This window comes from Trichosurus vulpecula, chromosome 5 (genome assembly GCF_011100635.1).
Source record: "Trichosurus vulpecula isolate mTriVul1 chromosome 5, mTriVul1.pri, whole genome shotgun sequence".
Taxonomy (NCBI): domain Eukaryota; kingdom Metazoa; phylum Chordata; class Mammalia; order Diprotodontia; family Phalangeridae; genus Trichosurus; species Trichosurus vulpecula.
The window spans coordinates 240,696,363-240,768,451 of record NC_050577.1 but is presented as its reverse complement, the minus strand read 5'-3'; the positions used below and the strand labels follow the sequence as shown (position 1 = coordinate 240,768,451).

General features: G+C 41.1%; 2 protein-coding genes across 2 annotated transcripts; both read right to left on the bottom strand.

The window, feature by feature from the left end:
- Nucleotides 1–16,724: 16,724 nt before the first annotated feature.
- On the bottom strand, nt 16,725–67,519 carry E2F7 (E2F transcription factor 7). Its single transcript, XM_036760266.1, has 13 exons — nt 67,445–67,519; nt 66,828–66,920; nt 57,561–57,836; nt 44,627–44,795; nt 37,383–37,673; nt 34,943–35,101; nt 31,678–31,815; nt 28,687–28,872; nt 28,241–28,313; nt 26,029–26,524; nt 24,084–24,354; nt 19,578–19,975; nt 16,725–16,895 (listed from the first exon to the last, which is right to left on the bottom strand). Exons 1-13 carry the CDS (start codon nt 67,517–67,519, stop codon nt 16,725–16,727), a joined length of 2,796 nt encoding a protein of 931 aa, XP_036616161.1.
- Nucleotides 46,097–46,603, bottom strand: LOC118850691 (peptidyl-prolyl cis-trans isomerase A-like). Its single transcript, XM_036760267.1, has one exon. The coding sequence runs from the start codon at nt 46,592–46,594 to the stop codon at nt 46,097–46,099; it is 498 nt and encodes a 165-aa protein (XP_036616162.1). The 5' UTR covers nt 46,595–46,603.
- Nucleotides 67,520–72,089: the final 4,570 nt, after the last annotated feature.

Here is a 72,089-nt window from a genome sequence, read left to right as displayed (position 1 = left end):
TCAGTCTAAAAGGGGAAGCCCTCAGGCTTTCTGGCCAAATAGAAACAATTGCTATTGGCTTTCACTCTGAACCAATGGGGGCCCAAACTATGACTAGCTAGGAGGTCAATATACTGGAGTCAGGAGGACCTGAATTCAAATCTGATTCATTTGCTTACTAGGTATGTAACCCTGGGCAAGTTACTTAACCCTGTTTTGCCTCATTTTCCTCATCTGTCAAATAAGCTTGAGAAGGACATGGTGAATCGCTCCAGGATCTTTGCCAAGAAAAATAGGGTCATGGAGAATTGGACACGACTGACTGAAATAACTCAACAACAGCCACACCGCCAAGTACTTTAATAATATTTACAAACACTTAACAAATATTATCACAATTGATCTTCATAACAACCTTGGGTGCTATTATTATCCATTTTGCAGCTGAGGAAACTGAGGCAGACTGAGTTTAAGTGACTGGCCTAGGGTCACACGGCTAGCAAGTGTGTCTGAGGCCAAATCTGAAGGAAGATCTTCCTGACTGTAGGCCAAGTGCTGTATCTATTGTGCCACCTAGCTGCCTCTGCTTCCAGGACTGTTCCTACACCTCACTGTCTCTACCTCTGCGCTGGATCCCTAGGTAACATCTCCTTTTGTGACTTCGTTAACAGAGGGAAGTCCTCATGAAGAAACTCCCTCTGTCAATACATATCAGTACATGCATCATAGTCTTAAAAGGTTGCTTGAGGCCCATACATTAAAGGAAGAACTTGAATCCAAGTCTTCTAGATGCTGAAGCCAGCTCTCTGTTTACTGTGCCAAGCTGCCCCTCTGCATTATGGCATTAAGTAACAACAAAAACAGATACAACAACAACAAAATATGGGCAGCATGGTGTTGTACAAAAAGAGTTTGATTCAAAGGCAGGAGGCCTAGGTGGGAATCCTCCCTGAGAAAATTACTAGCCATATGGTCACAGGAAAGTTAAGTCACTTAGCCTCAGTTTCTTCATCTGTAAAATAGGGACAATGATTCTTATACTACCTATCTCACCAGGTTGTTACGAGGAAATCAGAAAAAAATTAAAACCTTATGTAATATGTAATTATTGTGATTATAATATGTCACTATTATATATTTCCCATTCCCTTAAATCTTACATCTAAGATAGTTTGTAATGTTTTTGAATGTATGATAAACTTGTTAATTGGAAAATTTTAACTTCTTTGTAACCACATGAATCATTAATTCAATTTTTGTTAAAGAATTCCTTGTAAGTTTACTTCCTCCATAACCAAGTTCTGTGCTGCCTGCTTTGTGTTTATCCTTTTCTCAGTTCCTTTTGAGCCATTGTGAGTAATTGTGAACCATTTGAGGAGATAAGTTTTATTGTACCATAAAATGGTTTTTATAGGATAATTTAAGAACAGTGATGGAAGTAAATGTTTTCTTCTCCCACGAGACATCAAAAGTTACTAGAGAGAAATCTTCTGCCCAATTCATCTCACCCTGATATCTCAAAGGCCAGTGTGCAGGACTAACTCTTGGTGGAAAAGAAACCAGAGAGGACTTGAGAGTAGGAGCCACCTGCTCCTATTTCCTCCTGAACAAATGTGCTTAAGCTTCAGATCTGAAATTTGAAAGGAAAGGAAATGCTAAAAAGTAAACACTTTTCAATTGCTTACAAATCATCTTCCTTTCTATGTTTATCTTTCGTAAATACAGACAGTCACACATCTTTCCTCTTAAGCACTGAGGAATTGGTAAAGGAAAGAAGAGACATGTTAAATTTCTTTTAACTTTGCTCCTGATTACTGTCAAACTCAAGCTGGGTCATTGTTCATTCCTAGGTAGGGGTAAGAATTTTATAGATGAAAGTGCCAAGGGTGGATCAAAGTCCAGATGCTTAACTCAATCCCATCCTGATTTCTGTCTTTAAATAAAAAGCAGAAAGGAAACAAATGAAGGAAATATGCATAAGTGAAGTAACTCCAGAACAGATGGAGTTAAAGTGTTGACTGGTACTGTTAAAAGGATGTAGATCTCGACGTTTAGTAATAAAATAAATGTTGAAGTTACTCCAGGAAACACTGAAATTGTCAAGTAGTTATGACAAAGAGGTGCCAATGTAGCTAAGTGAGGGATGGCATCCTAGTGTACACAAGCTTTTCATGAACTAGGACCACCAGTATGACCCCTGAGACTAGACTCAAGAGAGAAAAATCAGATTCTAGCTACTTCACCACTGGCAAGAAGCACAAGATTGTTGGCAAATAGCCACTTAAGATGGTAGTATCTTCTTAGGCATAAGGATTATTAAAAAACAAAAAGGCTCTCTGACTGCTAATGTTAAAATAACTCCATTGAAAGGTCCTAACAATTATGCGTTTGGAAGAAGGGATATTTTAAACGAGGATTGACAACCAAGCAGGTATATGAGTAGCGGAGGTACGTGGTAGAGATGGAAAACAGGAAAATTGGGGAGAACCTCCTAGACCCCATATTTTGTTGTGTGTTAACTCTTTCTACTGCAGAAGAAAATGGCAAACCACTTCAATATCTTTGCCCAGAAAACCCTATGGTCAGTATAGGAGTGATATGGTCCACAGAGTCACAAAGAGTTGTACACATCTGAATGACTGCACAACAACAACAATTCTTCCCTTTAATTTATTAGTGAGGATTTAAGAAAATTAGGTTTGCTCATCTGATTCAATTAAGACAAGGGCCATTTGGTGGCTCTCTAGGTATGGAGTAAAGGGGACTGATCAGGATTCTTGTTAGGGCTGTTGGTAGTAGAAGATGATGAAAGGAGAAACCTCTTGAGGCAGCATTTTGGGGTACAAAGAACACTGGGTTTTTATTTTCCAGGGCATTATTTTATAGATATTGGTACCTCAAGTTTCAATTCAATTCAATCCAATTCAACCCGACTGACATTTATTAAATGACTACTCTGTGCTAAATATTATCCTAGGTACTTTGGATACAAAGAAAAAAACCCCAAATGGTCTCTGTCCTCAAGGAGCTTATATTCCACTTGGAGGAAACACTATGCAAATAGATTATTCAATACAAAATATGCACAAAATAAATACAAAATAATTTGGTGGGGGTGGGGGTGGGGCAGGAGAAGAATCCTAACACCTGGGAGGATCAAGAAGGATCTCATGTAGGTGACATTTTAACTTAAAAAGGAAATCTAGACACTTTGCTCTGAATGATTTATTTGCTCTTTAAGCAACTTGACTAATTTATGCTTCTGGAGTGCAAAGTCCACAGAAGTTATTTGTGCAAGTGCATACTCTGATTTTTGTCCTTAAATGGAAATTGCTTCTTTTGGAGCAGAAATTATGTTGAATGGATGAACTTTCAACCCTAGAAGATGGCAAGCCTCTTGAGAGGATCCTTTGTAGAATATAGATTGGGTTTTTCCTACTGAACTTCTCTGAACCTATAGTATTTCTTAATTTGTTGTTTGTTTCCCCTCTCTTTACTTATATTTTCAGCCTCAGTTCTTGCATTGAGATTTTATATTTGGTCCAGTTCCCTTTTGACACTCTTGTATGTGTTGGGTTGGCTCTGGTTGGTCCTGTGCCCTCTGTAGTGTGGACATTACTCCTTTCATTATGGTTGGGGCTGTGCTGTTACTAAGGATCCATCCTCTGCCTCAATCCCTGGCTTCCTTCTCAATTTCTTGGTGGTCCAGTGTGGATACTGGCCTTGATGAGGTGTTTGTGCTTGGATCCTAAATCCTAACAGCCTCTGCTTGGGTGCCTGTGCCTGAGCCCCAATTCCAAAATACATCCAGTTCTCATAAACATATCTAGTTCTCAAAACATATTCTCTCTCAGGCTGTCTCTCTCTAGCTAAAGGGCTGCCTGCCCCAACTTATCTCTGTTTCTTCCTTCATAAGCAGCTATGCGCAACTACAAATTGAATTCTAGATGCTGATAACTGACTGTGCACTGAGTCATAACCATATTTACTATTCACTGACCTTTCTAACACGTATCTTAGCGATAGTATTTTGTCTAACAAAACATAGATGAGAAACTATTCCCTTTAGCCCCGACTGACAGTAAACTTAGTGACGTTTCACAATAAAGACCACACCCCCTAGTAACCCCTTTGTGGGCTATTTCCTAGAGAACTCTGGGTAATATACCTGCAGAATAGATACTAAATGTGCATGTTCCTTTAAGAACTAACCAATCCTTGAATATGCCCTAAACCACTCCCTAATCCCACCCCCAAACATCTAACTGACATGTCCCCTGCCTTCATTCCCTATTAGCTTCTATAAAGATTCCCCCTGCACCTCTGTATGGTTGCAGGTTCCCTAAGAGCTCTTGCCCGCTGAAAAAGCATAATAAACCTTTGCCTCCTTGACTTAAAGAATGCTTGTGTCTGCGAATTCATTCTAGGTGGCCCCTTCCTGGGAACTTTCATTTGGGATCCCTGCATCCCTGGGTTTCTTCTCCCCCTCTACAGCCTCAGCTCATCTCTGTTTGGCATATAGTAAGTGCTTAATAAATGCTTATCGATTTTCTCTTTGTTGTACAATCCCCAATTAGGAGCTGGTTCTGCTCTTGCTGTAGTCCTGACACATCTCAGTGGATGATGAGAGATCTCCCTGGTTTCAGGCACTCCCGAAATGGGCACCGAGTCACTGAGTTGGCCTTGTCTTTTGGTGGGTCTTCCAGTACTCTGAGGAGTCCACAGCCTGGACTTGCTTCCCTTCACAGTGACCTGTGGATACTAGTTCTATTTCCTATTTCTTTTGTGAGAATACAAAAGCTGGGATCTGCCATCAGGCCCATTGATTGGAACTGGCTCTGATTTCCCTGATCCACCCCCTCCCAGTACTCTGAGTCTTTAGACCTCTTAGCTTACACTGACTTCTCTGGTGGGACCCCCTTTCCTATATTCTGCTGGCTTTTGGTTTGCAATTCTGGCTTAGATAGAGGAATTTACTTCTGTTTTCCTTTGGTCTTTATCATTGTTTTATCTGGTACCCTTTTCAAACACTTGCTGAGAGTATGTGATAGTGCCTGGTAAACAGTAAGTGCTTAATAAATGTTTTTTCAATTCACTTGGGAGAATGGGTCTCTTCTCTACAGCCATTACCTTCCTAACCAGAAGTTTAAACACGTATTTTCTTCAGAGGTAGTTAGCTTGAATTGGTTCTTCAAATTAGCTTGTTTGCTAACAAAACATTATTTTTAATGGGGGGTGGGTGGATACAGTCAAAGGTCCGGAGTTTAGGTGTAGCTTGGAAAGACTAAGGTTGGGTAGAGGTCTACAGCAGGACCAACATGAAGATACTGGGAAAGATGAGGCACTCAAAACCAATTTTGACTATTTTACACTGTTGCCTGCATACAACCCCACTGCTACCCATTAGGACAGTATCCAGACATTTTAAATATCATATCACATCAGCCTGGAGGTAGTATAAAAAGTAGTACTGGGTTTGGAGGGAGGAAAATCTAGCTTCAAATCCTGTCTTTGACACATATTGTTTAACTTCCAGGCACTGTTCATTTTCCTAGGTCTTATGTTCAAATATTTGAAAGACTATCTTGTAGAATGAAGATTAGAACTGTTCTGTTTGGCTCCATAGGGCAGAGTGAGGAACTGTGAGTGGAAATTACCCAGCCAAACTTTAGGCTTAATATCTGAGAGAAACACACACACACACACACACACACACACACACACACACAAACTTTCTAACAATTAGAGCTGTCCAGAAGTGGAATGAATTGTTGTGGAAGTGGTAGGTTCCCTCTTGTTGGAGGTCTACAGGCAGAAATTGCACAACCTCTTGTTACAATGAACATTCCTTTTGAGGTATGGATTTCGAACTAGTCAGTCTCAGAGGTACCTTCCAACTTTAAAATTCTGTGATCTACTAAGGAGAGATTTTCCATGCTGGGAGTCCTCTCCATGTTGATGAAATCAGAACTCCTTCCCTAGTCATCTCATTTAAGGATAAGAAGGGAGAATTGTTCGATTAGGAAAAAGAAAAGTGTTTATGTCTCCTGAGAGGTACATGTCTGAACCCACAATGCATGAGGCTTCCATAACCTTTGTGCCTGTTGAGAAAGCTGAGGTCCGAGCTTATGGATCAAGCCCTCTGGCTTCCATCATCATTGTCCCCTTTCCTCTCTTGGGCAAGTTTCCCAATAAAACATTCTTGCTGGTGAAATGTCAGTGCCAGCTCCCTACTCATCTTCAGCCTTTGTTCAGCTTGGAATGCAGAGGGTAAAGTTTCAAGAAAGTCAGGCAAAGTAATTTGTGCACTATGTGATGGTGGAAATTCCATATGGTTTCTGTCTAAAAAAAAAAGAAATAAAAGCTCTTTCTTCTCTTGGCTCAAACTGGGTGATTTTTAAAGCATAAGCTTGTCTTGTGGTAAATCTCTGAGGAGGGGGAAGTGTTTTAAAAGGTCTCCTTTGGAAATGAAAAAGTTATTAAAGATCTAACTTTCTGCTTGTGTCAGCTTGTATGACCACATAATGAATACCAGCAACCATTGAGTAAATGCTGTACCGCTCACTAATGGAGTATCGGGCCACTGTTCAGACCTGCAGCTGCTGTCCCATTCCCCCAAATATCACCCCCTTTGCCATGCCACAATGCTGCTAAATTATATGAAGAAAGGACACTGATTCCCTCCAAGCCATGTTTTAGATCTAAGTAACAGAAACCAAGATGCAATGAGAACTTAGGGAAATTGACCCTATTGTGCCAATGATAACCCAGTTAATTTGGAAGGTCCCTGAATCTCTTTTAGCAGTCTTTCCTTTGGGTTCCTGACTATAATTGCCTTTGAAGTGAATGGAGTGAAGAAGAAGATGCAGGGAGAAGCATATGTCCTTCCAGAGCTTACTACTATATTGATTTTTTTAAACTAGATTTTTTTCATTTTTAAATTAATAAAAGCATTTATTTTCTTTCCCTCTCCCTTCCTACTTCCTATGGGAAAAAAAGAAAAACACACACATACATATAATATACACATATCTACAAATATGTCTATGTCTCTATATACATATATGTCAGTCTATGCAAACATATACATATGCATGTATTTTGTATACATATGCACATATTTAAGCATGACAAATTCCTATATCGATCATATCAAAAAAGGTGTCACATTCTCCATATTTAGTCTAGTACTTCTCTGTTAGGAGGTACATAACATTATCTTCTGAAATCATGGTTGACCACCATCTTGATCATAGTCCTTAAATCTTTTGAAATTCCTCATTTTTACAATGTTATTTTTTATAATTATTATATGTACATATGTTCTCCTGTTTCTACCCACTTCGCTCTGCACCAGTTCATACAAATCTTCCAGGTTTTTCTGAAACCATTCCCTTCCTTATTTTTTATCACACAATAATACTCCATTATATTCATATGCTATAATCTGTTCAGCTATTTCCAAATTGATGGGCACTCCCCTAGTTTCTAGTTCGTTGTCACCACAAAGGGAATGGCTAGAAACATTTTTGCACACACCTATGTGTGTATATGTGTATATATATTGTATGATTTTTTCCTCTTTCTTTGGTCTTTTTGGGGGTTACAGTTTACTGTTCTGATTTGTGATGTTTGCCATGCTTGCCAGAAGAGATTAAAATTAGGTATGACTGCCAGACCAAGGATGGTGGGTCCAGTTCCCATTTTTTCATTCTAGCCTATTCTGTGATGTTTTTAAGGTTATTCTGTAGCTAGTACTGAAGCTAAAAGTAGGAAATAGTCAAAGTTCTGATACAACCTGATATAATTCTGATACAATTCTGATACTTCTGTGATGCACCTCTGATTCAATTTTGATACAATTCTGATACACCTCTGATACAATTCTGATACACTTCTGATACAACTCTGATACAATTCTGATACAACTCTGATACAATTCTGATACACCTCTGATACAAGCAGAGTGTTCCCTGGGCAGTCCTTTAACCTCTCTGGACTTCTGCAAAATGTGGAGAAACAGTGTGGTATAGTGGACAATAAATTCCTCAGTCCATCCATCAGTCACCAACCATTCGTTAAGTGTCTCCCATGTGCTTGGCATTGTGCCAGGTGCTGAGGATACAAATATGGAGTGAAACAAACCACATTCCCAAGAAGCTTACGTTCTTTCAGGAGAGAGAGAACAAACACGAGGAGAATAAATGCTTGAGAAATATGTCCATCTGTTATTTAGCCCAACCCAGGCTTCCTTTATCTTCATTAGCAAATCAAAGATGTGATTCATTTCACTAAGGAGATAAGTCTTGTGCAACCCTTTTAGCTCTCCATGTGAAAAAAGGTAATTTGGGCTATAGCCATGGTCTCATTAAAGAAAAAGAGGGCAGCTAATGGCTAATGTTCATGCCCAACAATGCTGTTTTGGTTGCTTAGCAACCAAAGTGCAGTCAGAGCTGATAATGAGGTATGTGAGTGGGGGTAGCGATGGTGATGTGTGAGTCAATGAACATACCTAGTTCTACGTCAGGTGGGCAAAGAGGGATTTAAATAGCTCCTAGATTCATATAATGAGCAGTTCATTTGTTGCATAGGGATAGAAACTAGACCTCTGATTTCACTGGTGAAAGGAATTCTGAGATGAAGAAACTCTTCAATGTAGATTTCTATATTTCCTGCAATTTATAATCTTAAACAGTACCTAGGGCAGAGTCAAATACAAATAGAAATGGGTGAGGCACAAAACTATACATAAGGATCCCTTCAGGCTGCATATTGACTTAGAAAACTACATATTAATATGATCTATGTTCTATTGCATTTTTATCTATTTTGCTAAATATTTCCCAGTTATATTTTAATCTATTTTGGATGCTCAAGAGTGTTGGGTCCTCTCATGTGTTGGACACCTCTGACCTAGAGCATTGTGAGATTTAGTTTGCCCAGAGTCACAAAGTCAGATTTTATCAGAGGCAGAACTTGAACTCAGGTCTTCTTGGCTTCTGGGTAAGGGACCTTTCCTGGTTCTCTGTTCACTGTAACATGCTGTCTCTCAATTTGTTTTATGATTGGGAAAATACATGAAATTCAGTAATGAATAGATATCCACATTTACATTTTAGAATGCAAGGGAAATGCAATCTTCCCATTTAACACAGCGATTACTGCTGAAATTTAGAATTTGAAATATAACAGCAGCTTTCTTGACATGCTGTTGTTAGACATTGCTGCCATCATGTGGTTAATACTAGAATCTTCAACTAGAAGGGTAGGATAGGTGCGTGGAAATGGTGCAGGGGTGGGGAACCTGGGGTTTCAAGGCCACATATGGCCCTCTAGGTCCTCAAGTACGGCACTTTGAGCGAATCCTTCTGTGAAGTTTGGATTCATTCAGAGGGCCACACTTGAGGACCTAGAGGGCCACATGTGGCCTTAAGGCTGCGGGTTCCCCACCCCTGGTATATGGGGTCTTCTGTTATCATCCATTGAGAAACTTTTAGGTATTGGTCTTCTACCAATATACATCTTCTAATGATCATAAAACCAATGATTTAGAGCTATAATGGGGCTCAGAGGCCATCTAGTATACTTCTTTCTGCCCCCATTTTAAAGATGAGGTAATTGGAGCCCGGAGACATTTGGTTAATTACCTAGCAACACTTGTAGAGTAAGTAACCAGGCTGAAATGTGAGTACAGGTCTTTGATTCCATATCTGGTATTTTCCTCTCCAAGGGAGAGGATGACAAGGTAGATAGAATATAGGACTTGGAATAAGGAACATGTAAGCAGGGATTGTCTTTTGCCCATGCTTAGGATGGTATCTGGCATATAGTAGGCATTTAATAAATGCTTATTGACTGAGTTCAAATCTTGCCTGGGACATTTCTGTATGATCTTGGGCAGATCGGTCTAAACTCCTAGCCTCCTTCCATGTAAAATGGAGTTGGTAATAGCACATACCTCACAGCGTCCTGAAAAGCAACTGAGATAATATGTGTAAGGCACTCTGCAAACCTCAAAGTGTTGTATGAATGCTAAGAGATTTTGACCTCTGTTGATGGGTTCAAAGTCATGTATTCAAAATTGGTCTTTAAGACCATACATCATCAGGACTTGAACCCAGGTCTTCCTGGCTTCAGGGTCAGGAACTTTCTTGGGTCTCTGTCTGCTATACCAAGCTGCCTCTCAATTTGTTCTATGATTAGGAAAATACATGAAATTCAAAAGATGTCCCTATATGTTTTCTAATTTTGTTGTTGAGTTGTTTCAATCATGTCCAACTCTTGGAGTTTTCTTGGCAAAGATACTAGTTTGCCATTTCCTTCTCCAGATCATTTTATAGATGAGGAAACTGAGGCAAACAGGGTTAAGTGACTTGCCCAGAGTCACACAGCTAGTATGTGTCTGAGGCCAGATTTGAACTCAAGTCTTCCTGACTCCAGGACCAGCACTTTATCTACCACGCCACCTATCCAAAATGTATATGTCTTATTCTCCATTTGAAATCCAACAGCTCTGGCAGGAGGTAGACAGTGTGTTTCATCTTCAGTCCTTTGGACTTATGACTTATAATCACATTGATCAGAACTCTAAGTTTTTAAAGATAATATCATCTTGTAAATTGTTCTAGCTCTGTTCATTTTACTCTGCATGATTTCATAGGGGTCCCAGTTTTCTTTGAAATTTTCATCACTTCTTATGGCATAATATGATTCCACTACATCCATATGCCACAATTTGTTTAGCTATTCCCCAGTAGGTGGGCACTGCCTTAGTTTCCAGTTTTTATCTATTATAAAGAGCTGCTATAAATATTTTTGTATATATGGATCTTGGATCTCTTTGGCAACATAGGTCTAGTAGGAAAGAAAAAGGAAAGCAAACATTTCTTAAGCACCTACTACGTTTTGGGTACTGTGCCAAGCACTTTATCAATATAACCTTCTTTTACCTTTACAACAACCCTGGGAGGTGGGTGCTGTTATTATCCCCATTACAGTTGAAGAAACTGAGGCAGAGGTTAAGTGACTTGCTCACAGTAAGTGCCTGAGGCCAGGTTTGAACTCAGGTCTTCCTAACTCAAGACTAGCAGTCTATCCACTGAGCTACCTTGATGCCCCAAATATAACTTGAGTCAAAGGGTAAAGGCTCAGTTTAGTGACCTTTGGGGCATAGTTCCAAATTTCCTATCAGGATGGACAAGCCTTTCTTTACACCGTTTTTTTTCTTCTGTTTTTGTTGAAACTCATCCTGCTCTGGCAGGGCCTTTAAAGCTGGGAAGGCATCTAGTCTGAGCTAGGTAATTGACTGTATGTGACTTTGAACCTATCAACAGAGGTCAAAATCTCTTAGCATTTATAGAACACTTGGAGGTTTGTAGAGTGCCTTACACATATTATCTCAGTTGATTTTTAGGACCCTGTGAGGTATGTGCTATTAACAACTCCATTTTACGTGGAAGGAGGCTAGGGGTCTAGATTGACCTGCCCAGGATTGTACAGAAATGTTCCAAGCAAGATTTGAACTCAGTCAGTAAGCATTTATTAAATGCCTACTATATGCCAGATACTGTCTTAAGCATAGGCAAAAGACAGTCCTTGTCTAAATATTCCTTACCCCAAGTCCTATACTCTATCTACTTTGTCACCTTAGTTTTCTCATCTACAAAATGGAAGGATTGGATCAGAGAGGCCCTAAAATTCCTTCCGGCTTCATCTTTGCTGAGGGGTCAGACTTGTCTTGAAGAAACCCTATTCCACCATTGTTCTCTAAGGTGCAGCCCTTGCTTGATGTAAAGGCAGCAGCTATCTTTGTAGCTTGCTGCTTAATTACGCTCCTTGGCTATTTCTTTCTGGTTCTGTTGTTCCCTTTTTCTTTCCCTCTTCTTTTTGCTCCCCAATCAATCAAGTATTTATTGAAGCAACTGCTATGGGCCTTAATCCCTAACTCTCTAAGTTATTCCAAGAAATTCCAGTAAGAGTGAAACTATGGTTTGCGAACTATTTCCTTTAGAGTACAGAATAAGACTTGCTGGTAGGCTTGCTTCCAGTCCCTTGTGGTCTTGTTTTTTTCTTTTGAATAACTGTACTCTAGAACAATTAGTCTAAAGGAACAATAAAGTGTTTTGAGACATAGTTGCAAGCATTTTAAGAATATTTTCATTCTTCTAAAAATAAATTTAGGTTGCATTGGTCAAAACAGTTGCTGAGTGGCCAACTATGAAGTTCTCTGCCTGTGGTGGGCTTGGTGTTCCTCCAGGACCTTCCTAGCTAACTTCTGAGATGACTCTATTCAAGAAGGCCTGAGTTCAAGTCCTGTTTCTCAGTGGCCCAAGCAACTAGCTCTCTAAGTTGCAGAGCATATGCATTGATGGAGGAATCTTCTCATCTGGATGTCTCCATCCCAATGAAATTGCAGGTCCAGCCCAAACAAAAAACTCAGCAGGAATCACAAACAATAAAAGTGACTGTGGAAGTACATGCAGCTAGGGAATCACAGATCCTTTATAGCATTGAGTAAAGGGGTCATTCAAGCTGAACTCTCCCCAACATTCCCCTTTAAACAACTTTAAAATCGAATTCTAAAGCAGCATAACCAAAAAAGGTCAGGGTGAGATGTTTTGCAGTCCAGGACAATTTAGGAGATCAGAGGGAGAGGTTGGTGACACTGAGGTGGGGGCTGGCTGCAGTCCACAAGAGCTAAGACCAGCTCTGGGCCTTGGAGGAAGTGATGATGGCAGTGGCAGTATAGGGAGCTCTGACTGCTCAGTAAGTTGATTGGACATCTAGGCAGAGATTAAAGGAGACACCTATGCTAGCACTAGGCAGAGCAATGGGCTCTATTTGGCAACTCCATTGTCCACTATCTAGTTCTGGGTTGCAGAGGAGTGCTTGTGCTTGGGAGCAGAGGCCATTCCTGGGTAAGGACCAGAGCCCAGACCAAAAGTGAGGTGACCACACATCTCTCCAGATCACACTACTTTGGAAGCACCAAAAATTTGCAGATTCCCTTTGAAAATAGCGGCATGAAAAAGCCTGAAGCTTGGGACAGTGACTTCCCACCCCTCAGGTGAGCATAAATCAACTTTAACAAAAAATTCAAAGTTAAAAAAGGTGAGGAAAAAAAATGGGCAAACAAACAAAAAAAAACCTGATCATTAAAAGCTAACATAGTGACAGCGAAGATCAAGACACAAACTCAGAAGACAATGTAAAAATAAACACAAGCAAAGCCTCCAAGAAAAACACAGATTGGACACAAGCCAAACAAGAGTCACTGGAAGAGCTAAAGAAAGAGCAAAAAAAAAAAAAATCAACACACAAGAACTTAATAGTATGCCTCTTAAGAATTAGTGATCTCATCCAACCCCCTTATTTTACAGATGAAGAAATGAAGGTCCAGTTCATTGAAGTGAATTATTTAAGGTCACACAGTAAGTGGGAGAGCAGAGATTCTAACCTGGAGTCTTATTATTAAAATCTAATTTTGTTTTACTACACTGAATACACGACAGGGAATGGTAACCAACTTTCCACCATATTAGGAAAAACAAAACCAAACATTCAACAAAAATAAATACCCACTAACAAACTACTTCTTACTTCAAAAATTTTTTTATTGCTATTTCACAAAGTTGAATATTTTTCTAGAAGAATTAAAAAAAATCAGTGTGCTTGTAGTAAATAAAATTATATGTAGACAGTTATAGAGAATACAGCTAAGGAGAAGGAAGGAAAGGGAGAAATGATATGAAGAAAGCTACAAGCAGCAATAACATTAATAGCTACAGAAAACTAGCAGTGCAATAATATAAACAGCAAGCAGCTTTACATGGAGGAAAAAAAATACAGCTCTTTTAAATATAGAAATAGCACCTTTTTAAAAAGAAATTGAGAAATGTAAACTTGGTCGGTAGATTCAAGTATATAAGTTATGTCCCCAACACTTGTACCAGAATGGAAGGGTTTCACAAACCCTGGGCCGTGTGTGCACCTTCCTCAGTGCAAATACGAAGACTGCATTGTCCTAGCAGCATTGCTGACATTTTTTTTCCTTTTACATTATACAGTGATAGAATCTAGATTGCCATTGCAACCAAGCAAAACACTTCCTCAAGTGTTAGCTCAAGTACTGAAAGGTATTCTGTTGGAGGCACTGTCCCCCAAAGTAAAGACCTTTGTGGTCTCTTTTATCAAGGCCACGTTTTTAGAAGCAGATGATGGATACTTCAGGAATCATGTTCTGGTCTTAGGTTGTCAAGTATGGCTATACCATCACCAGACCTATGGAAACGAGAGATAGGGGATAGGAGGTTCTCGGGATCCCCCAAGATCCAGGCATCCTTCTTACATGTTGTATCTCTTGTGGCTAGAGGCATACCATGCAGGGAAGAGATACAAAGTGAGACAGGAAAGGAATTGAAAAAATATATTAAGTGGTGAATTTTCAAGTAGAGAGGCAAGATTGGGGGGAATAGAGAGAAGGAACGGTTTTAATATAAAATAGGCCATCTCAGTGAAAATGTTAGGGAGAAAATCTTATACTTGGCCTATGACAAAAGCTTGTACCCTGTACAGATTTATAGTCTGTATATTACATTATCTACCTAATAAAGTCAAATCATTGTCTATCTCTATTAGCTCGGGCTCATCTCTCCCCTCAATCATTGATAGGATGGGGACTGAACCTGTGATTTCATTGAGAGGGAGCTCCCTGGAGGAGGAAATTCCTTCTACCAAGGCAGGTTGACACCTCTGTAACTTGTCATTTTAGAGAGTTGTCTAGAGCATTGAGAAATGAAGTGATCTCCCCAGGTGTCACACACCCTGGATCCAAGGTCAGCCACACCAAATCGCTCTCTCTCAAGCTCTTGGGCTCTGTTGGCCTCCAATGGTTCATCTCATTTTTCACATGGCAACAAAACTGTTGCTTTCTATTTATTTGTTCAGCTTCTAAGAGATATTCAGAAGAGGGAATAAAAAAGAAAAAAAGAATAATGTAAACTTTGAAAGTGTAGTGTCTATAAAACTTTAAATTAAAAAAAAATTGGCATTTTTTTTTAATGAAGCCGCTTACCTCTAAGGCTTTAAGATTACTATTACTTCCCTGTTTTATTCAGTAGAATATAAGTTCTTGAGAAGGACTGTTTGATTTTTGTCTCTGTATCTCTAGCACCTAACATAGTGCCTGGCACAGGGCAGGCGCTTAATAAATGCTTGCTGAATTGGACTGGTTAATAAAAAGCTAATCAGACTCCCAGAGTCACTTAAATTAACATTTTAATTCTTTTTTTTTTTGGATAACATTTTATTGGGACCAGGTTAGGGGACTCTAAATATCAGAGAGTAGGGAAAAAAGGATAAATCTATTCTAAAGAGGGAATGAGATAAATACCAGCACATTTAGGAATAAGCAGCACCATTCTGGGTATCTTCATACTTGTTACAACACAAAGCCATGTGGTTGATCAGAGGGATACAGTAGAAAGGCACTTGGACTACTGTTTATGACAATATATTCAAAACCTGTAAACTAACCATTCTTACTCCTCCAGAATATCAAACAACCCTTGTTTGAGTACTCTTAGATGCTTGATTACAATGTACCTGTTTTCTCCTTTACCCCTTGAAAGAATAAAGAAATGAGTAAAAAAAAAAAGAGTGCTGGTTTTTCCTATACTAATTTATCCATCTTAAGTCATTTTCCTAATTCAGATACCTGGCAAAACATCCCAAGTTTCCTCCCCTCAGACCTACTCTACAAGGAGAATCTCTACCTTTCTCATTTGACCTAAGCAGAAAGTGCTAGAAAGAATTTGCACCCAATTGTTTCACTAAATTTCACATTGTGAAAAAGAATGTGGGGGTGGTGATGGGGTGTGGGTGGGATGGGATTGGTGGCAGGAGGGAAGGAAACTGAAAGTATGGGATTTGAAAACATAGCACCAAAAACTAACTTTTCACTCGGAGACCTGGGCACTAACTATTGTTCATCTCATTTCTTACCTGGATAAATAATGTTAGTACAATTCATTTATACTACCTACGTCATAGCATGTTGTTCTTCACAGTTATTCTGGTCTTAACATTTTTTCACATGTATACATTCATCCATAGGTGATTAGGATTTTTAAGTACAGGGCAAATTACAGAGGAAATAGTATTAACATTCAAGTAGTCATGCCCTGAGAAAATCTGTTTTTCTGTAGTTGTAAACTATTTTTTTTCTTCCCACTAAGTCCCCTTTCAGGAACAAAATAAATAAGAAAATAGAATGTGTAGATGATGCTGTCTTTAACTGACAGAGATCAGAGAACAGTTGTATTTTTAACTGCAGAAAGTAATTGGTTTTTACCACAGATTTACTCAGGGTAAGTTGAGTCTATGTAAAGAATGATTACCCTAGTTAAGTGCTAGACAGCTCACCTTTTCCCAAACCACAAGACTCTGGTAGCCTCTTCAACTGACTTAAGAGCAAGAAGACATTGAAACCACAACCGAGAGTCAATGCTTTCCTGCTGCATAGTGTTTGAAACCTCATGGCTGTTAAATGAGCAATTAATAAAAAATTACTTTCAGGAATATGGATGACTTGAGAGGAGGGAGAGTTAACAGGACTAGTGGAGGAGAACGGGAAATGATACTCTTAAGCTCTGTAGTATAAACAGCCCATTAGGGGCTAGCATGCCCCTTGTAACAAGTGTTAAGATCCCTGTTGGGTTTCCCCGTTCCACTTGGCCATGCTACAGTTAATCAGTGCTGCCACTGGATATCTGTAGTCTCCTCTGGGCAGAGCTTAAATTTCTTTGACTCCCTTCGATCTTTCTCCAAGCCACAGGTTCTCCAAGGCTGCCAGGAGTTTTGAAGAAGGTCTCGCTGTATGGTGGTCGGATACTCTTGGGTGTCACTGGACCCGGTGACTGTTTAGAAATGAGAAAAAGGAGTCAAGTTGGATCATAACCATCATGGTGCAAAACGACCTATGAATCAGAATGTTAAACCAGTATCCCTTATAAACTAAGATGTTTTCTTAACATGGAGCAGCCTTCAAAGCCTCTGAATGACCTGCTTGACGGTTTTGGTCCCAATTAACTCCCCTGTCTAGAAAAGAAAGCAACCCCTCACCCGCCACTAGAATTAGAATAAATCAGAATAAAGAGGTAACTAGAACATCCCCTGGCTCCTAGTTCCATTTCTCACACATGTGTTGCCTCTTCTTCAACCCTAACTTTTAAGCTGTGTATAGATCCTAAAATCTCTGGGGCCAACTTTTACTCTTCAACTATATTCATTTGCTTTTGTACATTCCTGTGGCTGGTATGACTGATGATTGGGGTTGGGCCTTTATTGGTGAGAATTAGGAAGAAACAGTCTGAAAATACTAGGTGCACTGAAAACCTATATGCCTATGAACTGAGAAGACTTTATAGTGGGCACAGGGGACCAAATAAGCTTTATATTATAGTTCTGAAAAAGCATGGCTGCTTTGAAGAAGCAGTGGATATGGAGTCCTAAGACTCAGGTTCATTGCCACTTAGTAACTGTGCGATGAGGCAACTAACCTCAACCTCAGCTTTGCCATCTGTCAAATGAGGAAAACATATGAAGGATCTACCTCATGGTGGTCTTGTAGGTACCAAATGAGGTAATGTACCTGAAGCATTTTACAAACCTTAAAGTGACACGTCTGTCTGTCTGTGAGAGCTGCAATTATTACAATTTGCAAGCACAAGAGACCAAGGTATTACAGGGGGATGGGGGAAAGGGCGCACCTTTTACAAACTGTTATTTTAAACAAAGTGCCTCCACAGTGTGATATCTTGGAACCAGTAGTTGAGAGTAGTGATCTCTTCCATTTATACAGCATTTTAAGCTTGGCAAAACGTTTTACATACATCACTTCATTTGTTCCTCACAAGAGCCCTGTAAGGGTAGGTGCTGCTGTCATCTCCACTGGATAGATGAGGAAACAGAGGTCCAGAGAGAAGTGACCTGATGAGGGTCATACAATTATTAAGTACTGAACCCAGTTCAGTTTTCTATGCTTCACTCCATTCAATAAGGGATAAGTGGTATACGGATCCTCCTACTCTGGTTCTTGAAGGCTATGCCAGCTATAACCCAAGTATGGGCCTGGGGACAGATTTCACTTAATGTCTCCAGTCCAAAGACTGACTTAGCTAGACCATCATCACTAGAAAATGGCCAACAGATAATGTTGTGTTTTGGACATGCTGACCCATACTATAGATAAACAAATCAACCCTCAATCCCAGGATGCTGCCTTCTGCTTTTACCATGATGGTGGTAGGAGAACGGTGGAAAAGAGAGTAAAAGGGGCTAAGAATCACATAATTCTCAGACTACGCATTATTTTATTATTTATTATTATTACTTATTTTACTATTTATTATTTTAAATGCTGATACTCTTAATATAGAAGCTATGTCCAGTGACCAATGACCTGCCATACCGTTGAAGGAATCCTGAAGATCTGAGTTCAAATCTGGCTTTATATATAATAGCACCAGGGTTGTTTTGAGGACCAACTGAGATAATAATTATAAAGCGCTTAGCATGGTGCCCGGCACAGAGTGAGTACTACCTACATCTTAGCCATTATTACTATCACCACAATTGCAGTGACTTCGTATCAAGAGTGACAGACACGTGGCAGGGCCGAAATTTGAACCTGGGTGTTAGGAGTCCAAATCCACCACTTCTTTAAAGCAGCCAATTCTGGAATTATCATACAAAGCGCATTTAGTCCCCCGTGCCCACCATAAGCTCTTCTCAGTTTATATGCACGTAGATCTGTAGTGCACTCAATATCCATCAAGGTGACAGATGCCCAAATGATATACTTGTACCCTTGAAATACTTAAAATAACCCACCAGAAGGCCTCTGCCCCACAAAGTGACGACGTGCATGAGAATTTTATGGGGGATCAAGTGTGAAAGACTTGGGATCTACGCTGGGGAGGTGACGGAAGTACAGAGGGTGTCGGACTTTGGAGTGAGAGAACGTGGGTTCAAATCCAGGCTTTGTTGTTTACCACCTGTATGACCTTGAACAAACTGCTTCATCTTTCTGGGCCTCAGCTCCCTCATCTATAAAATGAATGGGCTGGACAAGATGGTCCTCATGGTCCCTTCTGTCTCTAAAGCTACAATTCTATGAATGGCAACATCTAAGTATGTAAAAGCCAGAGAGGTGGTGGGCTACATGGGGGAAGTGGCGGGGGGGTGGGGGTGTATTAGATAAGCAGTTGTACTTGGATTTAGGAAGACCTAGGTTCCAAATCTTATTCTCAAGAGACTCACTTGCTGTATGATCATGGATAAATAATTTAGCTTCTCTAGGCTTCAGTTTATATATCTATAAAATAAGGGTGTTGGTCCTGATGGCCTTATAGCTCTAAATCTATGACTCTATGAACAACATTTGTTGGCATGGCTGACACCAGCCTAGTTCCTGACAACCTCCCTCCACCAGGTCCACAAGAAGATAACACCTCATCTCTGAATCTCCGAAAACAAAAGCCTTTCTGTAATTAAAACTGTTAATTGTTAATTAATGTAAAAGTGTTATTAGGACTCACCTGGGGTAATTTCATAATTGTTACTGGGTGACCCATGCAAATAGGGGAATCTGGCGTGATTGTATTATGGGATCTGGACACCCCAGGGCTTAAGTGAACTGGAGACTGGCCTGGATGTTGTGGTTCCGTGGAAGAGGCTTTTGTTGTCTTTGGATTAACCATGCTGGTGCCAACGAGAAGCTGACTTGATGATCTGAGGCCTGGCAAGCCAAAATTCACTGGGCCAGAAGAAGGCACTGGACTGTTGATTGCCGGAGAATAGAAAAAAGGCATTGGGGCCAGGGCTGTAGATGGCACAACCATGCATGGAACATGGAGAGAAGTCAACTGACTTGGAGATGGTCCAACAGCATTGGCAGCTTGGTGGGCAGGCAGCAGGAAATTAAAACCATTTAATCCTAAAACAACACAGGAGAATTAGTGCTTCTTAGTATTCAGAGAGGCACAATGAGGCACTTTAAAGGAGAACAGGAGGAAGGGGTTCCACCAAGGAAGGATGTCATAGGAAGGGAAGATGGGCAAGGGCAAGGACAGATAGGCAGCCAGCAACTGATAATCTCTATGATTTTAGGAGAAATAGAGGAAGGCTTCCACCCCTTTGGGTGGACCCCTTGTGGTGATCTTATGGGAGAACGTGGATAAGATCTGCATAAAATGGCCAGAAATCTGCATTGTTGGCATGAAGTCACAAGTTAGCACCATTTCAGACTTATTTAGAGGCAGCTAGGTGGCTGCTCAGTGGATAGAGTGCTGCACCTGGAGTCAGGAAGACATGAGTTCAAATCTGGTCTCAGACAATTACTAGCTGTGTGGCCCTAGGCAAGTCACTTAACCCTGTTTGCCTCAGTTTCCTCAACTATAAAATGTGGATAATAACAGCACCATGGGGTGTTGTGAGAATTAAATAAAGCCTTTAACACCATACTTGGCACACAGTAGGTGCTCAGTAAGTGCTTCCTTCTTTCCTCCTTATTTAATATGAGATAATATCAAAACAGACTTGGACTCCAGTTCCTTCCTAGCAGCGTGATCTTAGTCTTCTCTTTACATTTTAAGACTAACTTTCCTTATTTCTAAACAAACAAACAAAAAAACCCCACCAAGCCTACAAAAACTTATGGTGGGAACGTGTTTGACCAATAGCCTAAAAGGTCCCTTGCTGATCTACATCTACGGTCCTAAGCTCATTTCCCTTTTAGCCCCTAGGGATGGGATGTTCAACAGAAACGAACTAGTAAAGAATTTCTAAGTAAAAATAATGTTAGCAAACACTATACATCTCCACTCAAATCTTACTTTGATAGGTTATTGAAGCATAGAGGTGAGCCTCAGTTCTCGGGGGCTGTGTCCGTGAAATAAAAGGTCTTATCAAGCTGGAAAGGCTTTGAGAATAGGCTCAACAAAGACCATCTGCTTATGCTCAACAGGCAAGCACAGATGACTAAAATAGGAAAATGAACAATTGTTGGCGGGGCTGTGGGAGGAGAGGCACACGACTGCATTGCTGGTGGAGCTGTGAAGTGGTACCACCGTAATGGAAAGCAACAACAACAACAGCCAGCATTCATACAGCATTTTGCACTGAACAAATACGTCATTTGATCCTCATAACCCCCGGGAGGTAGATGCTATTATTATCATCCCTATTTTACAGACGAGGAAACTGAATCAGACAGAGGTTAAAGCGATTTCTCTAAGGTCACTGAGCTTGTGAGGCCAGGTTTGAACTCAGGGCTTTCTAACTCCAGGTCCAGTACTTTATCCACTGGGTCACCTAGTTGCCTCTAAGTAGAATTCAGCAAGAATGTGTGTCTGACATCCAAAGGAACATCCCAGATAAATCTGGAGACAGTCATCCCTGAGTTGGGGATGAATTTTTGTGTTTACTCATAAAGGATTATTGCACAGTAGTGGAGCTAAGATGGTGGATTAGAGGCACCCCAACTGAACTCTTTCAACACTCTTTTCCAAACACCTTTACTGTCTTAGATCAAATTTTAGAGCTACAGAGCAAACAAAAGGTCAAAGGGAAACATTTTTCTGGTCTAAGAAAACTTAGGAGGTCGGCAGAAGAAGTTTGTGACACCAGGGCAGAGGCCTATCTGGAGCTCATACACGTGGTGGCAGTAAGAGGCCAAAGCAGCAGCAGCAGCTTTTGGTAGCTGTCAGCCCAGAGACAGGAAGGTTGTCAGACAACTAGCCAGTGGACCATTTGCTGGCACTGGGTACAACTGGCACTGATGGACAATTCTATTGCTTGTATGCAGTTCTTGGTTTCAGGCAGAGAAGAGAGCTGGAACTCAGTCACAAAGGACCAGGAGCCATGGTCACAGTTCCAAAGCAAAGAGGAGCGCAAGTGTTTACAATTGTAGGGACCTAGAGGCCCTTCCTGGGTAAAGACCAGAGTTCAGACTAGGAGAGCAATGACCACACCTCTTCCAGGATCGTATCACCTTGGAAGCACAAAACACTTGGAGACCCCTAGAACTAAGCTCTGAAAACAGTAGCATGAAAAAGCCTAAAGCTTGGGACAGTGCCTCTCCCCTCCCAGGTGAGCAGAGCCCAACTTTAAAATAAAGTCCAAAATCAAGAAATAGGCTGGAAAAAGGAGCAAATAACAAAAAACTAGTCCATAAAAAGCTACTATAGTGACAGGGAAGACCGAGACATAAACTCAAAAGAAGAAAACAGTAAGAAAACAGTTAACAAAAAAGCTTAAAAGAAAAATGCTAATTGGACCCTAGCCCAATAAGAATTCCTGGAAGAATCAACTAAAGAGATAAGAGTGGTAGAGGAAAATTAGGAAAAGAAATGACAGTGAGGCGAGAAAATAATGAAAAAAGAATTAACTTGGTAAAAGATGCACCCCCCCCCCCAACTGGAGAAAATAATCCCTTAAGAAACAGAATTGGCCTAATGGTAAAAGAGGCACAAAAACTCACTGAAGAAAAGAACTCCTTAAAGATAGACCAAATGGAAAAGGGGGTACAAAATCTCACTGAAAAAAATAATTCCTTAAAAATTAGAATTGGGCAAGTGGGAGCTAATGACTCTGTGACATCAAGAGAAAAATCAAAGTCAAAAGAATGAAAAAAAAATATAGAAGAAAATGTGAAAAATCTTATTGAAAAACAAGAGACCTGGAAAATAGATCAAGGAGAGACAATTTAAGAATTACTGGCCTATGGGAAACAATTTTTTTACAGCCATTGTCTCTGATAAAGGCCTCATTTCTAAAATATATAGAGAACTGACTCAAATTTATAAGAATACAAGTTATTCCCCAATTCATAAATGATCAAAGGATATGGACAGAGAGTTTTCAGACAAGAAATTAAAAGTGTAATCATATGAAAAAATGCCCTAAATCACTATTGATTAGACAAATGCAAACTAAAACAACTCTGAGGATTGGCCAACATGACAAAACAGGAAAATGGTAAATGTTGGAGAAAATGTGGGAAAATTGGAACATTAATGCATTGTTGGTGGAGTTGTGAACTGATTCAACCATTCTGGAGAGCAATTTGGAACTATGCCCAAAGGGCTATAAAACTGTGTGTATCATTTAATCCAGCAATACCACTACTAGGTCTGTATCCCAAAGAGATCATAAAAAAGGGAAAAGGACCCATGTGTACAAAAATATTTATAGCAGCTCTTTTTGTGGTGGCAAAGAACTGGAAATTAAGGGGATGCCCATCAGTTGGGAAATGGCTAAACAAGTTGTGGTATATGAATGTAATGGAATACTATCATTCCATAAGAAATGGTGAGCAGGCAAACTTCAGAAAAACCTGGAAAGAGTTGCATGAACTGATTCTGCGTGAAGTGAGCAGAACCAGGAGAGCACTGTACACGGTAATAGCAACAGTGTGTGATGACAGACTTTGTTAGACTTAGCTCTTCTGAACAATGCAATGATTCGAGACAATTCCAAAAGACTCATGGAGAATGCTATCCACATCCAGAGAAAGAACTATGGAGTCTGAATGCAGATCGAAGCATACCATTTTCTCTTTCTTTGTTTTTTCTTTTTCATGGTTTTTCCATTTTGTTCTGATTCTTCTTTTACAACACGACTAATGTGGAAATATGTTTAATATGATTGTACATGTATAACCTATATCAGATTGCATGCCATCTTGGGGAGGGGATGGAGGAAGGGGCTCCCTACAGAGAAGAACACAGTGCTTGGCACATAATTAGTGCTTAATAAATGCTTATTAGCTAACTGACTTTTCACATCTCATCTTATTGATCTGCTCAGTATCTCTGAAGTACAAGCCACCGTTATCTTAGTTTTATAGGCAGAGGAAACATGACCTCAAGAAGTTGTCACATAGGAGGCCAAGAGATGACTTGCATCTCAGGCCAAACATTGACCAATTGACTAACAATCCTTTGGTGACACAAATGAAATTTTAAAAAAGAACCAACCCACCAGCTTAAGAGATATGAACATAAGGGATATAAAGGTTTCTAGAATGTTTTTCTGTTTCTTACCAGGCGCGGACTGCACATAAAGATATTGTGGCTGAGACCGATCTTTGGTGTTTTCTTCAGAGAGGTTTTCTCTTTCTTTTGAAGTCTTTTCAATGTCTGCATTTCTCAAAGGATTCCTCCTCTCAGGGGTAGCTAGGCACTGGATTGTAGTTTTTCTTGCTGCCTCCTCGGCAAGTGGCATTTCTGAGAACCCCTGAAAAGCTTCTAAGGGCATGGTATCTACACTACCAACACTCCTGGGAGAAGCAACATCAGTGGGGTCTGTGAGTTTCTAAGCAAAACCAAATGGAAGAACAAATATGAAAGTTAAAAAACAAAACAAAGCAAAACAAAATAAAGAGCCAGTCTAACTCCCCTACTAGGCCTAGCCTTCTCAAAACACAGCATTAAAAGTGAAAACATTTTTGCAACCACCCACACTATATGCTAATTCATCTGTGGGTCAACTCAGTAGTTTGATGACAGACCATTTATCAAAAATGTAGCACAAATGCCAGGCAGCATGGTGTGATGAACAGAGAGCTGGCTTTGGATCCACAGAGACATAGGTTCAAGTCTCTACTCCATCTCTACTCTTTTTAACAATAGTGTTCAAATTGCTTATGCCTTTTTAACAATACAATCTATTTTTTATAATAGGGACAACGACTGAACTGGTGATTTCCTTGGTATAGGAAACTTCCTCTACCAACATAGGTCAGTACCTTATCTTATGCTTATCGGTTTAAGAATTGCCCAGAAAACAGAGAGATTAAGCCCAGGGTTACACAGCCACTATGTTTCAGAGGAGGGGACTTGAACCCAGGTCTTTCTAGTTCTGAGGCCAATTCTCTATCCACTAGGCCACGGCAACTGCTCTTATATAATAACGAAGTAATCCGTCTTATGCTGTATCTTACTGCTTAGCTATGGCTAGAAGAGATTGTCCTAAATCTTGAATTTTTTTTTCAACACACACACACACACACACGCACGCACGCACGCACGCACATTCATATAATATATGCACACATATAGATGTATGAATATATGCCGACACAGAATATGCATGTATACATAGACATGTATGCCCATACACGTCAGCATCCACATATGTAACTGTATATATACACACATATGTGGATATATTTTGGACTGTGCGCTCCTTGAGAGCAGAGACTATTTTTTGCCCTTCTTGTTATCCCCAGCACTTATTATTAGTATGGTCCTTGAGTATTTGGCACATAGTAAGCGCTTAATAAATGCCTGTTGAATGAATGACATCTAATCCTTGGATGTCACTTTGCAATCATTTCTTATTCTTGGAAAATTAAAAAAAAAAGGTGACTCAGAATTCTCCTTTCAAATATTCATGATTCAGTTTCACAGAATCACAGACAGAATGGATCTCACTGGCTACCTACGTTAGAATAAGCCCCTCCTACAACATATCCGACCAGGTGTCCTGTAGCTTCTTGAAGCCCCTCCCCTCCTGAGGCAGCCCATGAAATGGGCCGGCTCTCTATATTGGGGGTCTCCCCCCATCACAAGCCTAAATTGGCTCCTTTGTAACTTTCACCCCTTGCTGCTGGCTCTGCTCTGGGGACACCAGCAGGACAAACTGAATCCCTTTTACAGCTGTCAGGCTCTCCCTGAGTTTTCTCTAAAGGTATTTCTTAAGATGTATCCTGTGGTAGCCTCTTAAATAGTGGGTCATCTAAGGACCAGAATTAGTTTTTAGGAAAGGAGTTTTTTTAAAAAAAAGGTTTTTAAGGAAGTGTATTTAAGCTCCAAATATACCAGGGACATGTAATAACCGAAAAGCAAATATGTCTAAAGACTCCTTCCCTCCCCTCTGTGTCCCCTCCCCTTTCCAATGTAAAGCAGTAGCTTATTCATTTCTTTGGTTGTTAAAAAAATCTTCTGGGTTAATCAGATGCAGACAGGGGCTCCCTCTTTCCTTTACCTTGGGCAGCACCAATGAGAGTGGGCCATCCTCAATTTCTGTATTCTGTCTCTTAGCAGCTGGCTCCTGAGCTTCCTGAGGCCTACGCTTGTGGGAGTTCACAAGGGGCAGGGCTGACAGTTCTGTGGAGCAGGAGGAGGTCTGTGCCACCTCAGGGGTCTCATGGCCCTTTTCTGGTTTGGGGTGGCCTTCCTGGAGGTTTCCATACAGCATGAAGAGAGAAGCAGAGGGAACATAGACCAAAGGCTGATTGGGGAGCATAGTGGACTTCAAGCTTTCTGCTTTGGAGGCGGTGGGAGTAGGTACAAGAGCTACATGTCCATCGAGACCATTCTGTAGATGGACTGGTGACAGGTCTGCTGGGGCAACAGAAAATACTTGGTGGGATAATGGATGAAAGCAATATTCTGAGTCCTGAGGATGACCTGGGAAAGGAGCAACAGGGTCGAGCTTGCCTGACGAATGCATCATCTTTTTACTGATACATTGCTGATTCCTGAAATAGAGAAGAAAATGATTATTTTAATGTACATACAAGTCAACTTGAGAGTTCTATGCTCTAGAAAAGTGTAATGACATGACCATGACATGCTCTCAATGCTTGTAAATTCAAAAAGAAATTAAATTTTGGACTGCAATTTTTTGGGGAGAATGATAATTCATCATTTTTGAAAAATAAATTTTATTGATATTTTTTGTTTTGCTATCACTTACATTTCCCACTGTCGCCATCAAACTCAACACATGTGAATGTGATTTTTTAAAAAAAAAATTGATAACTATTTCAATATAATTAGCTTCCTTTGTATTTTATTTTATGAATTTAAAAAGTATGATTCTGGGAATGTGTTCTTAAGCTTCACCAGACTGCCAAAGGAATACAGGACACACAAAAAAGGTTAAGAACTCCTGTTTAAAATAAAGAAAAATAATCTAAAATGAAGAAAAAGCTTTACAAAACTAACCAACAAATCTAAAAACTGACTTTATATGCAATATTCCACACACATGATCACACATCTTTGCAGAGAGGTGTCTTCAATGATTTACCTTGAAGTTTTGCTCAGGCTAATATTAAAAGTAGGCAGCTAGGTGGAGCAGTGGATAGAGTGCTGGGCCTAGAGTCAGAAGACTCAACTTCCTCAGTTTAAATTTGAACTAGCTGTGTGATCCTGGGCAAGCCCGCATGCCTTGGTTTCCTCATCTGTAAAATGGGCTGGAGAAGGAAATGGCAAACTACTCCAATATTTTTGCCAAGAAAACCCCAAATGGGGTCACAAAAAGTCAAACACAAACGAAAATGACTGAACAACGCAATTAAAAGTGGGAAGGAGTATAGCGTAGTGAATACAGAGCTCGCCTGGGAGTCGAGAAGACCCGAGTTCAAGTTCTGCCTTTCATACATTATGGCTGTGTGACCCTGGATAATGTATCACCACCTTTTGGTGCCCCAGCTCTCCAAGACTGTAAATGGCTCAGCACGTGCTCATCTGAATCAGAGGGAGTTCCTCACTAGTACCAGGGAAATCAAAGGTCTACTCATAAATTAAAATCAGTTTGCCAATACCCAAGACATGTTGTTGTTTGTCTTTTGTTCTCGAAGAGGACCATGGCATCAGGGAGGTGATGCCACAACTTGCAAGTGAATTGGATTTAAGTGAGAGAGGGGTATGCAAAGTCACCAGGCTCACTTTTTCCTCTGGAATCATCTCACCCAAGACCAAGGGCAGGGAAAATGTGCCAGATGTGAGCTGGCATGATGGGACTCATGCTAGACTTGGAATCTGGGGATCTGGGTTTGAATTCTGGCCTTGCCACTTTGTGACTGTGGGTAAGTTTACTTAATTTCTCTAGGTCTGTTTCTTCACATGTAAAACGGGGAGCTTTGGACTACATGACCTCCAAATCTATGATCCCAGGAAATGGGTTCAGAAGGCTCTTTCCAACCCAGGTCCACACCAAAATAACAACTGGCATTTACAGAGTGATTTGAAGTTTTCAAAGTGTTTTGAAAACATTATCTCATTTGAACCTCACAATCCTTTTGGAGGTAGGTGTTACCAGTTCCACTTTACAGATGAGGACACTGAGGGTCAAAAACATTTAATGACTTGCTGATGGTCAGAGAACTATTAATTGCCAGAGTTGGCATTTGAACTCATCTTCCTGATAAAAAACCTAGGGTGGAAAATACATTTTCAAGACTACTTACTGTGAATCTTCATCTACTTTCTGCCTGTAGGCAGCTGCCAGGTTGACTATTTTTGAGCAATACTCATCTGAACCTGCAAGGCAAAGTGGGAGGCTTATTATCAAGGCCTGAAAAAGGCTTCTTATACAACACCGATGAGACACAATAAAAATCCATATTCACCACTAAACAATTATAGTCTAAAGCACTGCGGCTCTAGAGCTGGAAAGGATGGGGTCAGAGGCCATCGAGTCCATCCCCACCTGGATGGTAGGCAGCTGCCATATTTGCCCTCCACCGGTACAACTGTTAAGAACCTGCTGTCACTTTCAAGCCACAATAAAGCAGCAGGAAAAGCCTTTAGCTGAAGAAGAAAATGATTACTGACCAGATTTTTATCAGTCAATACTATTAAGTGCCTACTATGTGCCAGACACTGCTTAGTGCAGCTCTCCTCAGACAGTTACCTTGCTCTCCTCGGCGAGGGCTGTTGGGTTCTGAGCTCACTTTCTTCTTGATCCTGTCTGAAGTGGGAATCACATTGAAAGAGCTGTGGCGGGTGAGTCTCTGCTTCACACAGGGCTGAAAAGGAGAGCATGGCTCTGTTTTCAGTTCCGGTAGAGCAGATGTTGAAACATCTATGAACTGTTCACCTGCATAAAGGAATGAGTTTAGAATGCTGTTATCATGACAAGACATGTTGTAATGAAAGCAACAAGGCTTGAGTACAACAAAACCATGAATCAAAAAATAGGACAAGTATAGGAATTTGCTGAATATGGAGACAAACAAGTATGTTTGTATGTATGTGTGTATAAATAATATATGTGCATACACACACAGGCATTAACCCTTACCCTAATCACGAGTCCCTTCTGCACTGTTCCTGATAAGTAGCCACCTAGCCTCTGCTCAACAACTTAGACTGATGGGAACCTCGCGGTCCACCAAGGCAGAAAATGACGTTTTAAGAAGGCAAGCTCGGCAGTCAGCCGACTTGGCCATTTAAGTCTCGTGAAGCTCACTCCTGTGTGGGGCCAACTGCTTAATCTCTCTGGGCCTTAGTTCCCTTATATGTAAAATGAGGGGGGAGCTGAACTAGAGGTTGCCTGAAGGGGAGCAGAACAAGTCTAACAAGTTCACGACAAGTCTTTTCTTCCACGGGAGATTGGGCTTCTCAATTTAATCAGAGCCTTGTAATTCTGATTCCTGAATTTAGCTATAGATGATGTGTAGAAAAATATAAAATAACTATGTCTTGCTAAAACTTTGGTGTCCCAAATTACAGTGTTTGCAAAATACTGCATTTCCCTATGCAATTATAAAATAAAAACGATCACACTTTAATTAAGATTTCCGAATACAAAGCACAATGAGAATATGATGATTTGTGCCTTGGAAAAGGTAAATTTGATAAAGAATGCAATTGTTCTCTTTACAGAACTTCGATTTATCTTTCTGTAGAAAACTTAAAAATTAGGGAAGACACACTGATGAGGAATTGCATAATACTGCAAATGATTGATTTCCTATAGTTAGGCTCTCTTTACATGTAGTTTGCTTTGGAGCTAAAATAATTGTCTCAGCTTTAACTGAAATACACATCCATACTCATGTGTACATGCATGCATGTGCACCCGCACCTGTGCGTGCACACACACACACACACACACACACACACACACACAGTCTTGGTCTGAATAGGGGCATTATGTATGAGTAAAGCACTGGACCTGGAGCTGGGAAGACCCAAGTTCAAATCCAGCCTTGGATACTTACTAGCTTTTGTGATCCCAGAAAAGTAACTTAAGCTCTTAAGCCTTAGATTCCTCCTCCGTAAAATGGGGACAAGAAAAGCTCCCACTCCCCAGAGTTGTTGTAAGGATCAAATGAGATAATATTTGTACAGTGCTGTATAAATACTATTAAATTTAATAATGACGATAAAATAACATCTTTTTGAAACAATAAAAAAGAATAAATGGGTATTCACTAAAAATAAAGTCAGCTATAGGCCACTCTTAGGTTTGTACAAAGTAGGTTTAAGCAAAAAATGGGTAACTTATTTTTGTATTGATATGGTTTTCTTTTCCCCTTCCTGGTCAGTCTAACTCCTTCCCATCCTTTAAAGTCCAAATCAGGCATCTCCTCTTCAGACTGCCTTAAACAACACCTGCTCTGCTGGTCTCCTTACCTCCATTTTCTTACAAGTTGAAAATTCCCTCATTAGGACAAATTCTTCTTAAAAACTGACTTCATCAGGTAACCCTCCTACTTGGCGAACCTACCATGGCTCTCCCTTGCCTACCACATTCATTTCAAGCTGCCTTTTCAAGGCCTTCTATAACCTGGTTCTATTCTACTCATCTAACGTTATTTTCATTGTTTTCTCAACATACATACCCTCCTTGTTCCTTCCCTTATTTAGAATTCTGTGAACTTGTTTTATTTTTTTTAAAAATAGTTTGATACCTCTATTTCAATGTAATTGGCTTCTTTCATAATCCTACATATTTTAATTTATGCATTTAAAAACATTATTCAGAGAAAGGGTGCATAGGCTATACTGGTATGCTAAAGCGATCCTGGACACACAAAAGGTTAAGATAGATAGATGCTTTAGGTAGATAAGTAAACAAGAACAATTTAAAAAAGAAAAAGAAAAAAAAGCTTGGTTGAGTTTACATTGTTAGCATCAAAATGAGCTGAACCGCTAAAAAAGAAAAGGAAAAAACCGAACCTGCAAACAGTGTGTATTTTTCTGACCAGAAAAGCCACTATCTACAGTATCAAACATAATGAGAGTCAGGCCGTGATCCCTAAGTTCAAGATTGTCTTCTTATATTTCACAGTGCGGCAAGATGATGCCATGTAATATCTTTTAAAATTGATTTTCAAAGGAAGTAGTTCCCACAATGTCAATCTTTTCCATTTTCAGTTACGATACAGCAGTTAATGAAATTTTCTTCTTTTTAACACAAATAAAATGCTTTACTCTGCTATTGTAGGATTTGGAATCAGACTTAAAACAATGTTTCTTTTGCAGTTGCTAATGGTCCAAATATCTGACAAGAGCTTGGAACTGAAATCCAAGATTCTGCTGACTAACAGAGCCAGATCTGGGATCTCAGAATTTTATTTCTTCCTTGCTTGTTGAGTCTTTTTCTGGGAGATGATGAAATATATCCCTTCTCTTGAAAGAGGGGTGGTGGACTACAGGCATGGAATTAGGCATTTACTGTCACACATGGTCAATGAATCAGTTTGTTTCAAAAGAAAAGCATCAATAAAACATTTTTTAAAAAAGAATCTAGTTTTCAAGTTACCCTGAAACTTACCAGTTTGCATGTGATTGGGTATGAAGAGAAAAAAATCAGCCTGGAAGTTATAAAATACAAGAATCCTGTTTGATTTGGAAGAGCAAATAAAACAAGCCTCTAGCGATGGCCCCAACCTACCATTTTCTGTGCTGAAATCCACAGGACCAATCCACTTGAATGCTGGCTTCCGACCTCGCTCTTCTGTCACGTGAACTTTCTTAATTAGCACCAGGCTGGTCAGAACATTGGCAATGTCATACAGCCTCCGAACCTTTGCTGAGAGATAAAACCCAGTGATGGTTACATGGTTAGTGGCCCCCAGGAGTGCTGGGTTCAAGGCCTAGGGAGGGTTTCCATAGCACCATATAAACCTGGGCAGAGAGAAGCAGGACTTAAGTACACACTCACCAGCTTTCTTTATGTTAAACTGCATGGGACTCAGTGGACAATATTTGTAATATCTTTTATTCCAACAGCTCCCCACTTCTTATATGGTACACTTGGGCAGTGGGGGGAGGGGAAGGATAGGGGATCAAAGGCAAAAACATCAACTAGGAAAATTAATTCTTTAAAGAAGCTGCTGGTAAACTGGAATTCTAATTTAGAGCACTGTCAAAAGCAGGCCCCCATGGTCTCTGGAGGAGGCCTCCTATAGGCTGCCATGCTAGTTCTAACAGAGAAGAAGGGAATTTCTGGGCAGTACCTCTGTAGAGATGGCAGGGACCCCTAAGGTCCTATGGAAGGCCCTCAAGGCTTATGGTCACTGAGGTACTGATATGATTGGTAGAGCTACAGTTGGACAGGACCTCAGAGACCACCTAATCCAATTCATCATATGTAGGAAGTGACAAGACCAGGGTTGGTCCCAAGATCATAAGTTTAGAGATCCCAGCACTCCAAGTTCAGCTATACTTTTCACTATAACATATGCCGGTCACTGCCTCAGTGAGAGAAAGCCTTCCCTCAAATTTCCCATTTTTCCAGAAAGAGATTAAAAAACTCAATTGCCAGAGAACATTTCAGGAAGTTATATTCAGCTCAGGGTAGAAAACACAAAAGTTGGGAGGATAAATAAGGCTGTGACAATTTCTTCTCATGCAGTTGATGGTTACTAGGAAAAGCTCCATCTAGTGAAAGGGATTTTTCTATCGCTGTCTGAAAGCATTACCTACGAACCCTAGAGATTTTCTTCCCTTCTTTAAGGTGGTTGCAAAGGTGCACTAGAAACTGGATGCTATACCAAAGGAAAGGAGCTGGGTAAACCAGTGCCAGGACTTCAGTGAGCTAACTGCTATTGGCTTTACCTATAGGGTTAAACTAAATCGGCAGGATGGTGCAGGGGTAGTGCTAAGTCTAGTGTCCAAGGACTTGGGTTCGAATGCTGGCTGAGCCACTTAATACCTATGTAACTGTGGGCAAGGGCTCCTACCTCTGGGCCTGTTTCCTCACCTGTTAAACAACGGGTTTGAAATAAAGGGCCTTTAAGGACCCTTCTAGTTCCCAATCTATAACCTCTAACTTATTTCAAATGAACAATCAATGAACAAGTGTTTGTTAAATGCTTGCTATGTGATAGACACTGGGGATACAGAGAAAAAACAAGACAGTCCCTGCCTTCAAGGAGCTTACATTCTAAATAATGAGTACTCTATAAATTTCATTGTCAAGGGACCATGCACTAGCTAGGTAACATGTGGCAGCAAGGTAGCGTTACGGGTATAACGTATAGAGTTGGTCTTCAAGTTGTGCAGACCTTAGTTCAAACACTTACTTAGATGTTTCCTGGCTATGGGACTCTGGGCAAGTCACTTAACCTCTCTTCTAGCATCCGTTTCCTCATCTATGAAAATGGCGGTTACAATGGCACCCACCTCCCAAGGTTGTAAGGCTCAAATGAGATAACGTATGTAAGGTGCTACATAAATGATATTATTACTGTCATCACCATCATTATAATAATCATTAGAACATATGTAAAATGCTACATAAATATTATTATCATTACCGTCATTATAATAATTATTATAACATGTAAAATGCTACAAAAATGATATTGGTCATCAGTATAATTACTGTAATATATAAAGTGATACATAAATATTATTATTATCATCATGCTATTATATGTAAAATACTACATAAATGATTATGGTCATCACCATCTTTACAATAACTATCATAGCACATGTAAAATGCTACGTAAATGACCTTACTGTCATCATTATCATTATAATTATAACATATGTAAAATGCTATCTAAGTGACAGTGGTATTATCACATGATCATTACAATTATTGTAACATATGTAAAGTGCTACATAAACGATATTATTACTGTCATCATCATAACAATTATAACCTATATAAAATGCTATGGAAGTGATAGTATTAGCATCACCACCACCACTATAATAATGACTATAACATGTAAAGTGCTACATAAATCATAGTACAGTCATCATCATTGTCATCATTATAATAATTACCATACCATAGGTAAAACGCTACATAAATGATTGTTGCTACAGTCATCATCATATTGACAACAGCAACAATTGATATTATCTGCTCTGATCCTCACTAGCCTAAGCATTACTGCCAGTGTCTTACATTCCCACCCTTCACAAGACTATGTAGCAGGTGGGAAGAAAAGGAAGAGAACCCGGACACTCAATCTCAGACACAATGACCCAAACAGGATCACCAGTGGCCCTCTTGCCCTGGACCACTACTGTCTTCCCCCTTCCACTGGCCCCTGTAGGGAGAACATTTGCTCTTCCTTCTCTGAGAAGTTTACCGGAGGGAAGGAAGGAGTGCTTCAGTGACTAGTTAGGTTGCCGCAGGGGGAGCTTGGAGCAAAGGATCAGGAAACTTCATGGTGCTTACAAGGCATCTATATAGTGCTTTAAGATGCACAGGGCACTCTGCATGCGTCACCTCACTGGATCCTTGCAACAGCTCTTCAGGGTGGGCAGGATTATTATCTCAGTTTAAAAGAAGAGGATGCTGAGTCTCAGAGAAGTTAGGAGACTTTCCCAAGGTCACAAAGCTAGGATGTGTCTGAGGACTTCATGATTCCAAGTCCATTCTCTATCCACTGTTCCACCTAGCTGTCTCAGTGACTTCATCTGAACTGCTGGGGGACAGGTGAGTAGACCCAAGTTCTATTCCTGGCTTGGTTATTTCTTATCATAGTAACCCTTTACTTTTCTAGGCCTGTTTCCTCAACTGTAAAACAAGGGAGTAGGTCTAAATGATTTCTCTAATACCATGACCCCCCACACCCCTTGCCATTAAATTGTCTAAAATTACAATCAATTGCCCTTGCTCAGAAACAGAGTAGGAGAAAACCGTATTGAGCTGTTTACTTAGCGTCAGACAGTGTTTATGGTCAGATTCTTACTTTTAAACTTGCTATGATCAATCACGTCCTGGCTCTCTTCTATCAGTATCTTGGCAGCGACGTCTAGGGTGACTATCTTAGTCTTGGAGACAAGGAACAGCATGACAAACTTCTGGCTCATAAGTCGCAAAGATTTGTCCTTCCTGCTGTTTGCAGATGCTACAAAGAGAAGAGAAAATACGAGTCAAGAGGAACCCCTCATTAGGGCGAAAGCTGCACCAAATCATGGGTCAAACAGTCCTACGAGGCAGCCCATTCAAAGGGCAGTTCTGAAATGGAACAAGGTTCTTGCCTTCAGGGTTGCTTTTGGTCCAGGTTTATGATTTCACTGGAGTAGGGAATTCTGTCTACCAATGTGGACAATCACCTTATAGTCCTAGAGGAGTTACTGGGGCATCACCCAAAAGTCTTAGAGATCTTCTACCTCCTCACAGTGGCAGGATTTTTCCTGACAATTTCCCATTCAAATAGGAATATGATTACATGGGAAGCTAAGGTCACAGATTTTGACTCCAAGGTCATTTCTGTATCCATCACACCATGCTAGGGGGATATAATTTGACCCATAGGATGAGGTATAATCATAATTACAAAGCAACTATATTCTTGGGTATTTTAAAACTGGTTCTGGGGACAATTACTTTGTCTTTTCAATTCAATAAACATTTACTAAGTGCCTACTTGGTGCCAGATGCTGTGCTAAGTAAGCCCCGAGAATATAAATAAGACAAAGACAGTCACTGGCCTCAAGGAGCTTATAGGCAAATGTTTTGTTGATATGCATTTCATTTCCCATAACCTTCCATCCTGTTCAACAATGCCGTTTCATGTGACAAAGAAGGATAGTTTTGTAAAAGAAACCAACACGTTGACCAAATCTGAGCACACAGGCCTCCGTATGCATCTGTGGCCCACTCCACGTCTCTCACTAGACAGGACTTTGAGAGGCCATCGATTCCCTCCCTTCTGCGAGCCCCCCATTTAACAGCTGAGAAGCTGAGACACACAGAGAGCTTCATGACTTGTCCAGGGTTACAAAACTAGTTAAGTCTGCAGAGGTAACTGAACTTTAGTTTTCCTAATTGCAAGTCTAGGCCCTTAGCCACTCAAGGTCCGAATACCAATGCTTGTAACACTGTCTTTCCATAATTGTGGTCGGTGTTTAGAGTTACATAGTATCCTGTTGTTTCTGTTGATCTCAGTTGGCATCAACCTCTATAAGCTGAAGATAGTATCAGAGTTTCCAAAATGTTTCAAGCAAGGGAAAGCATTACTGCAATTAACATGTAACCTTTCAAGTAGCCATCAAGAGAAAGCATTACTGCAATTAACATGTAACAAAGTAACAACACCAAAACTCAGTGTGTGTGTGTGTGTGTGTGTGTGTGTGTGTGTGTGTGTGTCTGTCTGTCTGTCTGTCTTGGTAGTAGTGCTGGTTTAAAAAAAAGAATAAACCACAAAAGGCATAGTCAAATGAGCATTGTCTAGGGGTCAGGAAGACCTGAGTTCAAATCCCATCTCAAACACTAGATGTGCGACAAAGTCTGTCAGACACTTAGTGCCTCAAGCAACTTTCTAAGAATAGCTGCTAATCTGAATTACTTGCCATAAAAATCATGGCTCTGGACAAAAAAAATCATAGCTTTGGACAACCCAAAATTAATAAGAAGAGTGTACTAAAATATTGGTCTAACATCAGAGATGAACCACAAGATCTTGGAGTCACCATGGAAGCTTAAGGAAAATCCAACTCGATAAACATTTATCATCTACTATAAGCAAAGCATTGTGCTAAGTCACAGAATATTTTTCTTTCTGTCTTTGTATTCCCCAGCACATAGCACACAGTAAACAGCTTAGGTGGCATGATGGACAGAGTACTGGACTCACAGTAAGACCCAAGTTCAAATTCTACCTTGGATACTCAATATCTGTGTGACCCTGGGCAAGTCACTTAACCTCTGTTTGCCTCAGTTTCTTTATCTGTAACAGGGGATAATAGAAGTATTTACCTACAGGATTAGTGCCTGGCACATAGTAGGTGCTTAATAAATGTGTAATAAAACAAATTGAGGATTGTTGTGAGAATCCAATAAGATAATAACTGTGAAATGTTATAAGGCACCTCAAGGTGCCATCTAGGTACATCTCTTAACCTCTCAGGGCTCTAGGCAGCTTTCTAAGTTGAAGAGAAGGTGCCAACCTGCATTGGTAGGAGGAGTTTCCTCATCTGATAGTTCCCTACATGAGTGAAATCACAGGTCAGTACTCTGTCTTCTACCCCTATTATTAAATAATAAATGCTTGCTGGATTGGAGAGAATTCTGGGACAGAAAACAGGAATTAGAAGAAATCTCTAAAGCTGCAGACCTTTTACCCTCATGCTCAAACTCTTGGGGGAGCACAGCTTTCTCTGCCCCCATGTGGTCAGCAAACTCACCAGAGGTACAATCAGGCTCAGAGAAATCCAGTAAGTGTTGGTCCTGGGAATCTAGGAAACCCTCCCTTTTACGCTCTCCAAATTTATACTCTGCTAGGTCGAGCTCCTTTTGGTGAAAATAGGCCATCTGTTCTTCATATTTCTGTTCCTCTCCTAGTCTCTGGAGGTTCTTCAAGGTTTTCTGGAGGCCATGCCGTCCATGCCAGCCATATTGATTTTTGGCCACTCGGCTAACCATATGCAGGGACTCCAACACATTCACGATGTCATAGATGCGCCTCCGTTCAACACCTATCGAAAAAAACAAAAGGCGCCATGGCAATAAACAAACACTTCAGAGCACAAACTCTTGGATGGCAGAGACCTGACCTGCAAACAAGTGTTGTACAGTTTCTAGTGCAGAATCTGGCAAACAGTGCCTAGATAATCATTTGATAGAAATGCAAGTGTTTCTCTTCTTTCTTGGGAAGATCCTTAATAGAAAGGTTTGGAAGAGCCATGGGTCAAATCCAGGCTTAATTCAATGATGGCTCTAGTTTCCTTCAAAGATCAACTTCTATGCCACTTTCTCCACGAAATCTTTCCCTATCACCCTCCCCCAATCATCTTGCATCTGTTTTGTACGTATATGTGTGTAATATACGCACTACACATATATGCTATATAAACATGCATATATACACACATACGTGTGCGCGCGCGCGCACGTGTGTGTGTGTGTACACATGGCATCTCCCCTGGCTAGACTGTAAGCTCTTTGAGGGCAGGTCTATTTCATGTTTAGCTTGTCTTTGTCACCTAGCCCAGTGCTTGGCAAAGAGCAGAGCTTCAATAAATACAGGCTGGTTGATTTTGTCTGTGATGTATAAATGATAGAAAGAATTTTTCTGAACAAGACTTGGGAAAGTAGTTTGTTAGAATGTAGGCTCTTTGAAAATAAGGGGGTTTCATTATTTGTATTTGTGTCCCCAGAACCAAGCACACAGAGATGCTTAATAAGTGTTCAACTGAAGTAGTCACCAGAAGTTTTGAAGTGCATCAAATTTAAAAGCATTTGGTGACTTATTCTAGATTTATCCAATATAGTCTGTGTATATTCAATAAAATGTTTAGTTTTTGAATGGGGGGGAAGGAAAGGGAGAGATCAAGCATTTATTAAGCACCTACTATGCAACAGATACCTGATTGTACTGGGTAAAAAAAGTGACTTTCACTATCTAATTCTAAAGCACCCAAAACTTTCTTGTCCCTTAATTAACATCCTCAAACCTTCTTGTTCACTTGACCAAGAAAATAAAAACTATTTTAACCAATTGGACCAACAGATTGAAAATGTTACTATCTGATGAAGTCTAGATCTGGATCAGGCTGGCCCTTGGGAGTTTAGGATAGATATCTGAATGAAATGAGACACATGTAGGTCATTCAACGGTTAACAAAAGGTTTACCTAGCCATAGTATGGGACACTATACAATGATATAACACTCAGCTCAGGGACATATGGCTTCCTTGCCTCCCTAAAGAAATACATCTGGTCATGAGGATGGGGTATGGGAATTCTGAAGGCAACTGGTACATCTAACAAGTCTGAAGGGCCTTGAATCATGGTGGGTGAACCTTTTTATGTTTTAGGTGAACAGGAAGACATGTCATCATGGATTGAGCCCATTAGGAAATTGCCAAGAATCTCTATCTTCAGCCCTTGGGGCCAATCAAACCTTGGGGATAATTTCCTTGGCTCTTGGAAAAAGAATTAACTTAACAAATATGGGGGTACAGGGAGGAAGGAATAATGTGCTGGGGATAGCCCTGGCTTATCATCCCATCCCATAGCATTCAGAGGAAGTCTCATCTCAATAAATGGTCACCAAATCTACCTAAAATCCTGGCTAGCATGAGACACAAATGTAGAAAGAATTCTTCCTCATCTGTGAATTGTTTGATTTGGCAATAAGCACCCTACCCTTTCTGAATTCATTTGCTCCATTTGTTCTGATATAAGTATCCCCGACAAAAGAATTCTGACATCTCCCAGAAAACCTTACCAACTGCAGAGTGTCTCCTTCTGCCTGGCTGGCACTCTGCCCTGTTTGTGTAACCAGAGTGGACTAAAATTAATAGAGAACTGTTGCCCTTCAACAATTTATCATGGGAGACACACTTTTAGTGAAACAGCTCACGCAACAAAAATGTTGGTTACTACAAGGTATTTTCTGGTCACATACACTCCAAAGAACTGAGGGTTCAATTCTAAGGTTCTGGTTGATGAAGCCAATGGGAGGTTTTTCTTTCCAAAGTTGTCACAGTACACAATGGAATATCTCTGGCACGAAGGTTGATCAGACCATATGTCCAGGGCAAGCCATTCCAATGTTTTCATATATCCACTTTGAAAATAAGATTTACATAGCTTCCAACTTGGTGCAGGCCCTTATCACCTCATGCCTAGACTATTTTAATAGTCACAGGCCTCTGGTTTCCTTGCCTCCTTGAAGGCAGACACTGTGTTTTTCCCTTTCTTTATATCCCTAGTGCGTGGCACACAGTAAGAGCTAACAAATGCTTGTTGGCTTGGATTAGATTATCTCCTTTGCTCAGAGGGTACCAAAGCACATAAATGATCTCCACTGGCAAAGTCAAAGAAAAGTGATAGTGCACAGGGAATGCATACATTCCATTGTTACACATTTGTTATACATTCAATGCAAACTTCTAAGTTTGCAGCTAATGAATAAATACACCAAGTTGCAAAATGAAGACAAGAATATGGCCACCGGTCAGAGATAGAAATTTTGCATTAGGTGGGACACTGGTCTAGATGAAAAGTTTTGGAACTGGAAGGAATCACTGAGTTGAACCACTCTCATTTTACAAATGAGGAAACTGAGGCAGAGAGATTAAGCAACTTGTACAGAGTCAGAAAACTACTAAATATATGAAGCAGGATTTGACCTCAGGTCTCCACATCCAGGGACCGGTCTTCTATAGCTCTAAAGATAAAATACTACATGCAGATTCAGGAGACTTAGCTTCTGGGTCCAGCTGCAACTTTGGGAAGTTGCTTTACCTTAGCGGGCCTCAGTTTCTTCACTTGTAAAACAGGGGATTTGGAGATAATTTTCAAGATCACTTTTAACTCTGATAGACAAAGAGCCTCAGGGGTTCCTAAGGGTCTGTCAATTTGTTTTCTTACTATTCTGATAACTTCATTTTGATGGAATTGGTTTCTTTTGCAATCTCATGTCATTTATTTGAGAGATTTAGAAACATTATTCTGAGAAGGGGTCTCCATAGGCTTCAGACTGTCTAAAGGGTCCATGTCACAAAAGGAAAAATACCTCAACTTGGAAAATAATATAAAAATGGTAACTGCTGTATTATTGCGTGAAGGAAAACCCTGAAACATTTTGTCCACATCCAGTGACCTTACCAAGTAGTAAAGACTTTAACTATTTGCTTGCTATTTCATGAAGAGTTCTGTTTCAAAGGTCAAATAGCTGCCCTTTGCCTTCTGTTTTTGTCCATTCTAGCAGAGCCTGAAGTCAGAAAGCTTTTCTTCTGGTACCCGGCCTGAATTTTCTTTTGGATCCAAGGAATCCTTCTAATCCTGGTTACGGCATTAGTTCCGCCATCGAGGATTTGCACATCGTTACCTTCCTCGTGCTCCCGTTAGTCATTGATTAAGCTTTTCAAGAACCTCCCTCATCGCAATAGATTGATTACATCTCCTTTGTTGTGTGTGTTTTTTTTGAACAACAGTCAAAGAGAATCTTATTCTTTTATTTTCTTACCCATCATTTCCATCTCAAATCTGTTGTGGTAAAATCTCAGGAAAACAGTGTTTATTCTACTGATCTGGTTTATGGTATCATTAATTTAGATTTTGCAGATAAGGAAATTAAATCCTAAAAGGTTTAAGTGATTTGCTCAAGGTCAAACAAGTATTGGGCTAGGATTGGAACCCAAATTTAGTTAAAAACTTGGGTCTGCATTTGTACCCTCCATTGCCTGTGCTATTACTTCTAATTAATCCTGGAGGCCCCCACCTGGGATAAGCTTGGAGTCACAAGACCTGGGCTCAAAACCAGACTCTTGATACTGGCTGTACAGTTATGGATGGATACGATATTTAACTTCTTCAATGTCCTTGTCTGTAAAATGGGTGATATTTGTGCTCACAGGGTTATGGAGAGGAAAGGGGCTTTTGTAAAGAGTAAAGCACTACTGAGACATGACTAATTACTCGGTCCCTCTGCCAAGGGCTTGGGTGATGCTGAAGTAGCTCCCAGAACAGTCACAATGTCCCATCTGGTCACCCCTACACTGCCTGTACATTGGGGACAATGCTTGAGCAGACTGAGGCTTCCTGGCTTCCTCACCTTTGGGGCCCATCTGTCAGCCGTGCCAACCTTGTCAAGCTGGACAGAGGTGTCATCTGTCCTCCAGCATCTGTTTCAATTGCACGAGCAGCTTTGGAGCCAGGTCTAAGTGGTAATGAATTGTTAATCAGCTGTTTTCCCCACAACTGGAGCTCAGCTATGGATAGACTGAGACAGGCAGTGACAGGAATCTGCACTGGGTCCCACTGGTCCTCCTGTAGGAGTGTCTCCCTGCAGTTTCTCTCTCAATGGGATGTATAGTCATTTTACCTCTGGGCTTAGGTGACCTAGATGGCTAGGGTTCCTTTCAGATTTAGAAATCCAAGAATTTTCTTTTCTCAATCCCTGCCCCCAGTGCACCATTATGTTTCCAGTCTTGATAATGGTCCATTCTCAAACCTAGTTACTACAGCATCTTGCTTTCTCCTGCTGGCCAGTTCTGGGAAATGTCACCAATGGAACTTAAAATTAACCGTCCCACATTGTCCTTACCCAATAGTTTCTGCAATCTAGAAAGTCTCTATGGTATGGGTTATCCCAGAAAAATTGGATCAGCTTAAACAACAGAAACCAGGAAAAGATAAAAAAATCTTCAAAGCTGAGCTCAGGGATCACATCCTATTGGAAACCTTTCCGATTTTCTCCTTGTTAGTAGGCTTCCTACTCCACCAACCCAAAAGGACTTTATTTCATATTTATTTATGTTCCCAGTTATGTCCCTCCTACAGAATATAAACTCCTTGAGGGCAGGGACAACTTCATTTTTTGTCTTTGCCAAGCATAGAGTAGCCACCTAATTAATGCTTGCTGAATCAGATTCAACTGGAAATAAAATTCATAGCATGAGAACTGATATAGGCTTCTAAATCTTGGAAGGCTGGTCACCAGGTTTATAGCTTCACTGACTCAATCTGAAAGGTTTGTTTAAATGATTTTTAAGGAATTCTTTTCTTCACTGGTCTGTACATGTAACAGACTATAGGAAACATATAAACTCATCTTCTGGCCACTGCTATTACAGTTTATCATTTATTGTACGTCTGCAATATGTTGGTGCTATGAAGACCCTATGATAGTACATGTCCACCAGGGGTCTCTATTTTAAAGGAGCGAGACCCATATATATGGTGCTTACATTATGCATACGGGTCCCACAGAGTGAACAATGTCATTAGTTTTCCTCTTTTGAATTTGATATCTCCTCCCTCCCCCCTGCCTTTCTAGTTTGTTATACTTGCTTTGGGAATTATGGGAAGAGTTTCAGACACAGTATCTTCACTTCCCAAACACCTGTGCGAGTACCTTTTTCCCTTTTTGGTTCCCCTTTATGTGTCAGGACCTTGAGGACAGGAGTTCTTCTCTTTTTGTTCATATTTTTATCCCCAGCACAGTACCTGGCATATATTAAGTGCTTAATAAATGCTTGTTGCCTGCCTCAAAAAGAAAATAAACCAACTTTCGTATCATAGGAGGGATGAGAAACAACAGATACGAGAGTACCTGAGTCACTTTCTCTTCCGAGTTTAAAGCAAAAAGATGTTTCTGAAATGTGAACCTTTTAGTGATGTAATGGGAAGAGCATGGGGTTTTGAATTAAGAGGATCTGGGTTCAACTCCCAGTGGCCCTGCTCTTTCATCACCTGTGTAACTTCAGGTAAGTCACTTAGCTGAAGTATAGTGGAAAGAATGAACTCTGGCTCCAAAGTCATAGGTAGGTCCTGAGTTCACATCCTGCCTTGGACACTAAGTGACCTTGGGTAAGTCACTGGGCCTGTTTTCATCTGTTAAGTGAGGGGTTGGTTGGACTAGATGGTCTCTGATATCCCTTCCAGCCCTAAATATGTTTTTTTTTAGCCTCTCTGAGCCTCAATAAGTTTTGTTAGCTGTAACATGTGAAGGCTAGACTAGCTGATCTCTAAGGTTCCTTTCTAGTTCCAAACCCTAATGTTATTTCTAAAGCCCCTGCCTCATAATAGGTCTGTGAGCAGCTAGGATGGCACCTTTATTTTAAATATGGGGAAACTAAGACCCAGAGAGGTAAAAACAATGAATTCATGGCCAGGCACCTAATAGTTGGAGCCAGAACCGGATCTCTAAGCTCTTAGGATCACAGACTTCAGATCTGGCAGGGTTCTAAGGGACCATCTAGTCTGATCCTCATTTGACAGGTGAGGAGAGTGAGGCTCAGAGAGGCCTGAGGCTGCACATATAGTAAATGCCAAGGATGGGCTTCAGCTCTGCCCAGCCATGCTCACCTCTAAGCCAGCTCAGCTCCTCACGCTCTGGACTTTTAAACCTTGCCTCTACACCCTACATGGGTACCTTCCTTACCCGCCCCCCCTTCAGCTCCCTTTTTTGTGGTGTCTTCCCCAAGAAGGAAGCTCCACCAGTGCTTAGCTCATATAAGTGCTTAGCCTTTACATTTTATGTATGTTTAATCTAATCTTTCTACTTGCAATAGTACAGTTAGAAACGAAAGCATTGTCATCAAAGTTAAAAAAGAAAAAACTGACCTTCAGATTTCAAAGATGTGAAAAGCACATACCTACAGAGAGTTGCAGTTAAGAATGGTAGCATCATAACACCGGTGGCCTCCTTCCACCTCGATAGTCAATCAACATTTATTAAACATCTACAGCATGCCAGGCACTGTGCCAGGGGGTCTTCTGAGACAGCATTTTCCCTGAAGGACTCTCTCTTTCCATAATTAAAGAGATACTACACAAAACTTGGAGGCAGTCAAAGAAAAGCCACATCTCCAAGTATCACATTCATTATTTGCAATCTTTGAAGACATCTCAGTTTAAATTGACTCTATTTTTTGATCAGCTTTCCAAAGACTCTCTAGTCTAGAGCATACATACCCAGACTGGCTGCCACTTCGTCCAGGGATATTGTCGTTTTCTCAGTGGACAAGGGGTAACTTGGATAGCGAGCCAGAAACTTTTGGCATAGGAGTCCTAAACTCTTCTGCTTTCTGCTCGTCAGCTGCTTTTTAAATTCATCCACAGGGCCATCCCCAACAGCATCGAGCTACCATGGGTGTGAGGGGAGGATACAAGAGGGAGAAAAAAACAATCCATTAACATATAAGAAGCTGAACCAACATGAATCTGCAAGGAACAAAGAAAATCAGAAAGTTTCCAGCTAAAAGTTAAGAAAAACCTTTCGTGACTTGTATTCACTATCTTTTCTGCATTGGACCTGTGATTTCATTGGTATGGGCAACTCCTAATGAGAAAACTCTTTTTTGCCAATGCAGACCTGAAATTTATAGTTTTAAAAACTTAGGAACCCAAGGCACTGAAAATGAAGGGTTGCACAGCTAGCAAGAGTCAGAGGGGAAGGGAATAAGCATTTATATAGCATATATACATAATTCTATATATTATTTATATACATATATATATATATGTATATAAAAATAATGCCTACTGTGGGCCAGGCACTGTGCTAAACACCTTTGCAAATATTACCCCATTTGATCCTCAAAACAACCCTGCAAATAGGTGCTGTTATTAGGCCCATCTTATAGGCAAACAGGTTGAGTGACCTGCCCAGGGTAACAGCCAGTGAATGTCAGAGAGGAAAGGAATAAGCATTTATATAGCACCTAGTATGTGCCAGGCACTGTGCTAAGTACTTTTAACAACCCTGCAAGGTAGGTGCTTTCATTGGCCTCATGGAGGAAACATAGTTGAATAGAGCTTAAAGTGACTTGCCCAGGGTAACAATACAGTCAGCCAATGTCAGAGAGGAAGGTAAAGAAATAAGCATTTATAGAATGTCTGCTGTGTGCCAAGCATTGTTTTAAGTACTTTTACAAATAATATCTCATTTGGTCCTCACAAAAACCTTCGGAAGTGGGTACTGTTATCATCTCTATTTTACAGATGAGGAAACTGAGCCAAAAGTAGTTAAGTGACTTGCCCAGGGTCACAGAGGTAGTAAGTGTCTGAAGTAGGGCTTGACCTCAGGTCTTCCTGACTCCATGCCAGCTCTCTATCCACTAGGACACTTGACCTCTACCTTCAGCAAATTAAAATGATCGTCCTTTGCATCAAGAGGCTGAGTGAGCTAACACAGCTGGTTTTTTTCTTTTTTTTTTTGAAGTTTAGTTTTTATTTCATAATCATAAACTTAACTCTGTTGTCTAGCCAGACTTGTGGAAGGAAAAAGGAAAATGAAATCCAAAGAGAATTGCAGCAAGTGAGAGCACAAGGATTACAGGGTATAAGAGCAGATGGGGTTTGGGGGTGTTCTCTCCAGCTACAGAGGAATGGTTTGATGGTTAAGACAAAAAACAAAACAAAAACAAAACAAAACAAAAAATCTTATGAGAGTTGTCCACAGTCAGTGATAGTGATCTTCTTGCTGGTCTTGCCATCCCAAGAACTGAAACGCTCCATGGCTTCCACAATGTTCATGCCTTCTTTCACTTGGCCAAAGATCACATGCTTGCCATCCAACCAATCAGTCTTAGCAGTACAGATGAAAAACTGGGAGCCATTTGTGTTGGGTCCAGCATTTGCCATGAACAAGATGCCAGGACCAGTATGCTTCAGGATGAAGTTCTCATCAGCAAATTTCTCCCCATAGATGGATTTGCCACCAGTGCCATTATGGCGTGTGAAGTCACCACCCTGGCACATGAACCCAGGAATGATTCCATGGAAGGAGGATCTCTTGTAACCAAATCCCCTCTCTCCAGTGCTCAGAGCACGGAAGTTTTCTGCTGTCTTTGGAACCTTATCTGCAAAGAGCTCGAAAGTAATCCGGCTCAGGGGCTCATTATCGACGGCGATGTCAAAGTACATGCTGGGGTTGGCCATGGCCACAGATGCCTGGGCTGGGCGCGACGGCAGAGGAATAGGCGGCAGGGATTGGCATCCGGCGGAGGGAACCCAGACGAGGTCTCCTAGTGGCAGCGTCTGCAAAGCTTTTTTTTCTTTTTTTAAAGAACAACTTTAATCAACTAATAAATGGTTTAGCCTCTCTGATGTCTGGACTAGTTTGTCTGATTCCCAAGCCTAGATCTCTTCTCTCCCTATGACCCACATGTCTGGCAAGTCAGCCCAGTCAAACAGCCTAACTATGAAGGGCCACATTCCAAGTGTGCTTCCTGAGTGTGGTCCATCTTCCTCTGGCTGGTTTTCTTCATTGTACAGCTCCCACAAAGGCTGGGAGGTGGAACAGAAGAAGCCGTTCAACTCCTCTGTCAGTCAGTTAGTCAATATACATTTACTAAATGTCTAAAATTTGGTAAAAGCGCCATGTGAAACAGCAGGGGTACACAGAAAGTGGGTGCCTGCTCTGCAGGAGCTCAGTCTAATGGGGGAGACAACATACAAACAACTATGTACAAATGAGCTAGGGACAGGCCAAACTGGAAAAAAAAACAGCAGGAAGGCACTAGAATTAAGGGGGATCGGGAAAGGCTTCTTTCGGAAAGTGGGATTTTAGCTGAGACTTGAAGGGAGGCTCTGCTTAGGTTGTTGCTCTTGGAGGAACAAATCCGTAGATATTGATACAACCTTTTCCCTCTATCAAAATGTACTCTCATATTGAGCTGCCCCTTTTCTATCTGCTTGTGTTAAGAAACACAAAGCTGTAAGATGGGGATGATAATAGCACCGGCCTCCTTGGGTTGTTGTGAGATTCAAATGAGGTAACACAGGAAGCTCTCTGCAAACCTAAAAGTGCTATATGAATGCTCATTTTTATTACTGTTCTTAGAAAGCTAACAACCTTAGAATGCTCATAAGTAGTAATGAATTTAAAGGGTCCTGTCACCAAAACAGGCTGCACAAAAAGACTATTATTATAACAATGAGCCTTGTAAATAGAAAGCTGACCTTGCAGCCAGGAAGTCCTGCCTCTGACATATCCTGGCTGTGTGACCCAGGAAGGTCATTTAAACGTTTCAGTGCATAGGCCAACTGTTAAAGACTAAATTTCACAGACTAGATAAGGGAGAATCGGAACTCAAGAGTCCAGTGTTTGATAAAATGGAAAACACAAATTACTTATGAAAAAACCTCCCTATTTTCATAAAAACTACAGGGAAAACCATAAAGCAGTGTGGCAGAAATAAGGCTTCGACCAACATCTTACACCACATCCTACAATTTAGAAGAGATCATATATCTCTCATAGCTATGGGTTGCCAATGTACTCTTAACTAAACAAGGAATAGAGGAAGTTACGAAAAATAAAATAAATTACATGAAACTGAAACACTTCTGCACAGACAAAATTAATGCTCCTAGGATAAGATGGGAAGCAGTTAAACGGGAAAACAATCTTCACATCAAATTTTTCTCAGAAGGGTTTAATTTTCAAGGTATAGAAACAAACAACAGCTATATAAATACATACACATGCACATATATATGTATGTGCTTGTGTGTGAACACACACAGGCCTGTGCATGTACATACACACACAGCCCAAAAGTCATCTCTCAATGGATAAAGGGTCAAAGGATATAAATAAACAGTTCTCAGAAGAATTGCATACTATTAATAACCACATGAAAGAATGTTCCAAGTCACTTATAACTACAGAAATGATCATCAAAATAACTCTGAGGTTTTACCTGACATCCTACAAATTGGCGAGGATAACAAAATATGACAATAGAATTGGAGAGGTTGTAAGAAGATAGGCACTCTTGATGTATTATTGGTAGAGCTGTGAATTTTTTGGAAAGCAATCTGGAATCATGCAAAAAAAGTGACTAAAATGTCCATATGCTTTACCCTGAGATTCCATTATAAGGAGGCCACCAATAAGAAGAAAGCGCTCATGTATGCCAAAATACTTATAGCGGGACTTTTTTGTAATTGTAAGGATTTGGAAACACAGTAGATGCCCATTGATTGGTTAATGGCTAAATAAAGTATGGCACATGAATGCAATGTTATATTACTGTACTGTAGAAATGATGGATGTGATGACTACAGAGAAGCATGGAAAGATCTAAATGAACTGATGCAGAGTAAAGGAAGCAGAGCCAAGAAAACAATATACACAATGATCACAACGATGTAAATGGAAAGAACCACACACACACACACACACACACACACACGCACGTACACTGAATGTTGTAAAATTATAAGGAACAAGCATGGCTTGAAAGAAGAGCTATAAGAAGACACTCCCACCACAGTCCTTTGCGGAGATGGAAAGATCCACAAGTCTAATATAATGTACATTTTCAGATTTTTTTTGATATGTTGACCAGTTATCTTTATTTCTTTTTTTTTTAATCTTAAAAAAATCTGCTATCATATGAGATGGGCTCTCCGGAAGGGGAAGAGGGAGTATACTAGGGAAAACTTAGGTGGTGTAAAAAAACAAAAGACATCAATATATTTAAAAAGACCAAGTTCTAGAGAAGGTATAGACCTACACTAATAGAGGGAGTTTCTCCTTCTGAGAATTCCTTACACTAATGAGATTACCAGGCCATTCCCTATCTCTTATTATTGTTATATAGAGCATTTTATCCTGAGGACGAGGGGAATAATGGCGAGTCAGTTAGATGTATATTCTCACTCACAGTATCAGGTAACTTCAGTGTGGCACAGTAGAAAGCTGGCTGGATTTGGAGTTAACAGATCTAGGTACAACTCCCAGCTCCCTCTCTCACCTGTGTGAGCCCAGGCAGATCATTTAATTTCTCTGGGCTTCAGTTTCCCTATCTGTAGGATAAGAGGGTTAGAGAAAGTAGTGTAAAGGCCTTCAAGCTCTACAGCTGTGGTCCTAAGAGTCTAGTGTGGTGGATAAAGGGCTGGTTCTGGAGTCAGGATGCCTTGGTTTTTAAGTCCGATCTTCAACATATATAGGTTGTATGAGCCTGGGCAAGTCATTTGACTCAGTGATATTAGGTAATTTGCAATGACTATAAATGGTAGAACAGCTGCCTATGGTGGAGAGAATTCTTTCACCTGAAGTGCCCTACACTGATGAAATCACAGGCCTGGAACACCCCCCCCCCCAAAAAAAAGAGAAGTTAACAGTATTTCATTTGCTGGTGCTAGATTATGTAATATCTTTAGTAATTGTTTGGAATAGTGAAGTTCTTTTGACTCCAGGAATACTGCCGGATGATCATAACTAGTCTTTGTTAATTTTATATGTGGAAAAATATTTCTTATATCCCTGCAGGCACACCCTTGATTTTGTGTTCCATTAACACATACATGAACTCTGAAATTCCTTCCTGATCATAATCTTTTATCTTTCCATCTCTCTCATGATTTATTCCTCCTTAACCTGCTCTCTGTCCTCACCATGACCTCCAAATCCTCCACCCCTCAGTTCTTTCCCAGGCTATTACCCCTCACCGGCTACACTCTTCCCACTTTCCTATCCTGACCCCTTGGTGAACCAGTTCCACTTTCTTATCTCAACTTTCTTGACCCCTTCTCCCCCGGCACACCTGGCCAAAGCCCAACCCTGGATCATTTCCCACCATTTTCTTCCTTGGCTCTTGGTCATATGAGGCTGAACGGAGCTGGGGGAAGTTACAAAATGGGGCTCACTGGGTCCACTACAAATCTATGTGATCTAACCTCAATTGGGCTCTCATTGTTGCAAGGCGATCCTTCTACTCCTCCCTAATCGATTCTCTCACTTTCCGCAGAAGCTGCTCCAAACCTTTCTCTCCTCTTTGGCCTCCAGTGGTATCTCCTACACGCTTTCCCTTGTTGCTGAGGACGTGATCTACTTTTCTCAAGCCTCTGACATAATTCCCCCCTTCTTCCTCCTCCACTCCAGCCTCTGATGGTGTGGTTTTTCTCTGTGCCAAGGCAACTTCTTGACATCTACCCTCTAATCCCATCTCTTCTACTATTCTCCAGAAAAATGCCTTTCTATTATATTCTCTCTCACTCTCCCTCATCTTCAATCTCTCCCTGGCTACTGCCTCCTTCCCTGCTGTTGGCAAACATATCCACAAATTCAATTCTTAAGATAGCTTTACTTGATTTTACTATCCCCACTAGATGTTGTCCCATATTTCCCCTCCCCCTTTCAGCTAAATTTCTGGAAAAAAAAATCTCAATGGCTCCACTTTTGTCCCAATCTCTTCCGCAATCCGGTTTCTGACTTCATTTTTCAATTGAAACTACTGTCTTCAAAGTTGACAACAAGCTCTTAATGGACAAATCCAACGGCTTTTTCTTAATCCTCTTTCTTCTCTGCAGCCTTTAACACTGCTGACCAAGTTCTAGGTGATGATATTCTTTCTGGATTTTTGTGATAATGCACTCTTGATTCTCTTCCTACATGTCCTTCCTCAGTCTCCTTTTCCGGATCTTCATCCGTGTTATGCCCACTAACTAGAGGTATCCCCTCTTTACTCCCCATACTATGTCACTTGGTGATCTTATCAGCTCCTATGTAGCTGATTGCCAGATCTCTATAGATCCATTCCTTGTCTCTCTCCTAAGCTTCTGTCTTATCACCAACTGTCTATTGGACATTTTGAAATGACTTCCCTAGGCATCCCAAACTCAACATGTCTAAAACATAACTTTTTATCTTTCCCTCCAATCCTACTCCTCTTTCTACACTTACTACTAACAAGGTTCCACTACACTCCCAACTCAGGAAGGCAGCCTTGGCATCACTTGCTCAGCTCATATATCCAGTCAATTGCCCAATCTTGTCATTTCTACCTTTTCTAACATCTTGTGTACTTCTAACTTATATAAGTATAATTTCCCTTTACTCACACGGCTACCACTTGTGTTCAGATCCTCTTCATCTCTGTTCTGAATTACTGCATTAGCTTTCTAATTGGTCTTCCCGTCTCAAGTCTTTCTCCACTTCAACCACCAAAGCAATTTTCCTAAGCTGTAGGTCTGTCCATATGATTGCCCTCTCCACAACAATAAACTTCAGGATCCAATATTAAGTCCTTGGGTTGGCACCCCCACTTTTTAACTCCCTTCTATGTGGTATCTTTCCCCCTTAGCACTAAGTTCCTTGAGGGTATAGGTCATCTTTCTTTTTACTTATATTTGCATCCCAGGTGCTTAGCATGGTATCTGGCACATAGTAAGTACTTAATAAATGCTTGTTGACATGACTTTTTACAACCTGACCTTTCCAGCCTTCTTACATTTTGTTACCCTCCATGCTATCTATGATCCAGTCTGATTAACCTGACTTGCTGTTCCTCACACATTCTATTCCCTCTTCCATTCCTGAACCTTTAAATTGGCTGTCCCCATGCCCAGAGTACTTCCCCTTCTACGCTCTGCTCTCAGGAACTGTGACTTTCTTTAAGACTCTGCTTGAATGCTGCCTCCTGCAGGAGGCCTTTCTTGGTCCCTTCACGAGCTTCAGTCTTCCCCTTTAAAGTTACTTTCCAGCTATTATGTATGCATCTTGTTGGTATAAACTGAGTTACCTTTTCTTTCCTCTATTACAATGTAAGTTCTTTGAGGGCAGAGGCTATTTTTTTTTCTTGGCCTTTCTTTGTATCCACAGCACTAGCATCACTAATAAATACTTGTAGAATGACTGACTCGAGTATCAACTTTGTTCAAACTACTGATCTGTTCTTTACTACCCATCTAAGTTAAGCAAGCCACTTAACCTCTGAGATTACCTTTCTTTGCCTATAAAATGGCGATAACATCTGCGCACCATCTGTATGGAACACCAAATAGCTGGAGGCTAGGGGAACATAAATGTTCTTTGGTCTAGACCTGAGACTTCATTAGTACAGGAAACTCTCATATCAAGGCAAGGCAAGAAGCATTTAGTAAGCGCCTACTATGTACCAGGTACTGTGTTAAGGCTCGGGATGTACAGAAAGACAAGACAAAACAAAACAGTCCCTCCTCTCAAGGGGCTCAAAGTTTAACGGAGGAGACAACATGCAAATAACTACGTACGGACAAAATACATACCAGACACACTGCAGATATATAACAGAGGGAAAGCTTCTTGTAGAAGATGGGATTTTAACTGGACAGGAAGGAAGCCAGCAGATGGAAATCAGAAGGGAGAGAATTCCAGGCCTGGAGGCCAGACAGTGAAAATTCATGCAGTGTCTTGTGTGAAAGACAGTAACGAGGTCAACGTCACTGAATCACAGAGTATGCGGTGGGGAGTGAGGTATAAAAAGACTGGAAAGGCAAGAAGGGGTTAGGTCACAAAGGGTTTTGAGTGCCAAAAAGAGCATTTTATATCTGTTCCTAGCAGCAGTAGGGATTCACTTGAGTTTACGGAATAGCAGAAGGTAGTGAGTGATGGTGTCATGGTCAGACCTGTACTTTAGTAAGATCAACTTGATGGCCAAGTGCAGAATGGACTAGAGTGAGGAGAGGCTTAAGGCAGGGAGACCCACCAGAAAGCTATTGCAGTGGTCAGTCATTAGCTGATGAGGGCCTGCAGCAGGGTGAAGGCAGCTCTTTGAGAGAAGAGTTGGCATATTCGAGAGATCTTGCGAAGGCAGAATCAAGAGAATCTGGCATCAGACTGGATATTGGGTGGGTGGGATAGGGTGAGGGAGAGTGAAGAATTGAGGATAACACCCAGGTTGTGAGCCTGAGTGACCAGGAGGTAAGTTTAATAATAATAAGCGAGTTAGTAAGAAGGGAGGACTAGGAGGGAAAAAAATGGACATGTTGAGGTTAAGATGTCTGTGGGATGTTCTGTTTGAGATATCCAAAGGGTAGTTGGAGACAGGAGATTGGAGATGCAAGGAGATAGGTTAGGGCTAGATAGAGAGCTCTCAGAATCATAAACACAGTGATGACAACTGATTCCATGGGAACTAAGGCAGATCAACAGCTCTTTTGTAGTTTATACTCAGCGTTGCCTGGGGTATTGAAAGGATTATTGACTCGACCAAGGTCACACAGCTAGTATAAGGTAGGACTAGAATCCAGGTATTTCTGACTCTAAATTAATGCTCCATCCACTATACTATGCTGCCTTTTGTGAAAATGTAATGCATTCTGAAATGAGCTAATATATATTTCTAAGTGAATGTTTATAAACAGCTAGGTAGTACTGAGTAGGAGACTTTGAAGTCAGGAATCCAAATCCTGCCTCAGACACTTAGGAACTGTGTGAGCCAGGGGAAATCACTTATCTTCTCTTGGCCTGCAAAATGGGATAACAATAACAACACCCACGTCACAGGGCTGTTGAGATTATATACATGAAGGAACTTTAAAGTGCTATGTAAACACCAGCTACTTTAATTTTGGCTAGCCACTGTCCTATAAAGCTCTGATTTTTTGCTTCACCGTGGATGAGCTGACCCTCAGTTTTGAACGAATGGGCCAGAAGAGGCCGTCGGTGTCTTTTGATCAAGGTTGGCCTAGTTAAATTTGGGAGAGCTCCTCAGCATAAAGTTAGAAGGTGATTAATTTTTCTTTGTCACATTAACTCTACTAAAGCACAGAGAGGATGAGTACCATACATTGCATTGAGGTAATCAAGGATCTTTGAAGTCTAGTTAGCCCTTAGAGGAAGTGCAAGTGTGGGAAAGTGAGAAGAATAATGGCTTTTAAATCTGAGGACCCTAGCTCAACTCGAAGTTGTTACCTGTGTGACCATAGGCAAGTCACTTTACCACCTCTGGGACTTAGTTTCCTTAACTAGTTGGTACAGTGGAGAAAGCACCAGGCCTGGAGTCAGGAAGACTCATCTTCCTTAGTTCATATCTGGCCTCAGAAACTTACTAGCTGTGTGACCCTGGGCAAGTCACTTAACCCTGTTTGCCTCAGTTTTCTCAACTATAAAATGAGCTAGAGAAGGAAATGGCAAACCACTCCAGTATCCTTGCCAAGAAAACTCCAATCATGAAGAGTTAGATGTGACTGAAAATGACTGAACAACAAAATGGATACTGGACTTTAGATCTATGAGCCTATGACCAGATGACCTCTAAGTCACAGAGGCATATAGTGGGTGCTTACTGCCTATGCTTATCTTCTAAATTTATAATAAATGCTGTTATCCTAATTGTTTCACAAACCTTCCCTTTGAACCAGCTACCATCTGCTCTGAAAAATTTCTTTCGAAATGAAAAATGACAAAGAGATGACAAAAGACAGGATACGTGTGGAGGAAGAGACCAAATGTATCTAGGGAGTTGTAAAACTTGTTCTGGCTTTAGGCACAGAGGTAACTGCTTTCAAGGTTGCGTAACACCTACTTATCTGGACCCTTTCTGGAAATCTATTACCTGTGACACTCTCAAATAAACAAATCAGCAATCCCAAGTTGCTCTATATCTATTCAGTTTGTGATTATTCAAGGACAGAACAATTTGGTGATAAAACTAATTATTTGTATTTCTATCAAAAAAGAAATGTTGAGAAAAGGGTACTTTAGAAGAAAGAATATTAGAACAGTGTAAAAAAAGCAATAAAAAAGAACCTATCAATCAAGAAACATTTATTAAGTGCCAATTACACTCGAGGTACTAGAGTCAGGGGACCTGGGTTCAAATCCTGGCTTTGATGCTAACTACCTGTATGACCTTGCAAGGAAATCACTTTGCCTGCCTCCCCTGGCATGTAAAATGAGGGAGTTGGAGAAAACAGCTTCAGAGATCCCTCCCAGCCCAAGATCTCTGCTCCTTTAACCACAATTATGTAAACAGCAGGAAATGACAACATCTGGGTAAATACAAACAAAACAAGCTTCAGAAGGGGAGGAAGAAAACAACAAACTGGAGGACATTTTTGTTGCAACTTGTTAAAGACAATATATATTTTGTGATAGGACTTCTGATTTCATTCATATAGGGAGCTCCCAGTGAGCTAACTTCCTCCACTGAAAGTCCTAGGCTTGCCTGAGGGCACTGACAGGTTAGGTGACCCAAGAGCCAGTATATCACAGTGGCAGGATTTGAATCCAGGTCTTTCTAACTCTTCGTTATGAAATTCCATCTCCTGAAATACACATCTTAAAACAACAACAAACAGCAGAAGTTTATAATTTCAATGCCCAACATTTCGCATTTGTTTGTGTATCCCAATGCTTTTATTGATGGTTAATAAATCAAGAACTAAGAACAAAAGGAAATTTAATCTGTAAGTCGGTCTAGTCCTTATTTGTAGCTCTTGTAAGCACTTTGGTGGGAAGGAAAGGGAAAGTGGTGACTAATGAGATTTCTGATCACTGCCTGGTCTATTTCATTTATCTCTGCTCTTCCTGCTGCATTCACGAGACAAGGCAACTGAGAGGATGGCTGCACTTCAACCAAGAACAAAATCAATTAACTGCAAACAATCCGTCATGACTAGGATAAAATAAAGGTTATTAATCTAGAAGAAAGAAAAAATTTTCAGGTCAAGATTAACTGAAAATAGAGCCTGAGTGCCTTTGTTGAACTGAACATTTAGAAATGCAAATGGAGTTTATTGATTACAAGTTTCTTCACAAAATAACAGGATTAAAATTTTGGTCTTAAAAAGTTGATACCATTTGGGCTCTTCAAGGCAGCATCAGACAGTTTCAAAAAAAGGAATTTAAAAAAAAATTATTTTCAGAACGAAGACTCTTATTTTTTTTCTCTATGACTCCCTCTGTCAAGTCCCTTAACCTCTTAACGCTCTGGGCAAGACCTGTACAGTGCAGAGAAGGTGTTGATCCGCCGTGACAGAGGGAGCTTCCTCACCTGGGAGTTTCCTATTCCAATGAAATCAGTGCTGATCTTCTAAAGCATATTAAGCAATTTACCTCTATTGATGGACTGAAGAATACTGGTAAAGAAAAATGCTTCATTCAAATTTATTTATTTATTCATTTCTCTATCTCTTGATTTCATTTGGTGTAAAGAGCTCCTCCATCAGATACAAATCAACTATGATCGTGGGGCTTGGAGTGGAGAGTGCTAGGCACTGTGCTAAAAGTCTGAGAGGTTTGCTCCAGGGCACTTAGAGGTTAAGGGATTTGCCTGCGGCACAAAGCCGGTGTATATCAGAGGTGAGATCTGAATCCAGGCCCTCGTGATTACAAGGCCAACTCTATTTACTAAGGCAAGACTGCCTTTCAAATCCTCTAACTGAGCCAATGGTTAAAAAGAGGACGAAAACCTTACACTCCCTAGATTGGCCCACCTCTGCCTGCTTACCTACGGCAGCCAGGTGGTACAGTGGATTGATCAAGTCCTCTTAAGTCTGAGGACCTAAGCTCAACTTCCACCTAAGTCACCTTTGTGACCACAGGCAAGTCACTTTACCTCCTCTGGGGTTTCCTCAGCTATGTGGCACAGCATCAGACCTACTGTCAGGAAGACTCATCTTCCCAAGTTAAAATTTGGCCTCAGACACTAGCTGTGTGAGCCTGGGCAAATCACTTCACCTGTTTGCCTCAGTTTCCTCGTCTGTAAAATGAGGTGGAGAAAGAAATGACAAAGCACGCCAGTATTTTTGCCGAGAAAACCACAAAAGGGGTCATGAAGAGTCAGACATGACTGAACAACAATAAAATGGGGATTGGACTCTAGATCTATGAGCCTGTGACTAGGTGACCTCTGAACCATAGAGGCACATTGTAGGCACTTAGTGCCTACAACTACCTTCTAAGTGTGAGAAATGCTTTATCCTAAGTACTTCACAATCAATTTCAAATCCAGCTTTGTACTTAATATCTGTGTGATGTTGGGCAAATCACTTAACCACTATCTGCCTCAGTTTCCCCATACATAAAAATGGGGATAATGATAGCACCTACTGTGAGGATCAAATGAGATATTTGTAAAGTACTCTGCAAACCTGAAAGCACTAAATAAATACTGGCTACTGACGTTACCTGTAGTGAATCTGAGAATGCCTCATCCTTGTTTTCAATTGGTCTGAACAGCTCCTTCTTCTTTTCCCGGTCCCTCATGTCAGGACTAGCAGCACTAATGAGCATCTTCAGGTTAGCTGTAGGGGTCCAGGGTTCTGCCTGAGGTCTGTCAGCAAGTTTAACTGGTGTAATTGGATTTCTTTCGGGTGTGTAGGTTCTTTGCTTCGATAAATCAATGGGTTCATTTTTCATTGGTGTCTTTGGGGCCATCCTGGATCGATCAACAAATATATTTTCCTATTAAAGAGAGAGAGATTGTTTAGTGATGATAGGCCAAGTGAGGAGAACAGTTAATGAGCTGAGGTTATAAACAGGTCACTCAAGATGTCCATCATTAGCACAGACATGAAAATAAAAACCGGCCCATAGGCCAAACAAATTGAACAAAAATTAGTGAGAAGGGTTAATGGGAGTTAAACACTGGGTCAGGTGAGAAATTCTGCCCAACCAGCAGCTTCTCCTAATTCTTATTTAATTTGATTTTCATGGGATTTCCATGTGTGAGGGCCCTCAGCATATTTGCCACTGACAGACGCTTATCTGGGCAGGAAGTAGAAGGACATGGAGACAGTCAGAGTCAATACAATTTCTATGGGTCACGTGTGTTTTAAAAAGATGTTATTTGTCAGTGAGGGGGAAGCTCTGAGGTGCATGACTTTGTACTCCAAGTATGCACTAGTGCTAATGGAGCCACACTGCTGGCTGAACACAGCTGAACCCAAGGACACACTGAATTTCAAGTCTTTTGACATGTCAGCTCCTGTTAATTCTTCAGAAAATTGTCTAGAAAGGAAAAAAAAGGCCTATAGGCCTTGATTAATAATGGGTGCAGGATTAATAAAGAACATTTCAAACACAGGCTTTGTTCTGATTTGCATTCTATTTATCTGTGTGTATCTTATTTACCTTGTCATTAGACAGTAAACTGCTGGAGGACCATGTGTTTGCGTAATAATGCACATAAATGCCATAAATTTGGAGCCAGAAGACATCTGAGAAGTCAGAGAGCTAGGGAACAGAGCTTTGGACTTAGAAGGCAAGAAGTTCAAATCCTGCCTCTGACACCTATTAGCTGTGTAAACCTGGGCAAGTTAGTGCCTCAGTTTCCTTATCTGTAAAGTGGAGATAATAGTCCCTACCAAATGAGATAACATGTAAAGAGATATGCAAACCTTAAAATACTATATGAAAACGAGTTATTATTACTATTATTTTACTTTTGTCCAACCCCTTCCATTTTACAGATGAGGAAAATGAGTAAGTAAATTATTCAAGGATACAGAAACCATAAATGGCAGAGCCAGGATTTGAACCCAGGTCCTCTGACCTCAAATCTGGTACTCTCTCCACTGTACCAAGCTACCTCCCCATCAGACATTGGTTTAAGGTTTACAAAGTGCTCTCCTACACTGTGAGTCAGGTAGTGGAAATCTCATTATCCCCCTTTTACAGGTTAAGGAAACTGAAGTTGATCATGGTCACAAAGCTAGTAAGAGTCAAGGGCAGGATATGAAATTAGGTCTCTCCTGACTCTAAGCACATGGCTCTTTCAAAGACTTCACAGGGCTCCTCCTCTCCACCAGCATCTAGCCTAGCATCTTTGATATTTTTGGGTGGGAGATGGCCTGTGATTTCATTGGCACGGGGAATTCCTGGCATGGCAACTCCCTCCACCAATGGAGACTGGCAACTCAACTCTAACTTATAATTTATATAGGGGGCCCTTCGGGGTTATGTGGCTCAGCCAGGCTCATACAAACGTGTCAGATGAAGTACTTGAACTCAGGCCTTCCAAATACCAAGACTGGCCTGGAGCCACCATACCATGCTGTGTTTAGGAAGTGATAAATAACTGTTAAATACACTTTTTCTAAAACAGGTTTTTGCCATCCAAGCCAAGCATTTGGACTAGTCTACAGTTAAGTTTATTTCCAGTCAACTGTGCTCTCAAATAATTAAGGAAGTAGATAAAGTAAGTGGTATTTAGCCTTCTCTGATGCCCTAGGTTTCAGCCTACACACACCACGTACATCGGTTTGGGTTGACAGAACTGGAGCAAGCACAGTAATTTAAAAACACACATTAATATTAATATTTAAAACATATTAATAAGATATCTTACATCTTTTTTTAAAATTTATTTATTTATTTTTAGTTTACCACACACGGTTCTACATAGTTTTGAGTTCCAGATTTTCTCCCCTCCCTCCCCAAGACGGCATGGAATCTCATATAACTGTCATGTATAACTTCGCATTGAATTAATTTATGCACTAGTCAAGTTGTGGAGAAGAATTTTGACCAATGGAATGAATCATGAGAAAGAAGAAACCAGAACCAAAAAAAAAAAACAACCCAAAAACAAAAACAAAAGAGAAGCAAAAAAGGCGAGCATGTAATGTGCCTCGATGTGTATTCAAACTTCACAGTTCTTTCTCTGGATGAAGATAGCATTCTACATCATGAGTCCCCTGGAGTTGTCCTTGCCCCTTAGGTTGCTGAGAAGAGCGCAGTATGTCAGGGTTGGTCCTCACGGAATCCATATATCTGTGGCTGTGCACAACGTTCTCCTGGCTCTGCTCCGCTCACTCAGCATTATGTCGTGTAGGTTTTTCCAGGTTGTTACGAAGTCTGCATCATCCCCATTTCTTATGGCACAATAGTATTCCATCACCTTCATATACCACAGCTTGTTCAGCCATTCCCCAATTGATGGGCATCCCTTTGATTTCCAATTCTTGGCTACCACAAAAAGAGCTGCTATAAATATCCTTGTACATATGGGTCCTTTTCCCGCTTGCGTGATTTCTTTGGGATACAACCCTAGAAGTGGTATTCTTGGTCAAAGGGTATGAACATATCTATAGCCCTTTGGGCATAGTTCCAAACTGCTCTCCAAAATGGCTGGATCAGCTCACAACTCCACCAGCAATGCAACAGTGTTCCAATTTCCCCACATCCTTTCCAGCATTTATCATTTTCCTGTTTTGTTATTTTAGCCAATCTGACAGGAGAGATGTGGTATCTAAGAGTTGTTTTGATTTGCATTTCTCTAATCAGTAGTGATCCAGAGCATTTTTTCATATGCCTGTAGATAGCTTTAATTTCTTCCTCTGAAAACTGCCTGTTCATATCCTTTGACCATTTCTCAATTGGGGAATGGCTTGTATTCCTATCTTATAACACATTACATAATATTAGTAAGAACACCATTTGAAGATGCATAAGATGATTTGTTTGGAGAATTTAGGGCTTCATCCTGCTCCTTACACTAGTCATTGCCAGTGGTGTGCCTCTTACCATCCCTCTAGACCCAAACAACAACAGGAGGGTAGAGAAATGAAGGTGGGAATTTCTCCTATGGCATAGGACTGGGAACCATTGCATGGTATTATCTCTTTGTAAATGAGTCTTTGCCAATGTGCTGACCCAATAAAGTCAAATAGAAATGATCTAGTAGGCAATGCCCGAATATTTTGTTGTTGTTGTAAAATGAGCTGGAGAAGGAAACAGGAAACTACTCTAGTATCTTTGCCAAGAAAACACCAAATGGGGTCAGAATTGGAAATGAGTGAAACGAGACAACAACAGTTGGCAATTCCCAAATGTTAAGATCATACATTTAGACCTAGAAGAGAATTTCATCCCCTTGTTGTTTTACATATGAGGAAACTGAGGCCCAAACAAGGTCAGTGACCGGCCCAAGGTCACACGGGTGACAGAGATCTGAACCTAGGTTTTGGGACTCCAAATTCAGTACTCTTCCCCATTGGTCCATGCTGCCTCAAAGTCAATACCAGTGATGTTATACACCGGGGGCAAGATTACAAGATCTCTAAATACCATAAAGATGAGGGGGAGGAGCAGAAATGTCAAATCATTTCTGAGGCTGTACAACCTGTTCTCCCTGAACTTGTCACGGGTGAAAAATCGAGAAGATGCCGGGCATATCTTTGACACACCCCAAACAAAGGTACTGTAAAGGTACTGTCCTTTCTTTTTCTTCTGAGACATCAGAGCAAAGTCATGGCTGCCTTTGCTGTTTTGGGGGAGGCTGGCAAGTGATCTCTCCAGCTGATGACAAATGTTGCTTGGAGATTGCTAACCCCTGTTACCGTCCATCTCCTTATGCCTGGATGTAATAGTTATAGTGATGAGAATAAAACTCACACTTATACGAAGCTTGATGGCTAACTTTTGCCATAGCCTCATCTCCCTTCATCCAAAATGTATTGATATTCCCATCATATAGGTGAGGAAACAGAGACTTAAAGTTAAGCGATATGTCCGAATTAAGGAGCGGAGCTAGAATTCCAACACAAACCTTCTATCCAAGACCACTGCTCTTTCCAATCATATACTTTGGTTGAACAAATGTTTATCTAGAATGGTCCTGAAAAATAGAGAAGACTGAAATCCTCTTATGTCTAACCCAAACTTTTCTCACTTGAGGTTATTTCTTCATTATCACCGCTGATGGCCTTGATATTGTCAAATGATTTTTCCCCCAGTGGAAATAACATTCAGAAAGATGCATTTACCATCTGTTTTGCTGCTGTACCCTAAGGTCTTTCCATCCGACTTGTAGCTGAAACCTCTTAGATGTTTTGTTACCTCTTGTGGGCCTCTTTGGCAGTCTGGTAAAGCTTATAGATCCCTTCTCAGAATAACGCTCTGTTGCCCATGTTCAAAAATGGAAAGAAGTGCTAAATCCCAGCTACAGATTTGTGAAAATAAAGATGAATTTTTTTTCTAATCCAGTTCACAGACTCTTTGAAAGCTATCGAGGGGGCCCTGAAGCCCAGATTAAGAATCTCTACTTTGTTAGAATACGTGAACTCCTTGTGAGCAGGGATCATGCTTTTTTACCTCTATCCCCAGGGCTTAGCATAGTGCTTTGCAGACAGTGATTAAAATTTTTTTTTCCATTTATTCTGTTTTTTTAACATCCAGATCCATAGTATTGAGATTGGGATCTTTCCAGGAAGAAACTTCTCCTGTTACAGATCGACATTTGTTCTGCAACTTAGTCTTAAGAGTTGTCTGGAGTACTGAGAGGTCAAGGGACTTGCCCGGGTCACACAGCCTCTATGTTTCAGAGAATTTAACCCAGGTCTTCTTTATCTTATATTGTCTCTCTATCCACTACTCTATACTGTTTCTCTTACCTAACTTTAACTGGACATATAATACCTGATTATTTTCTCTTTTCATGATATCCTAGCTTATAGCTAATTATTAACTCATCCCTCAATGCTTTTTTCTTGACACTAAATAATACCAACTCATGCATTCTATTTTCTAGCATTTTCACAGCTTTGTTTTGATTCTTTCTCTTTTGGTTCCATTAGACTGTGACTTCCTTGAGGGCAGGGGCTGTCTTTTGCTTCTTTTTGTATCCCCAGTGCTTAGCATAGAGAGTGCATGGCACATAGTAGGCACTTAACAAAATGCTTATTGACAGACTGGTTGAAATACATAAGCTCAATGTGACATAGCACCAGTAAGGAGAGATCTTTATCAAGACCATGTAGAGTGAGAAATGCCTTTTTCTAATCATTTGACAAAAAAAGTCACTGACCAAGAAAGAAAGGAAGCAAAACCCCTGAGTATTGACTTATAGTCTCAGGCTTTACCAAGGAAATCCAAAGATCCTTTCCAGTTTTTGGAAACCTGACTATCTTTGGGCAATTCAATTGAACAAACATTTATTAAGCATCTATTATGGGCCTTGCCCAGAAGTGGGATACAAAGACAGAAACCTAAATGATCTCTGACCTCAAAGAATTTAGCTATTTTGTTGGGGGGAGGGTGTCGGGGGGTGGGGAGTAGAACAACCTTTACAAAGTTAAGTAGATAGAAAAATGTATACAAAGTAATTTCAGTGAGAGGTGGGGGAAGAGTACTAACAGTTGGAATCAGGAAAGGTCTCCTGGAGGAGGATACACTTGAACTGACCCTGGAAGGGAGCTACAGATTCTGGTAGGCAGAGGTAAGGGGGGTGGGACAGGAAAGAGCTTGGAGTACAGTGACAAAGGGGCAGGCCATGGAATATCACGTAAGGGGACCATAATTAGCCAGTTTGACTGAATATAGAGCTTGTGAATGAAGCAATCTGGAAAAAACAGGTTGGGGTCAGATTGTGCTAGACCTGGAGTCAGAAGATAAGTTCAAATCTGGCCTCAGATACCAGCTTTGTGAACCTAGATAACTCACTTAACCTGTCTGCCTCAGTTCCCTTATCTGTAAAATGGGGATAGTAGCACCTACTTCCCAGGGTGAGTCATGAGGATTAAGGAGACAGTAACTGTAAGGTGCTTAGCACTTAGTACACATTTAATAAATGATTATGTCCTTCCTTCCAAAACAATGAAATTTACATTTTAACTAGGTGCCTTAGAGCCATTGAAGCTTTTGAGCAGGGGGTATGGCATGGTCAGACCAGTGCTTTAGAAATACAATTTGGCAGCTGTGTAAAGATGGACTGGAGGGAGGAGATGCTTTAGCATCATCTTATTTAGATATCCTTAAAGACATTGAATTCATATTATTTTTGTCTATTTCATTTCTCTCTACATACAGCTTAGGTAATAAAAAAATGTTCTTTTAAGGAGTACAATTGTGGGGTGTTTTTCTTCCTTGAGAAAAGAGTATGCCCTTAAAAACAATGGACTTGGTTGAGGCGCTAGCTTTGTGGCATGACTTAGACCTTTTCTAAGCCTGTCTTCTTATCTCTAAATGGAGAAAATACTTGCCCACTTTCCCAGGGATGTTTGGAAAAGAAAATGAGATAATAAATGTGACAGGGCACTGTCAACTCTAAAAAGCCTTATATAAATATAACGTATTCTAATTATCCTCCTTATAAAAACTACACAAAGGGTATGAAGAAATGATACGCAAAAGAATTAATCTTATATACTTCGAAATAATGCCAGAATATCATGTGCTATTCTTAAAAAAAACCTACTTTTTTATAAGATCGATAGCTGGAAAGGACTTTAACAAGAAATCTGGTTTAATACCCTCATTTCACAAAGAAAGCTGACACTGGAATGGAAAGTGACTCTGTCCACTATGACCCAGGTAATAAGTGCCAAGAACCAGGATGGAACTCAGGTCCACCTGGTCCAAATCCAGTGGTCTTTCCATGAACACAGATTTTGAGCTGGAAGAGAACTTAGAAGCCAGTTAGTCCAATTTCCTCATCTTACAGATGAAGAAACTGAGACTAAGGTCATGTGACTGGCTCATAGACACACAGAGTGAGGAAGTGTTAGAAGAAGGGCCAAACCCAAGTTTTCCTGAGTCCAAGCCTGGCACTCTACCCCTATGCCATGCCTCGTTCACCAATGGGCACCACAACTGCCAACAGGCTGTTACTGGAGGAGAAAGTGCTTATTAGCAATTGCTCCCTAAAAACCTATCAAGTCAGTTCCATGATTATTGCTAAATCTAAATATAAGATTAAATCAGCCATGAAAAGCTAAGCGACTTAACCACAGTTAAAGAAATGGCTAAGCCTAGATTAAAATTTAGTTTTTAAAATTTGATTTTGCATCAAGAAAGATTAGATGACTTCTAAGCTAATTCTTACTATAAAAATCCTATAAACTAGGACTATTTGCTTGCCTCTGCTTAAAATGCACAGCAGTTTATCAAGTAACAAGGTATAATTCATGGCTGATAGCATCTCTAGCTGATCAGAGGCAGTGGATAGAGCACTGGACCTGGTGTCAAGAAGACTTGAAGAGTTAGAATCCAGCCTCAGTTACTTACTAGCTGTATGACCCTGGGCAAGTCATTTAAGCATGCCTCAGTTTCCTTATCTGTAAATGGGGATAACAGAAGTACCACCTCCTAGGGTTGTTGTGAAGATCCAATTAGATGCTATTTGGAAAGTGTTCTACAAACCTTACAATGATTTATAAATGCTAGTTATTAGTGTAGCTACTGGCCCGAAGACAACACTATGGAGACCAAGGTCTTGGATTCTATTACCACAAGGTCTTGCTTCTGTATACACAGAGCACCATTAATCCCAGCCAGTTACTGCATAATAAAAACATTAATAGCTCACATTTATAGACTTATTTAAAGTTTGCAAAGCATTTTATATATCTCAGTTGATCCTCAAAACAATCCTGTGAGGTTAGTTATTATCCCCATTTTTACAGCTGAGGAAATCAAGGCTCTGAAATATTAAGTTACTTATCCAGGATAACACAGCTAGTGCCTGAAGTGATATTTGAACCTGGGTCTTCCTGACTATACTTTATCTACCCACTCCACCTCTTGGTATAGGATATAGCTGGCTCAGTGCAAATTTATCATCACAACTGTAAGAATTCAAATTGCCTGCTAGAATCCATTAAACTTATATTCTCCTATTGACAGTGCCGTTATCACTATGGGTGGAATAGAAAGTGTCTGTCTGAGGTGTGCTTGTTGGTTGTGATAAGAACAGCTTACATTTCAACTCTCCAAACACCAGTGAGATGTAACTTACCTGGTGGTAACTGAAACAACATTCCAGTATGATACAGTACTGATGTCTAAGTTCAAATCTTACCTCTGATGATTATTACCTGTGTGACCTTTGGCATGACTCTTAACCTCAGGGGCCTCAGTTTCCCCATCTACAAAAGGTAGGGGGTCTAGACTAGACTATAACTTAGCTCCCTAATTCGAATCCAACGACTTGTATTTGCAACTCAAATCAGCCTAGCTTAGTTGGTACATGTTCCTACATATTCAGTGATGATGGAGAAAAGTATATCAACAGTAGCTGGTAGGGTCACACAGCTAGTAAGTAACTGAGGCTGGTTTGCTTTAAAAAAAAAAAAACTGTCCACGATGCAACTTTTCATAGCCTACTGAGATTGTATTCATAGCAATATTGGATATTGAAAGCATGTGGATTTCCTCATCTGCTAGGAATTTACTAATGCCGACCTTCAAATGAGGTGCAGTTTAGGAAAAATACTAAATAAAGCCAAGCAGGATTTACTTGAAACACAAGTCATACCATAGAATTATAGACAGGGCTAGAAGGGGCCCTTACAGGTTGATCTAGTCCAAACTCCTCATTTTTACAGATGTGGAAATCCAGATTTCAGAAAAGTTAGGTGACTCGTCCAAGGTCACCCAGGGAGTGAGTTAAGCGGCTCAGCCTTGGATTTGCTGAAGGCGCTAGTTATTAATCTTAAAATATTTTTGCACACTTACCTTTTGTGCACTTTCCCCATCTTCAATCGCAAATTCTAGCCTGGGCTGCCTGGGGCTGATCAGGTCTTGTAGTGTTAAACAGTTGAGCTCCATCTGCTAAGTTGCAATTGGGCAAGAAAGAGAGATTTTAGAATTTGGGAAAATAATCGTGTTCTTTTGCAAGCGTTCCTCTCTCGTCCTCCATCCCAGGTTTGCCCGTGCAAACGTCTAAAGAGCGCTCAAATATCTCAGAAAACGCGCGAGGGAACGAACCCCGAGCCACTGGAATACGAGAAGGAAAAGGCAGCAGCGGACCCGGGGCAGGGGGAGGGGGCAAATCTGTCAGGGAGCCCCGGGGTTTTCCCGGTCGGTTAATTTTGGCGCAAAGCCCCGCTGAGGGTCCCAAGACTTTCAGGATTCTGGAGGAGAGCCCCCCAAAGATGAGGTCGCTAAGGGGGGCCCCACCTCCAAACGGCGGGTAGCGCGGGAGCAGCCGCGGCTGGGACTCGGTCAGGACTTCTCAGCCCCCCTTCCCCCCGCCCCGGACGCGGTCGCTTCCCCGCCAGAGGGGGTGCGGGAATGGGGGAGGGCTGCCTGGCGCCCCCCCCGCCCCCGAAGACCCCCGGCGCGCTCCTTACCGCCCTCCTTCCCGAAGAGGCTGCCTCCTGCCTCGGCGGAGGGCTGCTCAGCGGCGGCACATCAACCTTGACCATGGGCGGACCGAGGGGAGCCCTGCCCTGCCCGGCGAAGCCCGCACCCAGCGCCCGCCGATCCCGACTGCAGCGCTGAGCCGCCCCGGCCCCGCTAAAGCGCCGGGTTCTGGCGCCTTGAGACGGAATGCGAGGCTCCAGCCAATGGGCGGCGGCCGGAGGGGAGCCCCGCGGGAGAGCCCGCCAATCCCGAGCCTCGGGAATGTTGGCGCTCCGCTCGGCGCGCCCCGGCCCCGGCCCCGCCCAATTGTAGTCAATTGGCTCCCCTCCCCCTTCCGGGTACCTGCGAGACATCAGGCGGCGGGAGGGGGCAGGGGCGGGCACCGGGTCAATTTCTGTACGAGGCCGGGCGGGGCTGCCGCGGGAAGCGCCCCGGGGGCTTGGGGTGGGGGCGTGGAGGGGAGGGGGAGCGGAGGGAGAGTACTTCTTTTGTCATGCATAAAAGGCGGCTCCGGGGCCGGCCAATTAACGGGCGGCTGAGCAGATGGAGCCGCGAAAAACGATCCACTAGTCCCCGGGATGCTAAAGGCGGGTCTCCTCCCTGCAAACAACCACCTGCTTGGGAAGCCGGCGCCCGGGCTTGTTCGGGCACGGTCCGAGCCCGGCTAGAGGAGGCACGAGCCCCAGGTTGCCACTCTGGGCCGGGAGCAGATGGCGAGGCAGTTATGGGGGTAAAGGAGACCCACGGGGAAGTTTGGGGGTAGGAGGGGGCGGAGTTCGTGTTGTACCGCACTCAGCCGCGGGAAAACTTTATCGGCTTAGCTCCAATTTCAGGACTTATTGACGCCGCCCCCAGCCCCGCGTACCTGTGAAACAAGCTTTCATGGAACTACAATGGCTGGCCACAATTCAGAAAAATAGACATCCATGGCATACTTTTCTGTTAGACTCTCTGTCCCCAAATCCTCATTTATCTTTCAAAATGTGAACATCGGGAGTCATTTTATTTTTTTCCTAACACTGAGAAGCCGGAACACTTTGGGGCAAGCCACTGATTTGTGTTATGAGAGAGTTTGGGGGTACAAAGCCTGTCAAACTAGAAGACGGTTCTTGCCTTGGTGCTGTATTTCCATTGGTGGGGTATATGATCCTCCACAGATACTGTTGGGTTAATGAAATCCAAAGGAAAAGAAAGCTTAAAAAGGATACAAACCAAGTAACCTATTTGGAAAGTAAACAGTCAGTTAAGTATTAATTAAGGGCCTACTATGTAGAACGGCATTGTGTGTGTTGGAGAGAAAATCCTTACCCTCAAAGAGCTTACATTCTATTGGGAAACAGTATATACACAGATAGGGACATTTAAAAGATACGCAAAGTAAATAAAAGATGAATGGGGGAATCGGCCTTTCTACCTTCCTAACCCCAAATCAATCTTGGAACTAAATGCCAGTAATGTTAAGGAGCCAACAGGGGCAGGCCTCCCTCACAGAGGACTTTCTTTTCCATTCCCTATCCTCTTTCCCAAGTTGTACTAGTGGCTGGACATTGTCTGTCTGCTTAACTTCCTCCCTCTCCTCATCCCTCTCTACTGCTCTGTCAGAGTCCTTGGCCCAATGGTGTCAAATTCAAGTAGAAACCGATCCTGGTGGGCAGCAAATTGACTTAGAAAAATACAAATTAACATTATCTATATTGTATTATATTTTTTTATTTTGTTATACGTTTCCCAATCACATTTTAATCTGGTTCAGACCTCACAGGATTGTTACACAACTGTGAACCCTCCTATATTTGTTTTCTCCCCTAATCAGAACACGAACTTCAGAGCAGGACCTGTCTTGCTGTTTTATTTGCAGTGCTTGGTACTTATTAAATGATTAATAAATTTATTTCTACTCCATTCCAGTGATAGTGGGGTTAGAGTAGTGGAAGTGATCAGGAAAGTCTTTATGTAGGAGGGATGTATCGCTTCTGTTGAGCTTCAAAGGAAAGTAGGGATGTTAAGATACAGAGGTGCATAGAGAGCTCATTCTAGGCATGGGGGACAGGACTGACTGAGTCAGGAATATGGAATGTCCTATGTGAAGAACAGCAAGAAGGTAGAAAGGGAATGATGTCTGGCAAAGTGGCCAAGCCAGACTGTGAAGGGCCTAATACGGGAGTTTCCATTTGATCCTCAAGGTAATTAATAGGGAAGTACTAGAAATTTGTGAGAAGTGGAGCGATGTTGTCAAACTGGTGTTTTAGGAATATTATTTGGAGGAATGGGTTGGAGAGAGGAGAGACTCAAGGCGGAGGGAGCTGTTAGGAGATGTTATAATGTGAAAGGTGTGGAGGGCCTATGGTAGGGTAATTTTAGTGTGAGTTGAGGAAAGGAGACTGATACAGGAAACATTGCAGAAGTAGAATAGACAATGTGGCGATAAAATAAGTGGAGATGGTGAGGGAGAGGAGAGTTCCAAATGAGAGGTGATGAACCTGGGTGACTGGAAAAAGACAAGTTCAGAAGAGGGCTGGGTTTTGGGTTAGAGAAAATGAGTTCTGTATTGGACATGTTGAGTTTCAGATGCCTATAGCACCTCTATCAGGAAAGGTCTAAATCACTTAGCGATGCAGGCCTGGGGCTCAAGGGCTGGATGTATAAATTTGGAAGGTGTTTGCATAGAGGTGATAGTTAAATCCATGAAAGCTGACGATGTCACTAAGTAGGAGCATACATGGAGAAAAGAATTGCCTCACAGGTAACTCCAAGTTTTTGAGTTATCTTAGGTTTGAGAGCTTGGTGATTGGGCCTTCTGGAGAAAGAAGTCTCTTGGCTTCAGGGTCAGCTCTCTATACCATATGCCACACTGCCTAATTGGATCATAAGATTATAGCTTTAGAACAGAAAGGGACTTTGTGGGCCATGGGGTACAACTGAGGCAAACAGAGGTTAAGTGACTTGCCTAGGGCCACTCAGCTAGTAAGTGAGGTACGATTTGAACTCAAGTTTTCCTGACTCCAAGTCTGGTACTCTTTCTACTGTGCTAACTAGCTACCTCAATTAGTTCAAAACAAAAACACTTAATGAAATCACCAATAAGAAAATTAACAATAAAATATTTTTTTCTATAAGCCTGTAGCATACTATCACATAAATATATACATGCTATGAGTGGGAACTCCAGAATGGACTTATGTAGGGAACATACATAAGGAGGAACACTAGTAGAGAAAAAGTGTGGCCAAGGAACATGTATGAAGGAGCATGATGTAGGAAACATGCAGCTGGGGTACACATGTGAAGGAACACATGAAAGAAGCATGTGATTAGAGTATATGTATGGAACCAGAGGTATGTTGGTACATGTTTAACAGCTATCTCTCTAAAAAAACTGTAACCATAACACACTTATAATTTTTATCTGCATTATTAACACTTTTGCTACCAGTTTCTTAAGTCTAGAAATCAACAAAACAAAATAAATGAAACCCTGATTTGTAATATTTGCTAATTTCTGATGTATAGATGTTCACCCTGAATGTTTAGTAATTGGCTCTCCTGAACTGGTATGAGCTGGCTTTAGCATGTCATTGGCTGAAGCATATACATGGAGGATGCTTCTGATGCTTTGGAGCCATTGGTAGTGTCTGAACATGGAGATCTTGTTCTGTACATATACAGCCCATCCCTTCTCTGTCAGTAGATGGGAAGCATGAGTCACCATCCCCTTTGCTTAGTCATGATTGCTCATAGCATCGGTCACAGTTCTTAAATCTTTCAAAGTTGTTTCCCTTTGCAATGTTGTAGTCATCGTATAAATTGTTTTCCTGATTCCGCTCAATTATGTTCTGTGTTAGTTCATACAAGTCTCCCCAGGTTTTTCTGACTCTGTCCCTTTAGTCTAGTATAATGCTATTTTATTACATCCATATACCATAATTTAGTCAGTCATTTCCTAGTTGGAGGGCACCTATTCTGGTTCCAGTTCTTTGTTAATTTAAAAGTTTTGGACCCTCTCAGAACCCTTCTGGAACCTTGTTGGGTTGTGTTCCTGGAGAGAGCTGGGTTCCTCTATGATCTTTCTCATTGTCGTTTTAATGAGAATTATTTTTGGCAATAGGTATTCTTTATCTGCTTCATTTTCCTGTGTGGATAGTTAGACCAAACCCTTTTTATGAGTGATTATAGCCCTCATTTTGGGTGGTTCTACCATATACTGGGACTTGATGTGATCAGAACATTGTCATTCACAAACAGGATCATCTGGAGGACTTCACTATTTGTAGGGGATCCTCTTCAATTCGTATTCTGAGTTGGTTCTCCAACATGGAATTGAACATCTTTGGCAGCACGTCTCCTTGTTTTGTTGTTGTTTGGTCATGTCCGACTCTTTGTGTCCCAGTGGACCATAGCAGGCCAGCCCTTCCGTGCTCCACTGTCTCCCAAAGTCTGTCCAAGCTCTTCTTCATCGCTTCCATGACCCTTATCTATCCATCACATCCTCTGCCATCCTCTTCTCCTTTTGCCTTCAATCTCTCCCAACATCAGGGTCTTTTCTGAGGAGTCCTGTTTTCTCATTATGTGCTTTGTTTGGTGTTAGTAATCAGAAGGTCATCAAACAAGATTATCGATTGTTATGGCTTATAA

Excerpts from the sequence above, each read along its gene's own strand:
- E2F7 (XM_036760266.1), bottom strand. The coding sequence starts at position 67,519 with ATGGTCAAGGTTGATGTGCCGCCGCTGAGCAGCCCTCCGCCGAGGCAG. Across the intron at positions 44,796-57,560 it reads CATTCTCAGATTCACTACAG|CTCGATGCTGTTGGGGATGG; the intron begins GTAACGTCAGTA and ends CACCCATGGTAG. Across the intron at positions 31,816-34,942 it reads TGATCATAGCAAGTTTAAAA|CAAAGGTTCGGAGGCTGTAT; the intron begins GTAAGAATCTGA and ends TTTATCTCTCAG.
- LOC118850691 (XM_036760267.1), bottom strand. The coding sequence starts at position 46,594 with ATGGCCAACCCCAGCATGTACTTTGACATCGCCGTCGATAATGAGCCC.